At 45.2% G+C, this 63,816-nt stretch overlaps 7 protein-coding genes across 22 annotated transcripts; 2 read left to right on the forward strand and 5 right to left on the reverse strand.

Annotated features, from left to right (window-relative positions):
- Positions 1–5,602: 5,602 nt before the first annotated feature.
- On the reverse strand, positions 5,603–7,288 carry LOC100822380. 3 transcript variants are annotated; one of them, XR_001405102.2, is made up of 3 exons: positions 6,757–7,284; positions 6,466–6,604; positions 5,603–6,360 (listed from the first exon to the last, which is right to left on the reverse strand). XR_001405102.2 is itself a non-coding variant. In XM_010233714.3 (3 exons), the coding sequence occupies exons 1-3, from the start codon at positions 7,182–7,184 to the stop codon at positions 5,751–5,753; spliced, it is 1,254 nt and encodes a 417-aa protein (XP_010232016.1). In that variant the 5' UTR covers positions 7,185–7,288; the 3' UTR covers positions 5,603–5,750. The 3 variants fall into 3 exon arrangements, 2 of the variants coding, with proteins under 2 accessions (XP_010232016.1, XP_010232012.1); XM_010233714.3 differs by having other exon boundaries at positions 6,466–6,681; positions 6,757–7,288; XM_010233710.3 differs by having other exon boundaries at positions 6,466–7,288.
- Positions 7,289–7,773: 485 nt separating this feature from the next.
- Positions 7,774–15,363, reverse strand: LOC100822687 (elongation factor-like GTPase 1). Of its 14 annotated transcripts, none has more exons than XM_010233730.3 (6): positions 12,117–15,363; positions 10,659–10,712; positions 10,523–10,569; positions 10,328–10,436; positions 10,054–10,233; positions 7,777–9,954 (listed from the first exon to the last, which is right to left on the reverse strand). In XM_010233730.3, exon 1 carries the CDS (start codon positions 15,279–15,281, stop codon positions 12,135–12,137), a length of 3,147 nt encoding a protein of 1,048 aa, XP_010232032.1. In that variant the 5' UTR covers positions 15,282–15,363; the 3' UTR covers positions 7,777–9,954; positions 10,054–10,233; positions 10,328–10,436; positions 10,523–10,569; positions 10,659–10,712; positions 12,117–12,134. The 14 variants fall into 14 exon arrangements, with proteins under 14 accessions (XP_010232027.1, XP_024312360.1, XP_024312356.1 ...); XM_024456591.1 differs by having other exon boundaries at positions 7,777–8,874; positions 9,377–9,445; positions 9,897–9,954; positions 10,054–10,569; XM_024456590.1 differs by having other exon boundaries at positions 7,777–8,874; positions 9,377–9,498; positions 9,897–9,954; positions 10,054–10,569.
- Positions 15,364–20,286: 4,923 nt separating this feature from the next.
- On the reverse strand, positions 20,287–28,044 carry LOC100821373 (protein DYAD). Its single transcript, XM_003561705.4, has 11 exons — positions 27,669–28,044; positions 26,877–26,960; positions 25,574–25,730; positions 25,387–25,463; positions 24,223–25,268; positions 23,310–23,394; positions 22,478–22,540; positions 21,901–21,963; positions 21,613–21,696; positions 20,947–21,519; positions 20,287–20,854 (listed from the first exon to the last, which is right to left on the reverse strand). The coding sequence occupies exons 2-11, from the start codon at positions 26,934–26,936 to the stop codon at positions 20,741–20,743; spliced, it is 2,322 nt and encodes a 773-aa protein (XP_003561753.1). The 5' UTR covers positions 26,937–26,960; positions 27,669–28,044; the 3' UTR covers positions 20,287–20,740.
- Positions 28,045–32,072: 4,028 nt separating this feature from the next.
- On the forward strand, positions 32,073–32,776 carry LOC112270059. Its single transcript, XM_024457716.1, has 2 exons — positions 32,073–32,300; positions 32,415–32,776. The coding sequence occupies exons 1-2, from the start codon at positions 32,150–32,152 to the stop codon at positions 32,603–32,605; spliced, it is 342 nt and encodes a 113-aa protein (XP_024313484.1). The 5' UTR covers positions 32,073–32,149; the 3' UTR covers positions 32,606–32,776.
- Positions 32,777–33,088: 312 nt separating this feature from the next.
- Positions 33,089–35,326, reverse strand: LOC106865803. Its single transcript, XM_014896619.2, has 3 exons — positions 34,697–35,326; positions 34,078–34,153; positions 33,089–33,350 (listed from the first exon to the last, which is right to left on the reverse strand). Exons 1-2 carry the CDS (start codon positions 35,259–35,261, stop codon positions 34,089–34,091), a joined length of 630 nt encoding a protein of 209 aa, XP_014752105.1. The 5' UTR covers positions 35,262–35,326; the 3' UTR covers positions 33,089–33,350; positions 34,078–34,088.
- Positions 35,327–37,245: 1,919 nt separating this feature from the next.
- Positions 37,246–38,473, forward strand: LOC100823316. The gene has a single exon (XM_014896491.2). The coding sequence runs from the start codon at positions 37,492–37,494 to the stop codon at positions 38,128–38,130; it is 639 nt and encodes a 212-aa protein (XP_014751977.1). The 5' UTR covers positions 37,246–37,491; the 3' UTR covers positions 38,131–38,473.
- Positions 38,474–43,642: 5,169 nt separating this feature from the next.
- LOC100827245 (protein YABBY 2) lies at positions 43,643–49,787 on the reverse strand. Its single transcript, XM_003561721.4, has 6 exons — positions 49,593–49,787; positions 46,358–46,480; positions 45,486–45,612; positions 44,839–44,887; positions 44,655–44,730; positions 43,643–44,049 (listed from the first exon to the last, which is right to left on the reverse strand). The coding sequence occupies exons 1-6, from the start codon at positions 49,662–49,664 to the stop codon at positions 43,939–43,941; spliced, it is 558 nt and encodes a 185-aa protein (XP_003561769.1). The 5' UTR covers positions 49,665–49,787; the 3' UTR covers positions 43,643–43,938.
- Between the last annotated feature and the right edge of the window lie 14,029 nt (positions 49,788–63,816).

The following is a 63,816-nucleotide window of genomic DNA, read 5'->3' on the forward strand; positions in this document are numbered from 1 at the left end:
ATTCTGTAATCCCTGCCCCTATTCTTCCAATCTCTAGTTCCCTTTTGTTCTTGCTGAACTTCTGTAATCTGCTGTTGAATTCGTATCATTAAGCTTGTCTGTAACTAAATTTAGACATGAGAAATCATTAATATTGCTGAAGTTGTGCTGTGATCTGTTTTCCTTTTAAGTTTCTGTTCTAGTTCTTTTAAATTTCTGTCAGTTTGTTGTGCAGTAGAGACAAGATCTGCATGTGATGTTTTACTCTTTGATCTGAAATTCTCTCCCCGTCTATTAGTTTTGCTGCTCTCCTTCTCTAGATCTTCTCTATTTCATCTCCCTTCTCTAAAACCCTTGCTGTCTAAACTCTAAATTTGTCACAGAAAGATCTCCTCTGCTAGTGTTGTTTTTCTTCAATTAAATCTTCTTGTCTATGTCTATTTCTTCAGTTAGTCAGTACCTTGTTGCCAGATTTGCTACAGTTGTCGGAGCGGAGCACGGGACTTCGGCACCGGGGATGTTGCACACCCCCATTTTGGTTCGGTGGAGGGCGAGGAGATCGCTCCGGCGATCGCCGGCGTGGCTAAAGACACGAAGCGTCGACAGCTAGGTTTACCCAGGTTCGGGCCACCCAGAGGTGTAACACCCTACGTCCTGCTTTTTAGTTGTATTCACGAGTTAGTGTGCTTTACAGATCGCCCGCGGGGTTCCCGGGTTGGCTACTTGTCCCTCTAAGGAACTCTACTATTGACTAAAGTTGGAACCCTTTGACCGGTGGTATTGGTCCTCCTTTTATAGACAAGGGGATACCACAGGTGCCAAGGCATGTAGCATGACACGTTAACGGCATGCGTGTCATCGCCACATGAATTTTCCTACTGTAGATCCACGATGGGCTCCATGCAACGCCCAGGCCACTATGTATGGTAAATAAAATGTATCCTAGGGTGGTCGCTCTAGACTTGTTGAGCAAGACTAGCCCTGCTGATGTGACTCCTGTCGACGCATTAATTGCACTGCGCCCGCTGTCTCGTCTTGTCTCCACTGTTCCGCCGGCCCCACCTGCAAGCCCAAAGCTCTGGCACCCAGGAGGCATCTCGGAACCGTTGCCTGGCTAGTTGCGGGGGCAGCGAGCTGATAACTTGCCGGGATGATACTTCCCAAGAAACCATTGAGATGGTCGTCCTTCCTGTCCCAGTCTCAGCCCCGACGCTGCCAATGATGTTAGCACCCCTGTGCGACGGTCTTGCTGGTAAACGTCTTTCCATATCCCCCCCTTGGCTATTTCCTCGGAGGTGAGCTTCCCGGGTTTGCTCTTCCCGTGGAGCCAGCCTAGCAGGGTCTCTTCAGTTGCGACCCACGCGTCCCGTATCAGTGGGACCCCGCGAACCACTGGTACGACAGTAGCCCCCGGGCGTGGGCTGCCAACTTTGAGTTCCCGCGTAGAGTCATCCAAGGTCGGTTGCCGCGCTAAGCCCTCCCAACGCGTGGGTCCCCAGGCTAAGCTGCGAACGTAGGCCGTCGTTACGGCTCCTCCCGTCGGAACGAATGGGACGGGTGCACGATCCTTGGCCTCACTCCACACCTGCGAAAACATGGAGTTATGTCCACGTCGCTGTCGGAGCACGGGTCTCCGGCACCAGGGATGCCAAGCACCCCCCTTTTTTGGTTCGGTGGAGGGCGAGGCAATTGCTTCGGCGATCGCCGGCGCGACGAAAGACACGAAGTGTCGACGCGTGAGTTTACCCAGGTTCGGGCCACCCGGAGGTGTAACACCCTACGTCCTGCTCTGTGTTGTATTCATGAGAATGTGTGTGTTTCCAGGTTGCCCGGGGGGTTCCCGGGGGAGCTACTTGTTCTCCTAAGAGAGTTTTCTGTGTACCGAAGCAACACTCCTTGCTACTACTGATTATGACTCCAACTAGAACTGAACTGAACCCTTTGACCGGTGGCATTGGTCCTCCTTTTATAGACAAGGGAATACCACAGGTGCCGATGCATGCAACGCAACACGTTTCCTACACGCGAGTCATCGCCCTAGGAATTACATTACTGTTGATCCTCGCTAGGCGCCATGCAGCGCCCAGGCCACTGTACACGATAGAAAAAATGTATTATAGGGTAGACGCCCTAGCCTTGGTGAGCAAGGCTAGCCCTACCGATGTGACTCATGTCAGTGCATTAAATGCACTGCGTCTGCTGTCTCGTCCTGTCTTCACTGTTCTGCGGGCCCCGCCTACATGCCCGAGCGCGGGTTGCTGGGGAGCCCCTTCCTGGCTTGCGCACCCGGCCAGTTGCCGGTGCAGCGTTCCTTCCACTCCCCGGGACCAGAGTTCCCGGGTACCCACCGAAGTAGGTGCTTCTCCTGTTCCCTTTTCCCTCGAGCGTTGATCACGGCAGCTTGAGCACTCTCAGTGGAATGAGGGAAGGCTTCTGCAAGAGAAAGAAAAGTCAAGATAAACCCCGGCATATAGTTATTGTCGGCTAAACATTCGAAGAGGAAGCGCAACTTACTGGCTAGCCATGCGTCTATTTTGCGAGATCTCGCAGGCAAATAGGCAATAAGCTCGCGCTGTCGTCCAATTTCTTCTGTGCCGAGGAGGCTCGGGTCTCGTCATCGGCGAGAAGATCCTTATACTTATGTATCTCGCCTTCCAGGCGGATCTTCTCGTCAGCTTGCGCGGAAAGCGCCGAGGTGAGTTGGACTACCTCGGCTTTATGTGCTTCGCTTTGTGCTTCAACCTGCACTCTCAGCCGAGATACCTCGCCCCGGTGCTGCTCCATAGAACTGTCTGCAGGCGAAGAAATGTATTACCCTTACCTGCAGTGCAGAAAGGGAGCAACTTCATGTTGCTTGCCTAGATTTGAGGAACAAACTTCTAGAGACAACCAACTTGTGTGTATTAAGGGCTAAGTACACTACACTGCATTCAGTATTCACCTTATTATCATGCTAGAGCATGGTATGCATTCTTCTCACCAGATGATGCCTTGCACCCACTGGCGCAATCCATTGATGCGGATTCAAAAACCTCGAAGCATAATTTAACCCAAAAGTCCGGCTGACAAAAATAAAACAACTGGTTAGTTGAAGAACAGTTTGAACCAAAAGTCTGGCTGAGAAAAAGAAGAAAAAAATCCTAGAAGAAGTGAAGAACATTTTTCAACCAATATTCCTACTGATAAAAAGAGAATATTTTGGTTACCCCTCGAAATAGGATAGCAGGCCTGGTCCTATTTTTTATCTTCAAACATTGGTAACGCAATTTCAAAATTATGACTGGCAATTGGCTTAATCTCAATCAGTAAAGCGTCGTGAAATAAACTATTTTCACAAATTACATGCTTACCATGAGCAATAGTACAATAGAAGAACAGTATTTTCATGGAGATCTTCATGTATTCCAGCATGCTATCACACACACTTTTGGCCGAGAATGTGGTCAACATTGATTCGCCACCGCTTGAGGATTTTGATGCCGGCATGGGGGCGGAGGGTGAAGAAGAAAACGATTTGGAAGAAATTGAAGAGGGCGTGTTCGATGGAACCCAACCAAAACAACCAAGAAGGGCAACCAATTACAGTGACCTAGAAGACATCAGTTGTTTCGGGCATGTGAGAGCGTCTCACTCGATGCGGTGATCGGCAATGATCAAACCAGAAAAAATATTGGCAGCGAACTGAGGACAAATTTTACTGGGTGATGCTGCCAAACTTTTTCTCGCGCACTTTAAGGTCACTGCAAGGTCGATTCGAGACTATCAAATCTTGTTGTAGCCGTTGGAGTGGATGTCTGGAGCAACCGAGGAATGCGCCACCGAGTGGATGCACAATTGATGATTATGTGAGTTCAATTTTGCCCGAATTGGAAGTATTGTAGATTCAATTGTGGATTCAATTGTTCATTGTTGCTATAATCTTTGCTTTGTAGGAAAAAATTGCAATGGAAAGGTACAAAAGCATGCCGGGTTCCAAGGGAAGGTCATTTACACTTCAACATTGTTGGAAGGTGTTGTAGTATAGTGAGAAATGGCGTCTGAGGGACCAAGAAGCAGCATCGAAGAAAGGGCTTTCGTCCAATTGGATGATGATGATGATGATGAGCACCAAAGAGTGGTCGTAACAGCAAGAGGCCGGATGGAAGGAAGAAGGAGAAAGAGAGATTAAGAAGCAAGCCGAGTCCTCCAGTTTGAAGGACAAGTTCGATGAATTGATCAAGTCCAAAGAGATCGCTTCGGCCGCCAAATTGGAGCTCAAAAAGATCAATGCCGAGAAGAAGCACGAACCAAAATTGCAAAAATGGAAACTGTTTGTGAGGTGGAGCTCCAAAAGATCAATGTCGACACGCCGCAAGGCCAAAATTGAGGAGGAAAAGGCAGCGACCCTAGTGCTTGCGGAGAAGAACAAGATAATGCTCATGGATCCGAGTGGCCATGATCCACTTGCAAAGGGAGTGGTGGGAGCTCCAAAGAAAGGACATTTTCATGCGACGTCGCCAAGCTACGGCCGAGAAGGAGAAGGCGGCAGCGGCAGATGCAGCCCCAGTGGCAGCCGGGCATGACGACGACGGCGGAAATGGAGATGCTGTGGCGAATAGTGATGGCCAAGGAGACGAATTTCATGTTTGATTGATTTATCCTTTCTACTCCCTCCTTTTCACAAAGAATGGCGCGCACACATTTCAAGATTTTATTTTGACCAACATTTAGACTAATGATATGAGGATTATGTGCTACAAAAATTACATCATTAGATTCATATTTAAAAAACCTTTCCAACGATAGAAAATATATTAACATATAATGTACATATCAATGGTCTAATTGTTGGTCAAAGTTTGAACTCAAAATGCGCGTGCGCCATATATTCTTTGTGAAATGGAGGGAGTATTTTCTTGCGCAATTTGGAGGACTGTATGTGTCGAACTGCCGTTTCATGTTTCTGTCGAACTGTCGATTTACGTTTCGGTACCTATTTTTCGGTTTTGCGCGGACTCGGGCAGAACAGATACTGCATACCTCGTTTTTGGGTCAATTTTCGGATTCTGTTCCGGCCGCTTAAAAACGGATCCGAAAAACACTGATTCGGTAGACTGAATGCGCATTCTTTTCGGGCCAGATTGTTCGGTAACTGCTAGAGTTTTGTAAAAACGGATCCGAAAAACACTGATTCGGAAGACGGGATACGCGTTTTTTCAGGTCAGATTTTTTGGTAACTGCTAGATCGAGTTGCTCTAAGCATAGTACGTATGAGATGAAACCGTAAATGCCTTCCCAAGCACGCTGCTGAAATTTCGTTGGTTTCATAGAGGAGGATGGCTGTGATTGGGCCATGGTGGTGATATTGTTTAGTTTTCTTGTAATATATATGGCAACAAAAATGTAGTATCTCAGATTAACCCCCAGCAAGAAATTGTGCTATTACTGGCGGAGATTGCTCACTAGATGATTTCTAAACTTCCGCCAAGGATCATTCTGTACTTCGTCTTAATAGTAGCTATCTAAGTTGAAAATACTTGATATCTATACACCGTGACACCAGCTTGTCTCCGTATATCTCAAAATAAAATGAAATAATGCTCAATCAGATAATTGGACAAATATATTAAATTCTCTTGGGACCAAACCAGGGAATCATCCAAACTTCATTACAAGAAAATGAGATACAAAGAATGGAAAATATATTCGTCTAGCAGCTATTCATTTTCACGTATATATAAATTATAAAAACAGGGTTCAGGCATCCTAAATTTTCTAGGCGGCCGTCTAAGCTAATTTTTTTCAGGGAACCCTCTCATCCAACAGGGCGTGTATGGAAAAGACTCTCGTATGTTGTGTTCATGTGGCAATAAAATATCTTGATAACGCGTTGGGTATATGCTGCCCAAGGTTTGAATCCTTGAGCTCTTCAAATGATAGGCATATCCCGTCTCCACGGATTTACTCAAGAAGATAATTTCCTTACGAGGATGAAACCCGAGTATTCCAATTCCTGCCGGGTCGTATTTTTTCACCCTATTTTCATTGTTAAGAGCATCATCATCGTCAGAGCTCCATTCGAAATTCTCTTCGACTTGTGCTTTCTTCTCATCATTTGGAAAATAAGATTCATAGTTAATATCCTGCGATACCCAGGGTCCATGATCTTGGCTGTAACAGTTAAGACTCCGTGTGTCAAGGTTATTGAGCTTCAATACCCACTCCATCTGATTGGACGATTCGGTAAGGATCCAAATACTGAGGAAACTATTATCGCCTAGTGATGCATAGTACACTCCCTTCTCTGATTTTCCTAGATATTTTTCTTGATAGACTGCCCATCCTGATCCAAGTCCAACCGGTGGTTTAATTACTTGGTATTTACTGTTTGACAAGGATATCCTGCGCGCGATACCAAATCATGCACGCAAAATACATCAGTTAAAAGAAGCGGGGAGGCATTTCAACAATATAGAATAGAGTAAAAAATTAATAAGAAGTGTATACCTAAGAAAATGATTCAGGCAGTCCACATAAAGTGCCCCTTGCCAGCATACGGCGTAGCATTTCCTCCCATGCAAGCGCGAATCAGAGACGGTCCCTGCTGCGTCTCCTTCTCGAACAAAAGACCGCTCCTCCCAGTGACCTGACCTCGACGAGTAGACATGCATGGTGTACAAAGATGGAGGCCATTCTGATTCCTCTAATACATGGTCTACATGTCTATGGTAATAATAAAAACCAGGAACCCTGAACACCTCAAAGTGGGTTGATACCGTGGGATCATAAACAAGGTACCTGTGGTAGAAATCTGCCTCCGTCGTAGTGCACCGGGCCGGGCAGGGGGGCAAGAGCACCGCCCACCGTGTCGCGGGGTTAACGACCCAGCCGTTGTGGAGTAAGAGGAGCCCGTTGCAGTGATCCCGGACAGGAGATTTCTCGGCGGTGGACGGCAAGCAGTCGTGGATCCTGGCGCTGATCGCGGGCCGGCCCGTGGAGGAGGGGCGATCGAAGAAGTCTGAGAGATCGAGCATGTCGAAAGAGATGATGATGCTTGCCAGGGAGAGCGGCAGCAGGTCGGCGCGCAGGAGGCGCCTCGCGTCGATGATGGCGCGCCAGTCCTTGCAGACGCAGCGGGACGCGGCTAGCCAGCGCGGCTCAAGGCGCCCGAGGACGTCCGCGAGCAGGTCGTCGGGCAGCAGGTCAGCTCCCGCGAATTGTTCCATCCGTTCTTGGAGTTGGCTTTGAGGTCTGGCTCCGCGAGTGGCGCCTGTGCGCGTGCAAAAGAAGCGAATTTCCCTGTTTGCCTTCCTGTTTTGACAGGAGCCCTGTTCGCGTTTCTATTTAAGGACGAATCAGAAGACTACTTGGAGCCGGACTTCTTTTTTTGTTTGGAAACTCTGTTGTAGTCGGAATTCGTTTTTTGTTGGAAACTCTCTTCTAGTCGGACTTGGCCACTGGACTCGGCCACTTACCGAATGCGGCCGAGACGGTGTTGACCAGCAAGGATCACTACCCCTTTGCTTTCGTGGTGCCAGGTATACCGTATCGTATATATTCTCCTGTTAACATTAATTGTTCTCTTCCCCGCAAAAAAAAACGTTAAATTGTTCTCTGTATCGTCTCATTTAAATTACCGGGCAAGCTTGCTGTCAAATTTTTTTTACTGGGCAGGCTAATATGTTCTCATTGCTCGTTTGGAAGGTTAAGAAAAGGTTTCGTCATTGCGTAAATTTTGCTCAGAACAAATCCTCCATTCTCACACTACCCTGTGTTGAGCTTGATCAACTCCAACTGACAAAAACTAAACAGTTCTCATCCAAAAAAAAAACTCAACAGTCATAATCCTCCAATTTACACAGTGCAGCGCTGTGGTTCGAAGAGCGGCAGAATGTACAAACCAATAACGGTGGGGCGACCACAACCGACAAACAAAAATGCCCTAAGCTAACCTAACAAAAGAAGAAGGAAAGGGGTGTGGATTAAACCCCAGCGAGAAATTGTACTATTATTGGCACACGGATTGCTCACTAGAACTTCCGCCAAGGATCGTCCTGTAGTTTGTCTTGATAGAGATCATGTAGTCCACTATCTGTTCCACCGGACCAAGCCAAATGATTATGCTACTCCCTCCGTTCCTAAATATTTGTCGTTGTTTTAGTATAAACAGCGCTAAAACAACGAGAAGTATTTAGGAACGAAAGGAGTAGAAGAAATAAGGCAAGATGATACTCCTCCAGTTCCTGAATATAAGATGACCTAGTTTTGTCCTGAGTAAAAACATGATGAGTATATGCATGACCGAACTGTTCACATGACAGTATCTTTACTTGCCTGATGGTGCACTGTTGGAAGATTGCTTGAAATGGACTGAAGTGTACCGATATGATAAATAAAGCTTGAAGAAACCAGTCCTAGACTCCTTTCGTAATGCTTCTTGCTTTTACTTTCTAAAATGAAATTTCACGTGCCACATGCCATATTGCGTTGCCCTACTGATTTGGTTACAAGATGGCATAGTCAGGAATTACCTTGTCCCAGATATAAGCCAAACGAACCGACAGTATATCATTGTTCTTTCAACATCAGTAGTAAGATGGCATAGGGCAAAGAAGTTGAGTTCAACTTTACGCAAACATATCACTGCCTTTAGCACACAATAAAGCAAGGTTTCACATATATCATCCAACTACATCAATCCAACACTTCTGTCTTTTTTCCTACTCAAATCAAATAATATTGATGCATTTAGGATTTTGGATGCTGCCAGTGTTCATTGCATCATACTGACAACTGGTTTTACACTTTTACATCTTCCCTGAAGTCTCATTTGATTGCTGTGTTGTGCCCTTGGTGAGGTACCGTGACTATCCTCAGATGCAGTAAAATGAGTTGTTTGTTTATCTTTTTCCAGACCTTTAAGATAAAAAAAATACAGTTTTTTAAACAAACTCAAGGTAATAAACTCGGAACAAAATTAAGATTTCACAGCCCACTCAATTGGACCACCTAAAGCTTTTGGAGTACACTTAAAATGCGACTGTAGCTTTATAGCTCCAAACTAAACAAAGAACTAAACATTTTTTTCTATGAACGAAAAAAAGGATACGAAAGGAATTATAAATGCCAGGATTTAATCATCAAAGATGTTTAATTAGTGCACTGGAGGACGGCCAAATAATAATAGGAGCATAATTCATGGAAGAAATTATAAGTATGGCAGTCCATCATATTTCTTCCTGGAGCTTTTCTTCTCAGAGGGCAATCATAATTCATAAGTCTTAATGAAACCCAAGTAAAACAGTTATCTCGTAGCAGCATAGCTTAATTACACACTATAGCAATTTTCGTTTGTTGAACCAATGTTTCATTTGGAACGTTTATCTCCTAAAAGCATAGCATAACCACATAGACTTACTCTGTCGGCTTGTACAGCTGAAGTACTAATGAGTAACGACCATCGTTTGCACAAATCTTTGTAGTTCATCTATTACCAACATCACCAAATAAATGAAGAACATGGTTCCTCTAAATCAAATGCTGCACAACAAACCGCATCAAGCAAGCATATTCATAGCTTTGTAAAGTTCAATGTAGTAGCTGAAGGAGCTCCTATGTAAAAAAAGAACAAAAAGGAAAACTGAGTCGCATCTCTGCGAACAGTTCAGAAGAAGAAATAGGAGAGCCAATGATTTCCAACAGAAGAATAATTGAAGTACAGTATAGCTAATCTGCAATTTTTATTATTATCTATTTGCATAATAAGGAGGCATGGCAAATCCTTCTCTCAAATAATTATATCCCTGGTACCAATGGACTAGCAGGGCGGGCATGGGCATTAATCTTACTGCCATCCTTAGTGAGAAGCACACCGAAACACATGCATATCGAAGCTCAGGAAGCAAGAATCAGCACCACAACAGGAAGGTGAAACTTACATTTAGAGCCGAGGCGCGGTATGTCCTTAAGCTCCGCAACAGCAACGTAAAGAGATTCCTGCAAGAAAGAAAAGGCAAACCAGGCAGTAGGTCAAATCACAATGAAGATGCACAAACCATGACGCTGAAGCACATAAAATTGCCAAACGGTACCCACCTGCTGTTGTGGACAAACAAAAGGAAGATGTTGTCTTGTAGCACAAATTCCAAAATCCACATACTTGTTCCTCAGTCGCCATGATTGCCAATCCTAATTCCTAAATGTGGAACACACACATATGCTATCTATGAAGGGATTTCACATGCTACACGCCACACCTTCGGAGCACGTGTTTTTCTGCAGAGTAAAAACGGGATTCCGAAAGGTCAACTCTGATGCACATGAACAGGCAAAATGAAAAGCAGAAGTGCAGCTTTGCAAGATTTAGCACCGATTGACAGTCATGGTACTCATAAGTGGGAGGTGCAAATATGGAGAATGGAGAGAGCGTATGGACTCTCTGCTCCATCCGACATCACTTAGAATTTCTTCAAGAGAGGCTATATGCCATGAACGAGGTACCATTAATTGGTCAAGCTGCATCACACAAATGAACATTAAGCTTCAACAAAATACAAAACCATACCTGCCAGCATTTTGTACAGCAATGTTGGCTCCTCGAGCAACAAGAAGCTGCAAAGAACAGTGTCTGGCTAATGAATGTTGAGAAAATCAGCCAAACATTTAAATAGCAAAAGTGCTGTCAGATCAGCGTCACATACCTGACAGCAGACAGCATTTCCACCAGAAGTTGTGAAGTGGGGTGTTACCTGATACTGTCAGATGGAAGCAAAGGAACTTATAAGTTATAAGTATAATAAAGCTAATAGGTACTACCTCTGTTCCAAAATTATAAGATGCTTTGGTAAGCCAAAATAGCCTACCAAAATGTCTTATATTTTGGAACAGAGGTGGTGCACTAGAAGAGGGACAAATTGGTAAATGGTAATATATTCCAAGTGGCTAAAACAACTTATTTTTCTGCAGCACAAAATATATGTATTCTGGAAGCTATAAATCAATGTTCTTTTTATGGAGGTAGTGATACACACTCCCTCCTGACAACAAATCTAAGACATGCACATGATAACAAATATGAACCATCAATCTCATTGTAATATACCTGTCATAATATTTAAGTTAGGCACTGTTAGGCACCGACAAACTGCAGAACATTGCTGAGCATGTTCCATTGGGTTATGACCAGGACAACATTAAAAGCAATAGACACAACATTGTGGAGTGAGCTATTGCTTTTTGTACAGAATATCAAATTATCAGCTCAAGTTAGTGAGTGCAACATATCAGTTGTTCAATGTCTTCATTCACAAAGTATAGCTCAATATCAATTGGTGATGAGCATATGTCAAGATTCAAGAGTAAATGGCAGATCAAAATTGATTATGCACAAAGGTCACTTTTCAGATGTCAGATTGAACAATCTGGCGCTATGTGGTCTAGAGCTTATGGCTTCCCAAAGTCAAGAAGCTTGGAATACAAGGCATATTTGGGCTAATAGCTCCTGGCCTAATTAAATTTACGATGTATAATACAATACAGTATTTAATGTTGCAGGCTATAACTGTTGGCACTTTTAAACTAGATGAGCTCCTCCTTAGGCCATCCTCCATGCTCTCCTTAGAATAGCAATGGAACTAACAAAACTAAACAGAGGGGAGTGGGGTTTTTTTTTTTTCAGGACAGACCAAATACTAAAATGTCGAGAAATAAGATAATGGGATTTGTGTCCTTTTCAATGGAACTCCAAGTATTCTACAAAGAACTTCAACAGAAATAAAACCTGTTTTTTCTGTGTTTGTTGCTATCTATGAAAATCATGTATCTATCATCCTAGATAAGATATTTTTGGAACATATTAGTTTTTTTCATCAAGGCAAGGACTAAAACAGCAGCGGGTCTTTCTAATTTGACACCACAAAAGTTACCAAAGACATAAGTTTTTGTTTGCAGCAATGCATAGCTGAAACAAGAAATAGCAGCAACCCATAACTTATCACTAATCCTTCTCTAAGATACCAATGGTTTACATGCCGCAAAGAATCCAATAATAATAATAAAAACAATGAAAACAGTATGGCCACGTAAAATTCCATATTTGCTTCTATTTCAGTTTACCAGGACAAAATCTGGAACAAAGATACAGTTTCATGTTTCCCTACCTCCCAACAAAAATACAGCTACACTTTCTTAGCTAGAGTTCGTTGTTTCGTGCCATGTTCCACAACTTTCTCTTCAACATGCAGTCCTTTCCTACGCCTCACAGTATTCATAAGTTTCTTGGCCAAGTTTGGCCCAATGCTTGCCCCATCTCCAAATTCTTCCATTTCCTCCTGTGACTTTGGGGTAAAAAATGGGTCCTCAGGAATAACATCCCAGTGGCTAAGAACAAGCAGAGCACTAGCTGCACCTGATGTTACGCTCCTGAGCTGATTAGAAAATCCAATGCTCTCAGCAACAGGCAAGTAAGCATGCACTGTGAATACTGAAGTTCCCTCTTGCATCTCTTCTTTCAAAACCTTCGCTCGCTTCTTACCAAGAACTGCATAAGTTGAGCCTAGTTGCTCAGTCGGCGTGGTCAATTCACAGAAGTACATACCTTCAACAAGCCTTGGGTTGTTCTGAAGAACAGCTGCTCGGCAAGCTTCTTTAACTGCAGTTATTACTTGCCCACTAAAGATGTTGTACTGATCTGATTGATGGGCAGCGTCAGAGTTGTCAGCAAATATGTAAGGCTCAATGACAAATGCCAGACCCCACATAGGTTCATCACATAAAGGTCCTGCATTTGTGGCAAACTGAAATCCTGAAACAATGCTGTTACGTAGTGCCACAGATTCTTCATGTAATGCTTCAGGAGCATCTGTTGATAATTTACTGTTGTCAAGTGCTTCAGCATCAGATCCACTCACAAACCCTAATCTCTCAGAAAAATGTGCTCTACCACACACAAGGACACCTTGTCTTCCATCTTCCATAGTTATCACACTATCACCTGATTTAACATCAGGCAAGAGAAGGAAGTTTGGGCCAACCTGCCAAGGACCCAAGGACCAGATCCTTTGGAGGTATCCAAGCCATGCATGCCTATACTTCTCAAGCTTTTCTTTATCCACTTGCTCGGAAATGGCTTCCAATTCACTGTCTATGGCACTGATCATACGCTGCCTAAGCATTGCAACAGAATCACCATCATCTTGAGAAATTTGTGGGTTCAACACCACATTCCTCTTTGCTGTTTTCCCCTCAATTATTTGACCAAGCAATTGATCACTTTCTTGGAGGACCTTAGTCAAAGCATTGGGAAGTCTTAGGGCATGGACTCTCACAGTGCATCTCCCATTTGGAGTAGTCCTCTCAACAAATGTGTGCGGAGCCTTCAAGCTATCCAATAAGCCAACACCTTCTCCTTCAATCGTCTCTTTAAAGGAGACCAAGGGGTCTGAAACGACTAACTTGACCTTTGCGAACCTCTCCTCCAAATCCTTCTTGCACCGCTCCAAATGAATCTCCCCAGCTGCAGCAAGAATATGTTCACCCCTATGTGAAACAGTGTACTCAACAAATGGATCCGCCCGGTTCAGAAGCTTAATCCCTTTAACAAGGGCACCCAGATCTGCCGGGTTGGAGGGCTCGATTGCGACCTTAAGCATCGGGGACACCTGAAACATCATACTTGAGAACGGCCAGCAATTCTTGGTGGATGACAATGTGGCGCTCTTCAATATGTGTTGCCCAAGGCCCTGTATCGCGACCACATTCCCCGCACTCACACAGTCAACTGGCCTCAAGCCCTGTCCCAACATCTCATACAAGTAGTGGAGCTCAACCTCCTGCACATGCTTCTGCATTGCCATTGCATCCCCTTTCACTGGATCATACAATGCCGACAACACAAACACCTTCTGCCCTGCACGAAGAACTCCACTGAAAACCCTTGCAAATGCCATAAAACACTCCTCTGACTCAGTTGCACCTTGGTGGCTTAACAACTCCCCATGCACCCCCTTCAATGGTAACATCTTATATGGCACCGCAAACATCTTCGACACATAAACCACCACCGGTGCATCTGCGCTCACATCACAGGTCTCCACACATTTCCTCACCCTATCTGTTTCCAAGACAACCTCAGGGCAACCAGCAGCATCCTCTGGCGCAAGCTCCCTCTTTGGCATAAGCCTTGCAATCCTGACCCCTTGAGCAACAACAGGATCAGGAGTGCACTCAACCATCATGGCCATCACTGCATCTGCCAGCGGCAGCCACCGGCTCATGACAGCCTGCAAAACCACCTTCGGGTCCTTGTTCTGCAGCTCCCTTTGCGGAATGTTCAATTTGAAGTTGCTAATGACCTTCTTAACTATCTCACCGTCCTGCCCTAGAACCCCCTCGTACAATTTCCACAGGGGCTTCAGAACGAACTCCACAAACATGGGGTCCCTGTCAACACCCTCTATCGCCTTCTTCCCCACAATCATAAACGTCTTCTTACCATTCTCATCCACCTTCTTTTCCAAGTATCTTGGGCCCCAAAATCCTCTCAGCAGAGCAGCGGAGTTGGCGCCAAGCTTGGTGGCGTACAAGTCAGCGAATTGGTGTATACGGAAGCCCCAGCCATCCAGAGCACAAGCGAAGACGACATTGCCCTTTTGGGGCTGGAAGGCATCCTCCTCGTCGTCGTCAACATCCTCTGGGAGATCGTCATGTGAAGATGAGGAGCTGGAGGAGGAGGGCTGGTCTTCGAGGGACGCGAGGACAGAGAAGTAGGAGTGCGATCGCAATGCAGAGTGGATGGAGTTAACGTCGGAGAGAATGCGGTGTAGGCGCGCATAGGCCTCGGCGGGGGTGAGGTGGAGCTCGGTGATGAGGCGGTCGAGCTTGTTGAGGACGAGGCAGGGGCGAAGGCGCTCAAGGAAGGCCTGGCGAAGCGCGGCATGGGTCTGGATATGGACGCCCTCAACGGCATCAACAAGGATGAGCGCGGAGTCCGAGAGGCGCGCGGCGGAGGAGACCTCGGAGCAGAAGTCGATGTGGCCCGGGGAGTCGATCAGGTTGACTCGGTGGGCCGTGGGGCCGCTGCCGTGGCGGAGAAGCACGGCGGCGGACTTCATGGTGATGGCCCGGCGCTGCTCCTCGTCGAGGTAATCCATAAAGCGGAGGCGGCCGGCGAGTCTGGGGTGGAGGAGGCCGTCGCCGAAGGAGGCGACGAGGTGGTCTGCTAGCGTGGTCTTTCCATGGTCAACGTGGGCCAGGATGCAGGTGTTGCGGATAAATCGGGGGTTCGCCGGTGGTGCCACGTCATCAGCTTTCTCCGCCGCCGCCATTGCAGCAAGCGGTGGTGGTGGTTAGGGTTGGGCTTTGGGGACGAAGAGTGGGGATGTCGGAGAACGGGTATACAATGAGCGATAGTTACGCTAGCATCGCCGCCCCCACGAGGGTAAACACACTCACGGGCTTTCGGCCCACCAGGCCTTCTCCGCTTGCTTTTACTCCTTCATAGGATTCATTATTTCCTAAAAAAAGACTCATTATTTACAAGCTCGCTGACTCTCTATTTTTTCTAAACTATGGCTGCTCAAGTCTTTTATTCCGTTGACGATAACATGTGTGGTTGAACTGCCTCAATCAGAAGTTCGCTGATTCTCTCGATTAGCATTCATGTCGTTTTGAAAGAAAAAAGCAAAAAGCCTGTCTCCAATCAAAAACTCGCTCGTATGTACGGCTGTCTTAGTGAACAAAAACGTTTTGAGTTTCACCGAAATATGGCGGTTCTCTCACATCATGTCACCATCTTGGAATTGTTAGGCGTGGAAAACCTTGGATCTTTTTTGAAGTGTTTATTAATATGAATAGTGAGGTAATCATCGGAAACACTATGGCAAGGGTGAGATGCCATACAGAATATATAAGAGTACTCTGATTCTTCTTCTTTTGCGGTTGTGCCTTATCGGGCGGTGTCATGATGACACAGAGTTTTACTCACTGCAGATTCGATGTGTCCTCATAGATATGTTCATAAAGATCGGATGAGTTCACGCCAGTGTGTCAAGCTGCTTTTGTTGGTATGGTGTTCTGCGATTTTGGAGTCCTTCTCTAGTGTTCTGAACTTCTGGTACAAATCTCATGGTTTGACGACCTATATTTTTATGACATCATCACCAGCCCAAGTACGTTTAATGTTTATGATTTCTCATCTATTTGGATGGACGACTCAACTGGTTTCTTGAAACCTTTGAAGGTACGTAGTCAACTTTGTGCAAGGGTACGAGTGGAGGTGTTGCCGCTCAAGTCTAATTATAGTCTCTTTGCTGAAACCTTGACGGTATTTTGTGTTGCAAAAATTAACATCATGAAAATGATGTGTTTAAGAGATTTCATTGTAATTTTTTGTTCTACGAGTTGCTTTGTAATTTTTTGGATCTATGATATGAAACATTGTACATGTAACGATTATGGAGTTTGAATAAAGTAAAAGTCAGTTCTAAAAAAACATTTTTGTTGTTCTTATTAATAATATCATCATTACTATTTTTTCTTTATTATTCCATTCTTTTTTTCATTTTCGTTGAAGACTGTCTGGGAGCTGTTTGATCTCTAGATTGGCTTACGTAACTACCAACGTATCTCGTATGCAAATTTTTAATCCAAGATCCAATAGTTCACGGCTTTTGTACAAATGCTTAGCTTAGGATTTACTTAAATCATTGTATTCCTTAAGATCTTCAAAAACCAATACTTGACTTTTGTGGGAGTTTTTTTTTTGCGGAATAAAACCAAACTTCAGCTGTACAAAAATAAAAATTAAAGTAAACCAAAACAAATAAGTCAACAATAGTAGGAGGAAACTAAATATTTTGATAGTGCAAACAAATATGATCCTAGTTCATAAAATGTTATTACTCATGTCTCGTCTCTTTGTAGAACAGAAAAATGGGTACCAACAAGGCTAAAACATCAAAAGACTTCTTACATCAGAACAATTACAGAGAAACCAAAAAGGATCGTCCAAAATGAAAATTTATATTTTATTTTGCCAAAACACGAGGAATATAAAAATATCTATTAAATAGTGTGTTGTCATTAATGTGGGTGGGTAAAGTGCCTCACGAGGTGGGTCTCCTGCAAGGAGAGGCGCGAGAGGCAGCGCCCAACGCCACAAATAGAGAAAAAGAGCATATCATACATAATTAGCGACGGAGATTAGCCATGAGCTGCTTACTCCGTTCTACCCGCCGCGTCAACTCCTCACTAGACCTCGCAACCCGGTGCAGCCACATGACCGCATCCCCTAGCGTTCTAAGCGTCCCGACCTTCCCAGCCTTCGGTAACCACCTGCGCACCCCCTTGCAGTTGATTCCAGCCACCGGGTTCCGTAGCAACGCACGAGCACACATGCTAGTATTGGTTAATACGGGGCTTCACGTGTCAGTTGACCCGCATCACGGAACAATACGTTGGAGAATCGCATCCAAATAACCAGATATAAAGGAGAAGAGAAAGGTGCCGATAAATTAACAGCGTCGGCTTCGGTGCTTCGGGGATATGGGGTATCCTGGATCCTAAGAGCACGGGTCGGGCCCCACCTTGTCAGTGTGAGGCACCCTGGGGATGGGGTACCCGGGGACTGCCTTCCCGGAATTGTCTTCTTGGGAGCCCTGTGTCTATTCTCTCCTTTCTCGGACCTGGAGCCGAAAGGCTCTGCGGGGGCGCCTGGTCTGGTGCCCGGGGAGAGAATACGCCAGTGCTTACCTCAGCCGGTCATGGGCGTCCACTTTGGCACCCACGATCCTGGGCTAGTACGAATCTGCCCGTTCAGAGGCATCCTTGGGACTGCGCGACTCCGGTGTGACGATCGTTCGCGAGGACGGCAGGCTCCCTTTTACCTTTTGACTGACCAGCTTCCATGTCGCATCACCGTTTCGGCCCAGACAAGGCCGAAAGCTTCTCTGCGCCCTGGATCGGGTACAGATCACTTTGGACAGAAGGCACGGAGTAGGCGGATAGCTTCATATTCGTCTTGTAGCGGAGATGTTCCCCTGTAGCAGCACACATGCCGTGTGTCCTAGTTCGTCATTGTGGTGTCCCCTTGAACTATAAAAGGAGGTCCAAGGCTTCCACCCGAAAAAGGTTGGCATCAGGGTTAGACCAGACATAAGGAGCTCGAGGTAGGAGAAGGGTTGGTGTTCCGACAGCTGGAGAAGAGCAGCGTCTGCTTCTTCCTCCTCCCCGGGCCATCATAGTTTAGGCTTGAGCTTGCCGCTCCAGCCGCTCATTGCACTCTTTCCTTGTGCGACACCACCATCAATACACACAAAGCAGGACGTAGGTTATTACACTTCCGGGTTGCCCGAACCTGAGTAAAACGATCAGAGTCGAAGTCCACACCGGTGAATTTCGGAGCGCTATCCCTATCCCACCCTACCTAAACAAAAAATGGGGCTTGCACTCCCGGTGTCCGCGTTCGCAGACGCGACAAACAATGTGGTGCGGTGGGAAGGGAGGAGGGACGGCTCGACTGTGTAACCTGTAGGAGGAAAAACGTAATGAAGTTTGTCTCTCCACCAAGTTAAACTTAGGGGCTCTTTAGTTTGAACCCAACATTGTCTTACCAAAAAATTTGCTGCCAAAATATTAGTCAAAGTTTTGGTCATCCATGATATGGCCACAAAAGTGAATAAAGTTTGCAAAGCAGCGTTGGCATGCCAAAAAATTATCAATCATCCAAATAAACACCAAGTTCAGGGTGGGCATTCGGGTTAACCCGAAATTTCGGGTCGGGGTATTCGGGTTTTTTAAAGTTCGGGTTGACAAAAATGGTACCCGAAAATAGACCTAAAAAATCGGTTTCGGGTTTCGGGTAATCCGAATTTACCCAAAAATGAGGATGGACTGGAAGATTGGGGATGTACCGGGCAATCGAGCTGTAGCAACGCAGCAGTCGGCATGGAGAGAGGCGCGGGGATCGGCAGGCAAGAGGAAGGGCGACACGGGGGGCGACTGGATCTGGGGAAGACGACATGGGGAGCGGCGGCCGCCGGCAGAGCTGGACAGATCGGGGAGCGGGGAGGTTGGGGAGGGCAGCCAGGAGAGCGGGCAAATCACCGGAGCTGGAGGATGGCGGCGCGGGGTCGACGTGGCAGCGGCCGGAGGAGGGCAGTACGGGGGGAGGTGGGGCAGCGCGCCATGGCAGAGGCGAGGTCGCCATGGGGATCGTCCCCTCGGGAGGCCTTTGGTGTTGTGCGTTGAGACTTGTGAGGGAGACGAGGAGGAGATACAGAGCGGGCTAGATTCAGTAGTGAAGATGGGCTTGGTTGGGCCAAAATTCTAAACTGGGGTGTTCTACACGCTTAGTTAAATCGGGCTATTCGGGCTATTCGGGTACCGGGTACTGGAACCCGAATTGACCGAAATAAATTCGGGTTTCCAGACTGGACGCCCGAAAATTCTCTTTGGTTTTCGGGTTTCGGGTTTTCCGGATTCGAGGTCGGGTTTTTCGGGTTCGGGATTCGGGTATCGGGTTTTGTGCCCAGTCTGACACCAAGTTTTGGTCATGAATAAAAATTTGTTTTAGTGCACTTTGACAACAATATAAACACATCCTTAGGTCGTAGAAGACACATTGCTACTGTTTTGTGTGGCATAAACCCTCCAATTTCATACAGAAAGTAGTCCAGCACCTGTTTTTTTCTTCATACGATCTTATCGATCGGGTTCCATTATCGAAATAACGGAACAAGGTTCACGCCGCGGAGCAAATAAGTTCCCTGGCTGCACAAGCAGTCCAGCACACACACACAAAATAGCCCACGTAGGGGAAGTTCAAAATAAGAGATCATCACAGTCTAGCAATGTGTCTTGTATGCCTAGATGTTCAAGCCATGTTCATTTGAACCTAATCTAGAGATAAAAGAAAATGGCAGGTATCGTAGTTCATTTTTCCTTTAATCCCAAACAATCACAGAGAATTGGATTGAAACGATTTGCGCACGGGGCATGGTGACCTGAGACAAACCACCTCGCGAGATTAGCGCCTTCGACCACTATCAACCTCAAAGCCGGGTTTTTTAGAGCCTTCAACCACTTTCTCTCATCCCTATGTTTGCTTCTATGCTGGTAATTACTCCGTAACAGATAGTATGAGTAAATCTTTTGCCATTGCTAGAGGATGCAGGAATAAACAGTGCAACAGGAAGAGCTTTTTCTTCGAAAGGGCTCTGCATACCACGGATCTCGTACGACTTGCGTCCGACACTGCATTGAGACTGCACAACACCATGCATCAAGTGAAATCAATGGTGCCCAAAGAGTGTCGTACAGAAATCGTATAAATTTTCGTTGTACGCATAGCAGTGCTCCCTTTTCTTTCTTTCTTGAATAGTTGAATGCCTCTATAGTGTATATATGGAGCCCACAAAATTGACACGTTCCACTTCAAATGTGTCCAAAAGGGCAGACTACGCAACTGACATGCTGGAGTTAACAGGTATTGGCAAGCCACCAACCAGTTAAGTCAGGCTTGCAGAAAGAAATCCTTGATTTCCCTAAAAAATAAGAAATAAATCCTTGACACGAACTAGAAACTGACCAAGTAAACCTGCGAACTGCAACCCGAAGGGCACACCAATGTCTATGTAACCAAGAACCAAGATGATCGTCTTCCTTCCCAATTTCGTTAATCTATTTTCTTTATCTTATCCTCTCTATTTTTGTGCAATCTTTATGTTACCCTATCAACCAATATCGACCGTAATATAGAATGCCATAGGCAGGCAGGGGAGGTAGCTCAGCAGTAGGAGGGAGTGGCCAGGGCCAGGTCAGTGCCCACGGTAGTGATCCCTCCGGCCTCCGCGTTGAACATGGCCATCATCTCACGAGCACCGCAGGGCGCCGACGAGTCCTGCACGCGCACACGGCCAGACACGCATGGATAAGCATGCCTTGATCTTGCGAGAAGATCGCGAGGAAGGGGCAAGCAAATTAACAACTCACAGCATGGCGCAATGTGAGGCCGGAGAAGGAGTGCAAGGCCGGGACGGTGAACCCAGGCGTTGTAGCGGCGGCGAAGAGTGGCTGTGGCTGGAGTGGCGACCTCGGGCTGGGCAGGGGCAGCAGCTTGGCGATGGCTTTGTTGGTGGACGACGCCGATGGCGGCGTGGAGAAGTCCCCGAGCAGCGCGTGCTCGTCCATGGGCGACGCGATCACCACCTCCACAGGGGCTCGCGACGACGGCCCGACGCTGGGGCAGCTGCTGCCGCTGCGGGGGAGCTGCTGATCCGGCCCGATGCCGAAGCTGATGCCGCTGCTTCCTCCCCTGCTGCTGATGGCCGTGCCGGACCCCATGCTTGGCCACAGGAACGTGCCCTGTGGCTTGCAGATGCGGAAGCTGCTCTTCCTCACCGTCCTCTTCTCGCCGGCTTGGACGACGGTGCCATCTGCTCGCTGGCTGGTCTCGTCACCACCATCAATACATACTATTGCTTGCTTGCCATCCTTGTGAGCCACAGCCACCTCATCTCTTCCCATCTTCAGCTTATCTCCATTTCTTGGCGACAGAAATTGTTCCTGTGGAGTTCAGTGCAGACAGCTATCTCAAAAACACAGACAAGACAGAGTATAGCAGTTCCATGCAATGCAAGAGGGCTCCGGTCCCCCTACCTTCAAAGACAAGAAGGAGCTGGAAAGAGAAGCCATCTGCTCCTCTAGCTTGTCATTTTTGTCAACTACTAGCTCATATTTATCCTGAAAAATTAAACAAACCCAGTCGATCTCAATACTAGTTTCATATTGAAATGTATTGCAGATATCTACAGAGGAATAAGCAGAGACAATGTCGACTAAACCAACAGCCTTCAAGAACCTTAACGGCTTAGTTAGAAATCAAAAATTCAGCAGTGGTGTACAAATACTGAAAAGTTCAGGTAGCAACATGAGTCATGAGTGTACCTTCAGTGACCGCACCTCCTTCTTTAGCTTACCATTTTTATGAACCATATTCTCGTAGGTGTCCTGTAATTCAACAATACACGATTCACTTGCAGCTAACAAAGGATGACCGATGGTTGACCATGATGCAGTACAGGTATATACTACAAATGTGTCAGAAATCTTAATTAACTAACACAATTCTCCTAAATAAACTAAGACTAAATTCAATTGGACTTCCTTTCTAAGGAAATAGTATGATGCATACTATTTTCGCAGTTTTTCTGAAAAGGAAGACAAACACCTCCTGGCCTCTTTTTGACGAAAACAGCAGCGCTATATTTCATTGATTAAGAGGAAAAGAATACAAAGGCCTCATATAGAGGGGTGATAACAAGGAGGGGGGGCAAACCAAAAGCCACAGGTCAAAACAAAAATACAGGAGGAAAAAAAAGCAAGCAGAAAAAGAAGAAGCAAAACAAGCAAAGGAGTGGTGTTCCATTTGCTAAAACCATTTGCTCAGTCTGGTATCGACGCTGTTAGATTTTCTAAACCTAAGAGAGTGGTGTTCCATACTTCCATGCATGTCCATAGTTACCTTCAGAGACAACACCTGCTTCTCTAGCTTTTCATTGGCCTTAACCACCTTGTGGTACTTCTCCTGAGAAACAAGTAAAAACGAAATTAGTGCACCAAAACAAGCAAAGGAGTACCCTATGTCCTTATCTACAATGAAAAGCAGAAGAAAACAATGGTATCAATTCATATTTGACTACTACTCCGTACTCAACAGGGAGATCAAAGTTCAACAGGGATTATTTGCTTATCACTCTGTTATATGTTTTATTAGTGGGAAACCAGATTAAAGATGATCATAACTGCAGTGCAGTTCCAAGCACCCTATGTCCTTATCTACAATGAAAAGCAGAAGAAAACAATGGTATCAATTCACATTTGACTACTACTCAACAGGGAGATCAAAGTTCAACAGGAATTATTTGCTTAGCACTTTGTTATATGTTTTATTAGTGGGAAACCAGATTAAAGATGATCATAAGTGCAGTGCAGTTTCAAAAGTGTTATGTTCAAACATGTTTTTCTCTCAGAGTACAATCAATGTCTCAGTGGCTGAAAAGGATAGTGATAGCAACCACCTGCATGTTACAGTATTCTACTCTTAGTGATGTACTCATAAGAAACTTCACAAAACAGAATCCAAATTAGTACTTCAAAAGAGTCTTCATCAATTGAAGAACTGTTAATTATCCATATAAAATAGAAACAGGGAGACTACAAAGTTCAAAACGTCCATGTGTATCCTGTTAGCATGCTTTGTTTGAAATGATATTCTTGAGAAGTAGAAACGAAAACAAACAAAAGGAAAATAGATCAAAAGGAAATCGACAGTATCTTATTATTTGCATGGTTACCTTCCATGAACTGTAAGCTCTATCTGACTCAGATTTTGCTTCCTTGCCCAGCTGCACCATGTTAGAACTCAGCTGCTCCATTTGCCTTCACATCACCATGAAGGGGAACAGAATTGGAATTAGTTAGTTGAGTAAATCCCACATCATACCCCCTAATTGTCAGTGTTAATAATTACTCCATGCAAGAAAAATTCCTCTCTTTTTACCCCATAGTCATACTGTGCTGTATTCCATTTCCATGCTATACCCAATATAACAAAATTTTCCGCAACCTGGTAGGGCAACCCCACATGTCATGTTGGGCCCATAAAGCGTCTAAATCGGATAACAAATCTATGTTAAATCACAGAAAAATACAATATAACTATATCAATTATCTTAAATGTTGTAAAATATCATATCTCGCCTTTTCAAATCCAAAGCGGGTGGTATTTGATCCTTAAAATTTGTAAATGTAAAGTTATAATCTAAAGCTTCCAAAATATTTTTTTCTGCCTTTCAGATTGAGAAATGAAATTGAAATGAAGATTCTAAATTCATACATATAATAGTAGAATTTAAAATAAAAATCTTTAAAAATATCGGAACAAGTATCATTCAGGTAGACATAAATTTAGTGAGATATAAACTTTTTTTAAGATTTTAGAGTTTTTTAGTAACGTGGCGTCCAAGTCAAACACAACGCAACATGATTTTGCAAGTGAGGTAAAGATATCGAGTTGGAATCAATTCTTAAATAAGGATAAACCGTGGAATAAAACACAAGTACAGTAAAAAAGAGGAACATAATATTAATCAGATAATAATTGTGAATCTACAATAGCTAGAGGGGTAATGAGTGAAATTTACTCTAATCTATTTGCACCATTTATGTTAGAGGAAAAAATTGTAATGGAGTGAAAAAAAGGGATACCTTTTGACACCATTGAGCTCCTCAGCGAGCTCCTCCACCTGCCTCTTAACCAGGAGATCACCGACAGCCGGTGACACATCGTCACCGGGCTTCCACCCGGGTGGGGGTACCCAGTATGGATCAGACACGCCAGCCTCCCGCCGCACCTCCGCCAGATCGGCTGGCTCCAGCCAGTACTCCATGGCGCCGTCCGCATTGTGCCGGCGACGGAACCGTTCCGTGCTGCCATCCGGCACCCTTCCGGCCATGTGCTTAAGAAGGTGGTCGAGGAGACCGGTGTCGCCAATGTGCTTACGAGCTTGCTCCCGCAGCGCCTGGCGCATCACCGGTGCGCCGAAGCGGGCGCCACTGGAGCGCATGATTTCGAGCAGGCTCCTCTCAGCCGCCGCGTACCGCTCGGCCGACCACCGGTCCTTGCCGCGCCGAGGGTCACCGTCTTTCGCCTCCACGCGGCGCTTCTTCTCCTTTTTGGGACTCTTATATGACTTCTTTCTCTTCTTCCTCTCGTTGCTGGGCTTATCCTTGATTCTCTCCGCCACGTCTCGCTTCCTCTTGCCGTTCATTGAGCTCCTCTTATCTTCCTGCGCCGGACGCTGCTGCTCCTTGACGCTGGCCTCTGTTTCGTAGCCGTCCATGGTGGGCTCCTTGGAAGCATCGCGATGCCGGCCAATGTACCTGACGCGGCGCCGCACGCCCCACCCGGCGCCATCGCACTTCAAGGTGGTGAGGAGACAGGAGCTGGCAGCCGGAGCCGGTGGAGCTTCGGGCGACGACAGCGCGTCATGTAGCAGCGCTGGGTGGGACGACGCGCTGAAGTCATAGAGGCAGGGCCTGACAAGCCAGAAGCTGTCCTGGTGCATCTCGCTCTGGATCTCCTGCTCAGCCACCCGGCGGCGCAGGATCCGCGCGGCGTGGTTGCTGCTCATGACGAAGCGCTCGTCGAGCTCCGGCCCAGTGCTGGGCGCCGGGAAGGAGGAGAAGAAGCTTCGCAGCGCCATGAGGGACGGGAAGCTCACTGTGACATCAAGGCTCGTGTGCTCACTCACCTGCAGAGCCAAAGATATCACATCAGAGAAAAACCAAATCGAACTATCAAACACTTCACACCCCAATGAACCGAGAGTTCTCCAGCTAGAGGCACGGGCTAGAAAACCAAGGTCTCACCTGCACAACGCGTACGGACTTGAGATGGATTGGGGATTTGGGGGGCAGCCTCTCGTGGTCGATCTCGTAGAACCCTCCTGATCAGACCAAACCAATTAACCACGACATTTCAACAGCTTAGCATGAAAGCAATGCAGGATTGTACAACACATATCATATCTCTGATTGAGACCAAAATTCTGCTCACCGGCATGGAAGCTGGGGACGGCAGAAGTGGACAGGCTTTGCCTGCTCAAAGGCGAGCTGGGGCATTGGATCTTTGGGTCCTGGCTGTTATTATCCTTGCCATTTCTGCTGTGGCCTGTAAGCCTCTTCTTGTAGTAGTACTTGCTCACCTGTGGCCTCTGGGAAAGGTAACACACAATTAGAACAGGTGAGAAAGATATACGATTCGTTCAAAGTACATCAGGGGAGCACGTCAAACTGAAACTGAAATTGAGAGGTGCTTTGTGGAGTGAACGTTCAGGGTTCGGTGGGATGGGAAAGAGGGACACGTATCAACATCACATAGACCACTGTACCTTCAGAACATACTGTTTCCTGTTCTTATAAGGCATCCTGGCATATTAATCTGATGCTAGCTTTTGTATGTCTTGCAAGGTATAGTTGGTATGTATTTCTGCATTTCTTCTCAGCACAGGTGAAATTTCACAGTTTTAACTTTTCTGTATTAACTTCAAGATCATGTTTTACGATGGCCATGCATGTTAATTGTTCAGACTCTGGATGATGCTGAGTGAATTGAACTACAAAATGTTCAGGAAAAATTGAGAGTAAAAATTGCTAGTAGCATCAATTACCAATGGAGGCCACACATCAAAAATCTCGCTGAAGGTGGGACCATCTAAGCTAGTAGTGAGGAAAACCAAAGTGATCTAGCTGTCAGTCTCTTATTTTACTTTCCTAGTACACAGTAGTAGATTTAGGCTTGGACTGCAAATTTTTGTTTCATGAAAGTTATTGGACAGCAAATTTCAAGTCATCTTTGTAAAATTCATAGGTGTAAGATGTTGAAGAAGCAATTCAAGCTATATATTACTCCACAAAGGACCCAAAATTAAAGGATGCATGCATCATATATAGACCACCATAATGACCCGAGATTGAACCGAAGTGGTAAATTGAACAGGAGCATATTTAGCAACTTTGGCAAGTAATCCAATTCTTTTAGGTAAGATGGCATCAATGGAACTAGCTAGCCAATTAATCCATCTACTACTTCACTGAAGTAAACAAACTGATGTTTAACCATCTCCGGTTCAATTCGCATCCCCAAAACAAAAGTAACGTACTAGTCCTGGCAACTGCAGGTTAAATCACGTACGTGGTCGGGACATCTCTCTTCCTATCAACTGTGACTACCAGGTACAGTATTGGAAAAGTAGACCGAAAACAGCAGATTTAACCCCAGATCAACAAAAAGGCATGGAACCAAATAGTAACTGGCAGAAAAGCTGATGCTATCTTCTGGTACGATTGCACGCACGTACCATGGGCGAGTCCTGCAGGTCAGCTGCGGATGCTGCAGGAACCACCGTCTCTGCGTCCATCTGCCTAGGCGTCAGAGCCCTTGTCTGCCGCAAAGCAAAACCCGAAAGAATTAACAAAGGAGTAGTACTAGTACTAGATTTGGCACTGGAAAACAAACTGCAAAAGCTCAACCATCGAAGCAAAGGAACCCGGCCGAATGGGATGAGATCCAAAACGTCCACAAAACTAAGACCCTAACCAAATCGGGCCCTCCATCCATCACCGATCGAAAGCGTTCCGAAATAAAATCACAGGGGAAATTCCCCAAAACATGGACATTGTCACGGCATCAAAATACTAGGCGATTAAAATGATTAGCGAACAAAACTGAAAGCAAATGCTCGAAGGAGAAAAGGAGGATGCATCAGCAGCAGTAGCCTAGATGGAGCGAAAATGAAGGGAAGGCCTCGGCCTCCAAAAGCAACGAAAAAAGCCACCCAGATGGAAGGGATCGGGAACGACAAAAACTCCACGCTTTTGCGATCGGATCAAAGTAGCTTTAGGACCTGCCATGGATGCCGCAGAGCGATACGAACTGATCCCTCGAGCAGAAACAACACGCAACAATAAAGAGAGTACGGAAAGGAAAATCTCGCAGCTTTTGAATTCAAAAACAGTGCTGCGCATGCAGCCTTTGGAACCGCACAAGGAACGAAGAACACACACAACAGAGATCGCCTCCCACAAAAAAGCAAAACGAACTTGCTACCCCCACAAGATGGACGAGAAATCCTTCTTAAACCCAGACTCACCGTGCTGCTGTTTCTGAGGGATTTGGTGCGGACTGGATCGATCGATCGATGGGACTACGGTAAATAGGTAGGGATGGGGATGGGATTTTGTGGGGAATACAAATTAAATCAAGTGGTGGGCGACGAACTAGTAGTACTTGCGTTGGATCGATCGCTTTTGCGTCCTCGTCGCTTATTTGGATCGATCCAAAAGTGGGGAGTTTTGATTGCTAAGCTAGGCTGCTAAAAAGTTCATGGTGGAATTGGGGTCTCCGGCCTCTCCCACCTCGATCCGGCTGCCGTGGCCGCGATTAAATAGAGAGTGCGTGCGAGGGCTTGGTACCGTACGTGGGGAGACAGGAAGACAGAGGGGAGGGAGGCGGTGGGGTGACGGCGGGGTACGTGTGCCAGGGGCAGCGCTTGCTGTGCTGTAGAGAGAAAGGAAGAGAGAGAGGGAGGGAGAGAGAGATTGGTTACGGCGTCTGCCGGTGCCGGTACCGTAACGGGACGTCCACTCAGCGCCGTCGAGCACTGCAGCTACGCACACGGCACTGTCCTCGCGATGCTCGCTGTCATGTGGCCCCGTGATCGAAGGGCGCGCCCTGCGGAAAACGTTTAGGCCAACGGCGCGCGCCGAGTGCGAGCAGCAAAGCAAAATACTCCCTCTGCGGCGGAGGCGATGATGAGGTGGGTCACAACAGGCGGTGGTCGGCGTGGGCGGCGCTCAGCTACGAAACACCAAATTTGATTGGCTCTGCCCACCATAACCAAACACGAATTTTGGTTAATCCTACTCGTAAAATCTGATTGGGGTCAACCCGCCGGAGATGCGATAATCACCGGCGGTAGATGGGAACGGTCGCACCACCGGCGAGCAATGCAGCATGCCTGCCGTGACATATCGATCTCGGACCGCTCGTAGTGGAATGGACGGACTGGATCATGCATCCGGAATGTTCTTTCGCGCGTGCAAATATGCCAGTCGTGAGCCAATCTCCCTCCCTTGGCGCGCTGTTCGACGGAGCACCGGACATTTAATCGCTCGTGCCTATAAACTAGTTCCCCGTGCCAGTATAAAACGGCCGGGGAGCATCATCATTGGAGGGTGGGCCCAGTCCGCCAGAACCACAAGACTGTTCGTCCGGAACTCCGGATGAATTCTAGCGACTTGTACGCACAGCAGCACTGCGCCACAGGCTTTTATTTACCTCTGCGATTCTTTTATGTTTATGATTTGTCAACGGCACCTCACGGTCACGGCGGTGGACTTTCCCTACTCCATCATGTTTCTTCCATCTTCTTACCCACGGAACTCCAACTCCAAGGTGAAAAATAAAGGAGGAGCACGTACGTAGTAGTATTACAACGAATTGGATTAATTTGGCAGGACCGATGGAACTGAGCTGCCACCTGCCTGCCACTGCCAGATCGTATCATTCTGTTTGCACTGTGCTCCTGCGATCCAACCGTGGTCCACACGCATGGGGGAGAGAGATTCGCGGGCTCATCACGCCTGCTGCGCGGCTGCAACGTCTTTCTTTCCATCTCTCTCCCCTGGCCTCTTGTTTTCTTTGTACGATCCTGTATGTAATGGCCAGGTAGTAATTAGGATCCATGTTTGGAACTGAACTAGAACTTGTGGGTCAAGATTTATTTTACATAGGTACAACCGTTTTTTTGCTAAAAATTAAGTCTGCGTAAGAAAATCTCAGTTCACTTGTTCTCAAAAAAAAAATCCCAGTTCACTTCGGTCTAGACAGTCACAGTCCAACTAAGGATCTTAAATTAAAAAAATGTTAACCGTATAAAGGGTAAATATACTAGTGACTAGTTTCAAGAATCTTGTTTGAAAAACTAACTAAAAGATACATTGTTTCTTTCATGCATATTACTCTAGATTCAAAACATGTAATTGTGCCCGACCGCCCTAGGTGGTTAATACCTCTCCATGTCCCTCCCTCGTGCGAGTGCGACCGCCTCCTCCTCGTCCAGATCTCCTCAGGGAGTTCCAGTCGGTCGCCGCATCTTCCCACGGCTTCGCCTCTCTAGCCAGCTCTCCTCCCTGACGCGACGTTGTTATGGGTTCTGGAAGGCCGTGACTCCTCGCATGCGCCGTCACGTCTCCTCCGGCAGCTGGGTTCCTCTCTTGTGCCGCCTACAGCGACAACTTTTCGTCACCAGAGGCCTGGATCCCGACCGCGATGGTTCCTCCCCACGCACCGCCGTTGTGGCGGCTCCCGCCAACCATGCTTCTCTGCCACTGGTCGGGTACATCAACTTCCTTTTTTAAAATTTCTTCCAAAATTTGAGGAAATCAAATGCTGAGAGTATTTGAAGGGGTGAGAAAATTAAAAGTTTGAAAGAAATTTTTAAAAGTGAAAGTTCCAAAACAATGAAAACCAAAATGTGAGAAAACCAAAAGTGGCGAAGCCTAAAAGTGTTGAGGTTGAAGAAGAAGTAGGAAAAAAAGAAAAGGCAAAAACCTCTCTCGACAATCTCAATATCGCTGTCCAAATCGTCCGTCAAAATCTTTCATGTCGAATCTCCGCTAATTAGTTCCGCCCCTCTATACATGCTAGATCCACTGCGTGTTGTAACGGGCGAACGTCCGCTCGCTGGCACCGTTGCGCGCCGGAACGCTGGACGTTCGATGCACGACAGAACGCTGGTCTTCATGCACGTGCAGCTTTAAGGCCACATGCGTTAGTCCTAGGATTAATTGGTAGATACGAAAATTGTGCATGACCTTACCCACGAGAGTACTGCTATGCATGCGATTATTTTCATACTCGGACGATCACGCTCCATCCCAGCTTTTGATCGATTGGCATGTGTGGGGCCAGAGCAAAGTAGATGACACCATTCACTGCCGTAACAAACGTACAACACAAAATTCATACGCACAGTGACTTCATATATTGTTGGATGTAATTTTTAAGTTATAAAAAATAGGATGGCAATTTCATATATTACTGGATGGTAATTGTTAAGCCATAAATAGTTATCGACGTGGTAACTTGATACAAAATAGGATGGCAACTTCATATATTATTGGATAGTAATTTTAAGCCATCAAAAAATTGTTGGCGTGGTAATTTCATACAAAATAGCGTGGCAACTTGATATATTATTGAATGGTCATTTTTAATCTATGAAAAGATTGTGGACATGGTAACTTGACACAAAATAGGATGTCAACTTCATATATTATTAGATGGTAATTTTAAGCCATCAAAAAAATGTTGGCGTGGTAACTTCATGCAAAATAGTATGGTAACTTGATATATTATTGGATGGTAATTTGTGGGCATGGTAATTGATACAAAATAAGATGTCAACTTCATATATATTATTGGATGGTAATTGTAATCTATAAAAAATGTTAAGAATATATTAATATACGATCTAGATTCGAAGATTTCGTCGAAATAGAGTCATATGTGAAGACCAGTCATAAAATGTGTAAGCACTAAAGCATTTTCAATATATGAAGTTGCCATCAATTTTAGTTTCGAAAATTTCATCGAGACAAAACTAACCCTAAAAACTTATCATAAAATAATTAAATAGTTTAAAAGTTAAAATGTTTTAAGCGCGAGGTGCATGCATACATATTGTTGCCGTGTGATGTTGACTAATCATTTGTAATCTAATCAGGTGAAGTGTAGGTGCATGTATACAACTGATTTTCCCCTGATTGATCCGTCGCGCGCGGAGGCTAACGCGCGGGCTAAGCCTGTCTCCTATTTGCATTGTGGTTGCACCGCCGCGGATGTTTCCTCCGTATGGAGCCGAAGCACAAGGCGGCCGAATACAACCCACGATCTACACATGTGGACTGATGTTCCTTCCGATAGTTGATTCCCTTCGCAACGGTTCCATATGTAGTAGTATGCTAGAGACATGAAGCTTGGTGTTAATTTCATTTTTCTTCGAATATAAGAGAACTTCGATCTCTCTCCGTTTTTAATCAATATTTTGATATATACCAGTACCTCCTTTCCTAAATAGAAGTAGCCATGCCTTTGTTGCCATCATGTGGCAAACGTGGTAAGCCATCTTTCAAAATTCCATTATAAAAAACGAGGCTTTCGTTGCCAGATCACTGAACTGTTTTTGAAAAACATAGGGAGGAGTTGCCAGATCACTGAACTGTCCTTCGAAACAGAGGAAGGAGTTGCCAGATCATTCAACACATTGACCTCAAGAGAGCTACAGATAGATTGACACGTGATTACACCTTTTTTTTCCCTTCCTTTCCGGAGGGAGGCGTGCTTGCACGCCAGGTAACGCACGTATCGGCGGGATCGGGTTGCTGTCCAAACACGGGGCGCCGCGCTAATAAGTCGTCACGTGAGGCTCGTTTCCCTTGCCTTCCAAATAGCCAGCGAGCTGCAGACGGGCCAACCATAGAGAGAAGTAACAAACTCCCAGGCCGGCCGGGTCACGCTATACATCCTGGACCGAGGCAGGGCGCAGCAGCTAGATATCGCCTGGGAATCATGGAGGCCGGCGCCGGAGGAGGGAACTGCGCGGGCGTCGTGGCCGTCGCGGCGGTGTCGGCCGCGGTCACGCTCGCCACCGTGCGGCTCTACCACGGCCTCGAGTCGGACTTCAGGCGGAAGATCCAGCTCCAGCTCCAGCATAGACATAGTACGTGCAGCTCCATCGTAAATTAACCAACAACATGCATGCTAGCTCGAGATGATTGACATTTGTCTGTTTGATCTGACACGTACGGTGGATTTGATGGATTGATTGATTCAGGTGGCCAGCCGAGGTGCGTGAGACCGGCGACGGCGGCCAAGAAGAAGGTGCGGTTCGCGGAGTACGACGTGGTGCTGGAGCCGTGCTCCAACAACGAGGAGCACCGGAGTCTCCGGAGGCAGAGGCCCACGGCGGGCGCTGCTGGGGGTGGCCAGAGTCACCTGCATGCACACGCTCAGTTTTCGTTTTGATTTGTCTTTTTATTTTTCTACCAAACCCCTATACCTTTGCTGTTTTGCTTAGGATCCAGACGCACCCCAAGAAGCGAAGCGCTGTAAATAATTTATCTTAGGCAATCCACCATCTGGTAGTGAAAAGCTGACAACAAATTACTACGGAGTATTTGCAGTTTTGAATCATAATTTTCCTTGACAAAGTATAGTACTACTAGTAGAACCAAGAGCTCTGTTCCAATGCAGTCGTTAATAATTCATGGATAAGCATCACGCATGGAAGCCAATTTGATTGTGAAGCCTTCTTGCTTAACTAAAATTACGAGAGCAGTATACCACATCAATCAGCACAAAAGCATATATATATATATATATATATCACCCAAGCGCCAAGGCTGCGTGGATACGCAGAGATCCATAAATAAGATTTCTCATGAGTAAACACGTCGAAGCAGCAATCTTTAACGTACTGCCTAGCTAGTAAATGCAGCATCCATGATGTCTTGAGATTACATGCTTGTTCAATTTAGCAAATCTACAGAGATGTTCTGCTGTGAACCCATAGTCTGAAATATTCTCCAAAAAAAAAGAGAAGATAGTCTGAAATATCTCCCAGATTTCCCCTCAAAACGAGATAAAGTACGTAAATCGCAAAACTGATCAAAAGGACTTCTCCAGGTTTTCCCCGAAATGAGACTTCAGTAAGCTACCACGACCACCTTCCTAATTGATTAGAGACCAGCATCTGTTAGTTCTGAGAAATCTGTAAACAAAAACATCAAACGTTAGGCACATATAGGAATATGCACGTCAGGACAATGAGTCAGTGACATGGAAAAACAGCAAAACAAAATTCAGCAAACAAACACGCTACTGTTTGTTTATAAAACTAAAAAAAAAATCTTAAGAAAGATCAACCTTCAGTCTCAGTTAGTCATGACATTTCAGGAAAAGGAAGAAAATGCTCATCACGATGACAAGGCTAGATATCTTTCATGTTCTAAACAGCAGTCACCAGATGAATAAGGCTAGGCATCCTTTGTGCCAGACAGTGTGACGCACCAACCGATAATCTTTGGCTGCCTGTCAAGTTGCTTCCAGAAGAATATAATGGAAGAACATGTTCAGGTAGCACTCAATAACCATTCTGTGGAGTGGAATTATGTTACTAGTCTTCAGTCCCAGTAAAAGATACTAGTTGCATCAAAACACCAGCAAGAACACAACCAACAAGCTTGTATTAAGGACAGCAATATGTTGGAAAATACACAGGAAAACCAGCTGTTGAAAATAATTGTCGTAATTAGAAAAATATGCACACCATTAGTTTTTTTTTTGAGAGATCACATCATTAGTTTTTTCAATCCATAAACTGCATGGACTAAGTAAGACTTGGAATAATGTGAATGGATGGAATACAGTAATGGATCAATAAAGAAGAATCAGCTAAAACAGACTGAAGAGAGATTCATTAGCTGGTAAATTGGTACCTTCGTCTCTTCTACGGGATATCTGAGCGAACTAGAACATCTGCCAAACCCTTGTTTTTCTCAGCGTCCTTTTTGCCTGAAAAGGGTTAATCCGATCAATCTACAGTAATTTGAACAGCAGAAACAACACTACAACATAATTTTCAACAGTATGATTTCGCTGCATCACACATAAGTTAAAGTAGCAAAATAATGATAAGTAGAGAGGGTTCTCAAGAATTCAACAGTGTATCCACAGAGGATAGCACAACAATAAATAGAGGAAGATAGCAACTAAGTACTGTAGAGGAATTATTAAAAGGATATGACACATTTAAACCCTTAAGCTACCTTCTAAAACTAGATTACAGAGATGAGGACATATAATGTAGAACATACAATGTACCATCAGAGTAACCAACCTTACAAAATTTCTGTTCGAAAGCTAAATCACCTACATCACCATGAACATGTTTCAAGCAAGATTCTTTATCACCTTAACAACAGGTAGAAATGACAAGGGGTAGGAAGTTTCAAATCAAGGAAAGGTTTGAGATTGGCAACCCATGCATTACGCATCAAAAACTGAAACAAAAATTGAGAAGTATGCAATCTAGCAATTGGACGAGCAAGTCAGTACCTACAGAGGGGATCCGGCTCGATCCAAGCCACGGTGGAAGAACACATGGTATACACTTAAACATGGGGTTGCCTGTATGCGGATAAGGCCCAGTCACCTCCTTCATGTTCATGTCCAGGACGAGAACGAGTTGGTCAACCGTGAGGTACACGACATTTGCGTTGTGTGGGTCAATAAGGCCTATTTGTGGCGACTCCTTTAAGGGTAGCCATGGGAAGCCTCCATCCGCCCAGAGTTTGCTGAGCGCCACCCGGTGCTCCAGCGTCCAGCCAATGCCTTCGTTGTCGAGCACGAAGGAACTGAGTACGAATGGTTCCTTTCGAGAGACCTCGACATACCGCAGCCGCCCTTGGCTGACACCCACCTGCCGGAAGTTGTCGGGTCTCTGGCTCGACGGCACGCCCTCAAATTGCTGTACGCCATCAGGCAGCACGCTGCCCCTTGGCAGCTCGGTGAAGGAGAGCTCCGGCCGATCGCTGAACGGGTCGGCGGAGACCACGCCCCAGGTGACGTCGACGAACCACATGCGACCGCCGAATGCCAGCGTCTCCTGGTTTATCACCATCTCCCGCGCGGACGGGAGCTGGCACGGCGAGACCGCCACGTGCTCCCACTCATCTCGTTCGGAGAGGAACCGGAGCATGACGTTCAGGTTCCCTTCCTCCGGCACGGCGATGGCGAACCTGTCAGGCGGCCCGTGCCCGCGATCGGCCTGGGTGAGCAGGCCCATGTAGCGGCCGTACACCAGCTTCCTGTCGTATGCGATGTCCGGGAGGCGGGACAGCTGGTGCGTGAGAGGGTTGAGGACGAAGCGCGTGATGTCGAGGTAGCGGGTGAGGTCGAACTTTCCGATACGACGGCGGGGGTGGGTGAAGGAGAGCCGACCGGCGGCGCCCTCCTTGACGACGCGCAGGTTCGAGTAGAGGAGGAAGAGGAGGCCGTCGCCGCTGGAGGCGCAGACCTCGCCGATGACCGCCTGATCGAGGTCGCTGTAGGGGCCCGGGATGGGGGCGGTCTTGACGAGGTGCAGCGGGACGCGCAGATCGGAGGCGTGCGGCGGCCGGGCGAGGCGCACGTGCGCGCTCTGTGTTCCGGGGTCCGCCTCGACGATGCGGGTCATCATACCCCACGGGGGATGCGAGGCGACGGTGGCGAGGGAGCGGCGGAGGCCACCGGAGACGGCTGCGGAGAGGCGCAGGAGCGGCATCTCGCTGTCCTGACGCGGGTCGCTGGTTGTGCAGACTGCAGCCTGTGCCTCGGGGGATTTCCTTGTCTTGTTGCTCCGGTCGACTGGTGGTGGGGAAAGCAGGGCAGAGTTCTGGTCAGAGCATACCACAGCACCAGGAGGTGTATGGACGGAAAGAAAGCAGCGTGCAGTTGTTCCACAGCACATAGTGGGTACTTTACCGGGAGAGCTCACTCAGGCCCGCAAGTCAGTTAGACAGGTTGTGTGGTGGTGTATGGACCGAGTTCTGCGATATGGGGTGGTAGGATTTACGGCAAAAGCTGAGGAGACCGTCGTGAACGTTTGAACAGCTGTTTCCCATTGACCATGCCACTGACGTCACCATCTTTCCCGCCAAAATTCTCCTGGCTGGTGCTGGGCCTCCAAGAGAGCACTAAGAAAAATAGAAAAAGATCAAAGTCTAAAGTTTATGCAACAGATAAAAATGGATAGAAATCTTCTTACAAATGAAAGTACTTGGAATGTTTTCCAGTGCATAAATATGACAGGTAGCATTGTAGCAACAACCACCTGAGGTAATCCAAGGTATGCAATCTGTTCCGAATTCTCCATGTTTTGCAAAATTCCATCAGACAAACAACAGTAAAATTGATTTGTCTATTCAACATCATGAGAAAATTGGGAAAAGGACACGAGTACATCATAAGGCACCTAATTCAAACAACAATCACTGCTCAAATATGAAATAGAGATAGGCCCAACAGTAAAAATAAGAAAAGAATAGAGAAAAGAGAGAGCAGGTCCTTTGGGCCGAGTGGAAAAGAGAGAAAGAGAAGCGAGTTGGGCTGAGTTTTGGCCCAAGCAGCCTAGGAGAAAAGAAAAGTCTTTTCTTTTCACACATTTCATGCGTAAACACTCCTCCAAAATTGGTTAACTATCCAATATTGCATCATTTAATATTATAAGAGGATCCAAAGAAAATACCAACAAATCAAAATACAAATAAGAACTCAAGTTTAAATTATTGTTCGGTGTTCAGTTACTTGAATTAGTAAAAGGATGTTTTGAAAGGTCCCAGAATCTGGGTTTTGAAATTCAATTGCTTGGATTGCTGGAAGGATCTTTAGAAAGGCGCAGATATTTCAATTACTCGATGGGCACCACGGAAGTACCTGGCTCAAATTTGTGGAATTGAGCCGGTTGAGTACAAGCAATGGTTCCTTGTATGTTTCAGTTGTTCTCTCCAATCTCTTGTACTTGTAGTGGAAGGTTTTGGTGATCTACTGTACAAATTTCATGCGTAAACACTCCTCCAAAATGATATCCGTGTAAATGCAGAGAATCCGGCACAAATTTTGGCACCAACACGGCCGTCCGGCTCCCACAAAACGTGCGGGCGCGCATGCCTTTCCGTTTCTGCCTTCCTGCCAATCCCAATAATGGAGAGAGAGGCCGGCCGCGATGGCCGCCCCGGCTGGTCCGGAAGGAAACCCAACCCATTTAAGCGCGGCCTTCGTCGTCCCTTCCCCCCCGGCGGGTGATACTACTACTCCATGCGGCCTCGCCTCCAACTCTAAGGCCACCCCCCCGCGCGCGACCACTCGGCGCCATGGCCACCCGCACCAGCAAGGCCCGCCACCGCGCCGAGGCCTCTGCTCCGGCCACGTCGGTGGCCGTGGCGGCGGCCAGGGCCCAGGACTCTCCTCCGGCCCCCGCCGCGGCCGCCGCCGCCGCGCTGCGCCGTTCCGCGGCCTTCCCCCCGCGCCGCGGCCACCAGCAGCATCACAGCCAGCACTACCCCAACGCCTCGCCGCAGCACCCGCACCTGCACCTGCGCTGCGACAGCGAGCGGATCGGCAGCAGGCAGCCCCGGTGCGGCGAGGTGGCTGGCGGCACGGCGGCGGGGTGCGCCGCCGTGTGCTGCTGCTTCCCGTGCGTCATGGTGGAGGTGGTCGTGCTCGCCACGGTGCGCGCGCCCGCCGCGCTCTGCCGCCGCGCGGTCAAGGCGCGGCGCCGGGCGGGCGGAAGGCGGACGGCGTCCGCGGGGCAGGCGGCGGACATGTACGAGCTGCTGGTGGACGGCGGCGGCCTGGGCCTGGGGGCCGAGGCCGGCGGCGACGCGGCGGTGGTCTGGCCGGCGGTGAAGCCGGTGGACGAGGCGGGGGACATGGAGAAGGAGGTGTGGGCCAGGTTCTACGAAGCGGGCTTCTGGAGGAGCCCGTCGCAGCTGGGCGACGAGATCAGATGATCATGACAGGCGCGCTCCTGCGGGTTTCTTCTTGATTCTTTCTTGCTCGATCGGGGTTCCTTCGTTTTGTTTTGTTTTGTTTTTCTTTACCTGAAGGAACCCTGCATAGTAGAGGAGGAAAAAGGGAAGCTTGTGTGTCGTGTTTGATCGATACCGCATTCTTGTTCCACCTTTTCTCCGCTCTTTTCTTTTCTTCATTTTTTCCTTTTCGTGTGGGATTTACTACGGAGTATTCCTTTTAGAAGGGAAAAACAACAATTCTCTTCTACGTTGCCAATGTATGGAATGAATTGTATATATTGAGTGATGTGATATCGCGGTAAAGAAAAGAAAATACTCGATCCATACTTGCTTCAAAAAGAGCATGCCTGCCTTGTCCTTGGACGACCGAGAAGACGAGAAGCGCGGCGCCGTGCGGCTGCGCCCACAATCTGGACGATCTCACTCAATCTCCGGGTGGATCAGCACGTTGTCCAACAGCTCGTGCCGGCCCTGCTACCTAGCTGCTGCCCACGGCGCAGAGCAAACTCAGCCACTCAGGTAGTGCTGCCGCAGCTTGCTGTCCGGTTTCGCTGCCTGTCAATTTTCTTCTTCTTCTGGTGTCGTCCGTCTCCAGCGGATGCATGGGCCTGCAGTTTCCATCTGCAACGCGCACGTCTAATCCGCCGGAGACATAGCCTGGCCCGTTTGTACCGGCTCGAGGAATAAATAGTAAAGCCCACTTCAGCACGCGAGCACGACACATTTACAACATTTGAGGCCCGTATATGTGCCTGTTGTTTGCAGGCCGGTCGATCTGGCCATTTGCTTTCGGATTAACAGGGTACACACAATGACACAAATGCATGATCGCCCTTGTGTGTAGCGAAAAAAGTGTGATGAAACAAACTATGAATTCGACAGCATTAGTAGGAAACAAATGTTCCTACAGTTAACCAAATTTGTTTCGGGTGTGGAAATTAAATGTAGATCATACAAAATGTTCAATAACTAGGAAAAATGTAGTAGTTTCGACAATTTTCTCCGCAAGATTAATGTTTCAGATAATTGTACACGCAGATTATACAATTAGTATAATTGTATAGTATGGTCCAGAAAGAAAATATCACATGGAACGCTAACGTTGAATATTATCACGAGGAAAAGAGAAAAGGACAGGAGGAAGAAAAAACACAACATATACTCATCGTGTTGGTCCGCTGTGGCCTGTGGGCTGTAGCTGCTTCACCGGCTTCACCTCGTGCAACTTAGAGGCTTGGAAGGACGCATACATATGGGCGGGCCCGTGAGTGACACGAGATTAAACTGGACGTCGACGTATATAAAAGCAGGCGGTACATTGCGGGCCAGTATACATGGGCCGAAGATGGGCAATGGTACGATGCACAATTGGAAGTTTCTTCGTATTTTGAGGCAAAACAGTGAAACACGATTTGTTACTGAGTGCTAAGTGCAAAATGCCCGTGCGATGTCACGGTCCAAACACAAGATGGTCGTCACTTGTATACACTATCTAAGAATTCTAATCTTTCCGGTCCAAAACATATAAATCTAAAGCACTAAAAATCTGAAGGATGTGAGTACATGTATATAAATACACAAGGTGGCCTCATACAACAGATGCAAAAAATACTTATTGATTGGAAAATCGAATCAGGTTGGGCTGACTCAGATTGGCCAAATCTCTTCCTGCTATTCCTCCTCTTATGGTTTTATTATATTCTAATTGTAATCTTCCTTTCCTCTTTGTCTTCCCTGACCATGAACTAATGGTAAGAACTAAATGAAACAAGATCAGAAACATGAACATTTGGAAGAAAGATCTGAACCATGAACGGAAAGTAACAAGATTTGTCATAGAAAAATGCAAGAACAAATATCTGGAAAGAACAAACAACCAAAACAGAATCTCAGAAAAAAGGAAAAAAAAACTCCATCGCCCTATGTCCTAATAGAAGCTGAGTTTTTTGATTTGTTGAATCAAGGAATGAATCTGAATGAGGAGCTCACGAGAGGTGAAGCACAAGGCAGTGGATCATTCTGTCCTCACTGACCCCACATCTCCTTGTCTCTGGGTGGATCTCGTCGGACCGCGCCTCGTTAGCTACGGTGCTTCACCTCTAGAGACAGGGCAACTGGGGCACGCCGTGGTTGGGGAAGAGGGAATGGGGCATGGTCATGGAAGAGGGGCGATGCTTCAATTCTGCCGATCTCGCCACGGTGCACGCAGGCAATGCAAAGAAGGCCAAGGCCATGTGCGGCTGCAGCAAACTCGCGAGGGTCCTCGCCGCTTCATGCGGCGCCTCTTCTGCTGTTGCTGCCTCGGCGGCCATCTCTCATCTCCACGGCTCGTCCACCTCATCTTCCTCGATGGACTGGCTCATCGACTCTCTCTCAGACCGTTTATTATCCATGGCGGCGACGGATCCAGTCTCCATGACGGCGTGCGCAGGGGAGGAGCGCGGCGGCGACGGGCCGTCCATAGATCTTTGCCGGCGGAGACAGCGCTTGCGGAGGAGGAGGGCGACTGCGGCGTGCAGAACGAGACGCGACGATTGCGGCGGAGGGAGGAGAAGCAACGGTTGGAGGCGGCGGCGAGCGCTGGTCAGGAAGACAAGAGAGAGGTTTTTTTTTACACAAAGGGAGGGGGGTTTGCATCGGGACGTACAGGAGGGGGCGCGGTGGCATACTCATGTAAATTTTAATGAAGTCGACGTACGACTCCCGCGGCAATCACCACCAACTCCAATTTTTTTTTAGGAAACAGAGTAAAGACGCAAGTACTCACACACGCGCACGCACGCTCACCCTACCCCTATGAGCACCTCCGAGAGACTGGGCCGCCAGCAGCTAGCAGATCATCTTGAGATTGACGAAGTCACCACAGACGTCTCGTAGTTGACGGGTACGTTACTCCCACTGAAAGCACAACGCCGGTTAATTAGATTGACGAAGTCACCACAGACGCCTCGTGGTTGACGGGTACGTCACTCCCACTGAAAGCATAACGCCGGTTAATTTCTAAAATAAATCTAGAGAAATGCGATCACCCATGCCAAGTCTGGTATTTGAACCTGGGTGGGCTGGTTCCACCACAAGGAACCAACCACCTGAACTAGGCTTGGTTCGCACCACTAATTCTAATTTAATATACTGTAATAGATTACTTCCCAAAAAGAAAAGGACGAGGCTTTTCCTTAAATCTCTATGCTATCAGGAGACAAGTCACCGGCCGTGTGCATCCATCGATCTATGAATAGACGATGAACATCATATGTGTTTCCTGCTACTCATTCCGTCCCAAACCCATATGAATCTATGTCTAAAAAACTCTAGATAGATAAAATCATTTAATATTAGATCGAGGGAGTACTAAAGTGCCGGTGCATGCGAGGACAGCACAGCACGCGTACTTGAACTGGTTGTTCCATCCATATCAAGATCCATTCATCTCTCAGCTGAGGTTGAGGTGAGGCGGCTACGTCGGCGCAGGTGTCACTTTATTCGATCGGTGCCTTCTGGTTCTGGACCGATGCTGCTGTGCCACATCGACCGATCCAGCTATATTGTCACGCTCAAAATAAAAAGTGCACATGCTAATGCTAACTGTACATATACACATACGTAGCTTACAACATGGCACAGCTGTACATGTACGAACCCACGTATATACGTTGTCGCGATACATGGAAGAATATACATGGTACATACTACTACTACTCAAATTCGCAGGAGCTACTGTTCTATGCGTGCATATGTAGCCGGCAGACACGAGATGAGGTCCTAGCTAAGTACTCCGTACACGGTACGGCTAAGGTAGGCGTGTATGCACATCATCCGCGCATGCATGGGAATCTCGGAGCAAATGATAGATCAGACAAATTTGAAAGGTGGATGTATGCATATCATCCGCTGCATGCTCTCGCTTCTTTGGCGTTTCCGTCCCCTTGATCTTCCTTCAAGAACGGCCAGCCGGTAAGTACGTACGGACCACTCTGGTTCACACAGGGCAGGCATCAATTTATATTCAGTATACAGTTAATGCAGATTATCAACCACTGCGCGCCATTCTATTTCACTGGTACCGGTACAAAATGGAGCAGTACTTGAAAGAGATCACAGACCATTAATTAAAGGCCGGCAGACAGTACTGCTAGTACGACTGAGAGCTGAGCACTGCGCTAACTCTAACTAGAGATTCCATCGATTAATTTCTCTGACCGATCCATAGTTATTGTCAAAATATTACATATGCATGTATCAGATAGGAATAGATACCATGGGCGGATCCAGACATGATAAACCAATACAAATTTTAGATTTTCTGTCCCTCTAATTTAAATTACAACCTCTCAAGTGCCCCCCCTCTCAACTATTCTCATGGCTCCGTCCCTGATAGATACATTTATTTTTTGTCAAAATAAAACAAGAATTATAAAACAGGGACTACTGCTCATCCAGTATTTAACCCGTGCATCGTGCACGGGCGCCCGCGTAGGGGCCACGCATGGCTGCCAGCTGTTTGGCAGAACGGTCGCATGCATGCGATCATACACGCGCGCACGTGGCCGCAGTCCACACGGTGACCCAGCGTATGCATGCATGTCTACAGGAGTATTTTGCCTTGATCCTGCGAGCTGTCGCCCCAGACCAAATCCAAGTTACTGCGTACACACCGGAAATTTGGAGTATTTTCACCATCCAGTGTATTTTTTTGAACTAATGTTTTTGGTAGCGTCATCTCGAGCTCTAGTGTACCACTTCCCGGACCTCGAGTTCACCATCACATAACCCTGCTTGTTTACTAAAGACGATATACGGAGTATGTCGTTACACGAAGCAGGGATAAAATTGTAACTTGTGGGCTAGCTAGTCGATCGGGCTACAAACTGTGTACAGACCTGAATGTGTATCTGCCCCGAGACGATTGAACGAATCTGCGCCCAGGATACAAAGTAGTAAAAGAACACATATGCTATATATACATATTGCAATTTTTAAGTTAACTAAAGAATGTGAATTTTATATAACTAATAGAGAGTGAATGCGAACAATGCCATTATGTTTTGAATATACAGGGAAATATCGCCAGATTGCCCCAGTATCCCACAAAAACCAAGACAAACAAATTTCTCGGAAGTTAATTTACATGTTTCCTAGATAAATCGAGTACAATCTTATAGTTTAGAATCGAGCGAATGAATCCCCAGCCAGTGGGCAATCGGATTTCTTTTGAAGTTGACTTGATTCAGTTTTTGTATATATATCAGTTCCAGCACAAATCGTCATCAGCTCAATTTTGAAGGGAACCTATAATATTATATCAGTCTGCAGCTTTCTCTCAACCTAATGTATGTAGGGCATGCATCCTTAAAAACATGACTTTGTCCTGGAAAATCATTATGGACAACCTACTCAGTACTCACCTTGTAGCTATTAAAACGAGCTTTCCCTCAACCCTGTTGTACTGTAGGCATCCTTGAAAACCTTTTAATCAAGACTTCGTCCGGGAAAATCATTATGGACAAATTGATATGCACCAGCGAAATCCGAATTGAAATACAAACATTTCAAACAATTAAATAACAACAAGGTGAGGGGTTTAATTATTCAGGTATGACTTTAGTGCATGCATGCACGCACGCTAGCTAGGTAACTGCATGCACTTCCCATATAGTTCGTGCTTATCACTCGCTCATCTATGTACGCACTCACTCACACAAACTGATTTAGAAATAATTAAGTTTGGTTTTTCCTTAATAAATTACTTACAATATGAGATATATCTTGTAGGAATAATATGTCTCTTCAGTAGAGACCTTGAACTTGCTGGGGGATAGGCGCCACGATGGCCTCGTCTAGCTTCTTGCTGCTCTCATTGGAGCCTAGCCCGAAATGAATGTTTGGAAAATGCGCCCACTGAAATGAAAATTCGATAGAGTAGTTTTGTAAATTAAATAGAAATTCCATATATGTTGTTTCTGTGGAGGTTCCAACATAGCTTGTAACAGAAAGAAATAAAGAAGAGAAGACTAAGGCCACATTCATGGCAAGTTTATTCACAATTTGATTGTATCGACTTTCTTGCCTGTGGTGATCAGATATGCCTAGAACGAATTTATGCTCTGAAGCCTATGATCTGTCGAAAAACAGCTGACTAACACAATACAATATGCTTAAGCAAATGGTAGGGCATATGCAATCTATGTAATCTAGCTATTTGACTGACTTTTTTGTGCAACGTACTTGGGCAACTCATATTAATTTATATCAAAGCTACATTATTGACGTTAATATAAGTAGTAAATGGGTGATAAGGTGGTGGCTTTACTCAAATCTATCTCTTAAATATATAAATGTGCTATGTGGCCAGTATATGCATGATGTGTTATGGTCGACCATAAAGTAGTCACTATCATTGCAAAAAGAAAAGAAAAGGTGAAGTGTTCACAGTTTATACATGAACTGTATAAATTGTGGTATTGCAACATCAGCTTCTATGTGTTATGAAAAGATATACTAACATTCTTTGCTGCAGTACTGAAGGCTTCTCTGTGACTTATGTCAGGGTTGTTTGTTTTTATCCTCCGTATCTCTTCCCTGGAACATTGATGTGTAAAAATCATATTGTTAGTAGAAGACAACACAATTTAGTAAAATACAGTGGCTAGCAGAAGAAGAAAATTGCATATAATTGATTGAACTCACTTAATAAATCTGTTATACGCTGAAGGAACCCGCTGCCTCTTCTCAGGAGCTGTTGTATGCAAAACTAATTAATTAGGAGCTAACATAAAATGAAGAAACAAACTCAAAGTCTAGCAGACATCACCGATAATGATGATTCTTCAAACTTATGTCATTATGAAGAATAATTTATATTGTGGTGTAAGTTAATTGTTGGATGTATTAAGGCAAGCCATTTATTTAGATGTAAGTGATATCAAGTTCCATTTCTGTATTCAATCCTTCTCTAAATATTTACGTTCTAGTATTGTTCCTAAATTAGCTAGATACGAAATGAGATGCATATCTCGGTTTGTTGTAAGACCTCGTTGCATTGTGGGTAGAAAAGGAAAAGTGTCAATATTATGCCCCCAAATATTGACGTTTGGACTATAGAAGCTCCTAAAACTTATAAACGGTCTGGCATGCATACCCTTCAATTTCCAAAATCACTACTGGATTTTTGAGTTAGATATCCGAGACCCGGCCTAATTAAGTTCAAGGAGCGATATGGACTTTTTCTTTAGAAAAAGCAACGTGCAATATTTCATCAATATATATCTATTGGTCAAGAGAGAAGAAACACAGTTATTACAAATAAAAAAACATAATGTGTGCATTGATCTTACGTCGCACGTGTAGGGTATGTTCTTGGTCACTTTTTGTTGAGAACATCATTGGCATCCGGTATTTCGAAGATGAACCATAATCAGAGTAGTTTTCACGAAAGCTGATATTGTGGGCCCTGAAACTCTCCTGACACAAAGTCAAGTGATTATGTTAATTGATTATCTTGAAGCATCATCTTTTTGTAGAAAAATATATATAACAAATCATTTCAGTATAGTACAGCTTAATACAAATCAATGCTATTCATATTACAGGATTTGGAATGTGCAAAGAGCACAACTGTTCAAGACAGCTCTATTCAAATTCAATAAAAACTGAACACAGAACCATCTGGTGGACGACACTATACATCTTGGTTTTGCATGTGAGCTTTAAAACTCTTCCCTGTGAGTAAGCAGTGTACATGCTGTAGTTTGTCTTTACTGTATAAAGTATCAAAGCATGACAAGACCCATGCATGCAGTTGGCTTTTCTCCCCTACAAGAGCTAGCTGCTACATATAGGTAGAATAAGCTAGCTAGGGGGTTTGATTTGCATGCCTCTCCCTTCCAGTTCTGAAACTTGCATCTTTCTAGCCCCTATGGTGTAGTAGGAAGAAATAATGCAGTTGAGATATTATTATTTTGTAAGCAGGATTAAATCTCAGATTTCATTAATCGAACGAGGCATTACAACCGTCTTAGAAATGAAACCACGTAGAAATATCAAATAGCCATTTTTACCTACAGCTTAGCATGGCACGCAGAGAAAACACCATAAAATATTTGATAGGGCAGACAGATATTTCACATATCATTCTCCCTTTAGGTGAGAGAGAGATAAATTCACGCAAAGAAGAGAGCTTTCATGAATTGTTAGTGTTCCTGTCAACCTGGGAGTGATCTTGCACAGGGAGTGACTGGATCAATCCTCTCAAGTTAACCGACAACAGGCTAGTGCAGTGCCCACAACGGACAGTCACGATGTTCAGCATGCTATTACTTGGAACGCTGACCTGGATATATTGATCACATATAAGGAGAACAATGTCAGGTTTCGTGTTAATTGGTACTGCAAAGAGTGTTGATAGTTGAATTAATGAAATTACTAGTTCAAGCACACATGACAGATCGGTGATCAAACGCTAAATTCCATGGAAGGATTTTCAGAAGAACAGCAACAAAATAACAGAAAGTAAAGACAGAAACAGAAGAACAAAAATAACAAGCTCTCTCTAAATGATGCAACAAATGCTAAATTCCAAAGAAACATTTTCAAAAGGCTGGTGCAGATCTATCCAGACATATATACACATAGCCATAGCTTTCTCTTTCTCGCCCTCTTTAATAATTAAATCCGGCCTGCTGTAAAACTGTTGTTCTCCATGACTTTTATCAGGGCTCTGCATGCAGCTGGCCAAATCAGAACTGGGGCAACCTTTTCTAATCCCTGGCCATTGGTTGCACCCTTGCCCTTTCCATTTTCTTTTCAGATTTCCGTGTTGGGTGCACCTGCAACCCCAACCTGAAGAAGGAACAGGTCCTAGCAAGTTCGTTTGATTCCTCATCCTCCTTTTTTTGGGCACTCACTCCCATAAGAAAGAGTATCAAACAAGTGAGCCATCTGCATCTGCAAATGATTGTACTTTGCTCTCCCACCATGAAGGGAGTTGGCACACCATTTCTTGCACAAAAAATGACAAAACTACATATATATGTATCTTTGAGGGTTTTTTCTAAGAATAATATATTCATTTGCAAGGCATGCCATTCTATAGTAGCATATATGTTGAGTTTTTTAAGAAATTAAATGCATGCATTTGCATAGGCAAGGCATGGTATGTTCTCTACCATTACTTGTGCTCCATGCATGCTCTACATGCTGATCTTTTGTGCACAAAAATGATTAAAGATTTCACCTAGAAACACTGTAGGAAAGAGAGAAAGATGACAGTGACAGTTCATGCAGAAGGCACTTCACGCGCGCTAGCTACAGCCTAGCCTAGCCTAGCCCACGCTCAACCATGCAGACTGTGCTCTAGTACATGGGTGATGCAGGTGTCAACAAGATCCATCTTCTCCTTTCAATCCTTTTCGATCTTTGATGGGCAGGGAGAGAGAGATGATCAAATTAAAGACGGCACTGGAAAGCTAGCTAGCTGCACAAAAATTCAAAGGGCAAGATTTCAGGATGCACAGATCAAGAGTACACATCATCTGCATATGCGCCGTCGACCATTAACGATTAGATTTAGATAGATCTCCTTCTTATCTTTTTCTTTTAGCAGAGACCAATACGGCAAAACGTACTCCAATGGTTGAAGTTGGAGTGTTCACATCGATCGGGAAAGCTAGTTCTTGACATTTTCGTTTTTAATTTCAATAATTGGAGTGATTAGCTAGTAGGAGTATGAGGTTACTTGTGTACCATATGCATATGTACTGCGAACCACGCACTAAAGAGATATTGATGGTACTCGCCGTCCATGCATGCTGGGGCTGAGGGACACAAGTAAGTACGATCTGTATTAACTCGAAAGCACGGACTAGCTTGTTTCTTTGGTTTTGCCTTATGTTTTGCTCGTAGTCAGGGTTTTCTCACGGCTTTCCTAGCTAGAATAATGAAGTCATGTATTTTATTGGTTTTCGTATCCGGTTTTCCTTATAAACAAGGTCAATTCTTTTCTTTTAATCGAGCGACGGATATCGACCATCTTGATTAAAAAAACTACTCTACGTAAATTAATGAAGCTCCGCCGTCAGTTATTCGCTTCTATATTTAAACTTGAACCGAAACAAAATGTTGTTCGTAAACATCAGACTATCAGAGAAGAACAACCAAGGAAAATAAAGACAAATTAAGCACATGAGCATGGAGAAGAGGAAACATAAGAAAACAGGAAGCATCCAACATTTGGAACTTCTCGGTGACAACTCAATAACTACTACAGTACATGCTACTGTTCCTCTATGTGCTCAAAGAAAATAAGAAGGGGTGCGGTGTTTCTGAAGGCGTTCGAGAGAGTACCACATAGCTAGGAGTATAATACTTGACTTGTAAACTTCAAGTTAGTTTAATAAGGCCATCGTTTGCCCGGGAAAATAAACTTGACTTGATTCAGATTTTTTTTAAATAGCATTACACAAAACGTTCCTAGCTAGCTCATAGAAATATATATTAAAAAAAATAAACTGCAGGCCATCGCAGGCCAGCGCATTTTGCTTGTTAAGGAGGGAGGAGAAAGATGGTTTGATTCACACATTTAACTAAAGGACAGATAGATAAGCTAATACACACGAGTTATGGTTGTTATTGCATGCTCTGTGTTGCAGATTCATTAAAAAATATATTACATGTAAAGCCCACAAATTGGATGCTTCAAAGACCAGCTAGTTAGACTCAAACCAGCATAACTGAAATATGAAGAAGGGGGGGGGGGGGGGGGGGGGGCTTCATATCTTGGAAAAGAAAATAGCAACTGTTTATATGCACAGCTATCAGCACAACTAGTTGAATCAAGATCTAGTGAAAGAAGAAAAAACAAAGGGAGGAAGGGAGGAGGGCTAAGCATTCAACAAAGAATAAGGATGCCATAATTAGCAGAAGTTCAGAATTGGTGAAACCACATCAGAGCAAACACTTGACTAGCTAGCCCAACAGACGACTAATCATGCATGCTGGAGTATGTATAGTATGTACATATCCATATAGATGCGATCATCAGGTGTAAGAAAGAGAAGCCGATCGATTTTCAATATATGCTGACCTTGACCTTTTCTTTTCTTCTCTTCCTTCCACCCCCATTTAATAAGTCCTACCGAATTAACCGCTAGAAAGGGAAATTGAAAATTCTTTGAGCTGCGGCCAAAACAAAAGGAGCGCACACGGAGTACTATGTATACTAGCTGAAGAAAAGATGATCACAAATCAGAAATCTCTCGGACACCTTCCCCAAGAAATCGAAAGGGGGGAAGGACAAAATCCGGCAAGAAACTCGCCAAATCAAGCAGAATTAATTAGTTACATGCATATCTCTTTGTAGATCTGCACTTCAGAGAGAGAGAGAGAGAGACATAGCGAGAAAGAGACTGAGGGAGAGAGAGAGAGGCGGCGGGAGCACATATTACCGCGAGAATTGTGTTGCAGAAGTTGCAGTGCACGTAGCACACATGCTCCGCCGGCGCGATCTGTGCCGACATTTCTACCGCTCCCGACGTCGCAAAATGTCACGAAGAAAAAAGGGGAGGAAAAGAGGAGCGGATGAGGAAGACGAAAGAAGGAAAGAGGAAGAAGAAGTGAAGGACCACCAGTGGTCAGAGAGCCGTCTGATATTTATATTAGTACAACGTGTAAATACATAAATCTGTATATGCATCTGAGAGAGATGGCGTACGTGTGGGGGGCCTTTTTGTTGGGTCAATCATCCGAAGCGCTAGCTGATGACGGTGGAGATGCTAATATATATGATTATTGCGACAATTAATGAATGGTGTAGCTACGTACATCAAGTTCGCACTCATCGACCATGTACTAACACAAGTAATAATCTTGATTCATCTTTTGATAATAGAGCCCGGCCAACCTAGCTTGGTCGTATGAAAAAAAACAAGAGCCTTGATCACTGGTTGAATATGGCATCACGACGTTATCTGTGATGTTTTTTTCTTTGTTTTGAACACATTCTTAACGAAAATGTATCGCAGAAACCGTGCAAAATCTGAAACATATTATGACATAACACGTAAAGTTTTTACATATGGTACCATCCAAATGTCTCTGCAAAAAAGCACGACACAGTGAAGCGACCGATCGAGAGAGAAGAGATAAAGTTTCATATCTTTCAAACCATTTCCTAACATTTGAAAAAAACTTCCAGTTCTCCGACTTTCGTTTTTTCCAAAAAAAATTACTTTAGCTATACGTACAAAAGTTTCATATCTTTCAAACCATTTCCTAACATTTTCGGAAGAAATTTGAGACCAAAAAGTTCAACAAAATCCAAATTATACAACCTTAAATCAGGAAAAAGTTTCAAAAATTCGTTTTTTTTCCAGGTAAAAACTTTCAAAAATTCACATATATGAAAGCATCCCTACAAGCGCTCGGCGAGTGTCGCCATTGCAGGCTGCAAGATGCAGGGTTCGCTGGACTCGATCCACTGGGAGGAGTCGTTGCTCGCTCTCTCTAGAAGGATGGAGAAATGAAAGATCCGGAAGAGGATAAGGGAGAGAATGAGAATAGGAGGTGAGGAGAAGGCATGGGTGGATCACCTACCTAGCGCGATGAGGCGCCAGAGAGTTATTTCGGAGTCTTATAGGCATAGGTCAATTAGAGAATACAAACTACCATCTTCTGCGGTATTGGCCTCGTCTGCAATATACTTAGCTACCACCAGTCACAATTTTAATAGTAACCATTTTCTCCAAATTTGTAGCATATCAGACAATCGACCATGTCAATTAACTTGTTTATAGTTTCTCTTCTCATGTGAGAACATCGTTGTCTCACAAAATGGGCAAATTATACAGATTGATTAACACGAGTGCATAAACTGTAAGAAAAAAGAGAGTTGCCCATGGTAGAGTTTTCTCAATTATAGGTATCCCATTGAACCTTGTTCTCGACCGAATGTTTCTATATCTTAATAAATGAAGTCAAGAAAAAGTTGTGCATAAATAACCAGCCTGTTAGGTGCGTTATCAAAACGCCCTGAGCTCGCGATGAGTGCTATCAGTTATGGGCTGTCACAAACTCGTGGTTTTTTGAAAAATCCTCATGGTGGTTTTCTTTTAAAAAAATTACCCTTCAATGCTTGTTGATTTTCTGTAGTTTACTCTAAACTATTTTGTCGCAATGAATCACCATCCATCAATATTGTTTAACGATATTTCATATTGTTTGTGACGGCTTAGTTAAGAACACGGTAATATTGTGAGAGAAGCTCGCGGTTCCTAGTTGATTGAGGGCTCGAGACTTGTAGAAATCTTGTCGATTACGTTTACAAATTTATTTACATTATTTACACACAGAATTTATCGGACAAAGCAAGAGGCAACATGGACATTTTTTCTGCTCCGTCGAATTCCGACGACCGATTATGAAATCTTTACAAGACATACAACCTATGCATGTATCTATGTAATACACGGTGCCTTACAAACCCAAGAGGCTGAACCAAAATTTTGCTGCGAATTTCCATGTGGTCCAGAGACATAAACCGCGCTATAGGATCAATATTTTCTAGTCATTTGTGCACCTACACAAATCTTGAAGCTCGATGGCCTTGTCATTAGCGGTGATTTAGAAAAAACACTTTTCAATGTATTGGGAAATAGTAAGGCCGTATTTTTTTTTCATTACGCAATTATTTAAACTGTACCTTCCCGGGCAATCAACATCGTCAATCTAATCTACTGTTGCGCACGGCGACGAGAGGACGTAGTAAAGTACGTACACACAGTCTGTCGTCCCGGCCTGGTAAAGGATCTCGTCTGGTTTCCCTCTAGAAAAAGTTGGCTAGCTCTATTTTTTCGATCGATTTTTTTTTAATTCGTATCTGGCAGGCAATAGAACGATACGTACACTACTCCTACAGTACCTCCGGAGATCTTGATGCGGACAAGTCGATCAATTAATCCGGCCCGATGGAAGAAGGATGGATTAATGAGAAAGTCGAGCTGATCGCCCTCTACACGGCAAATTAGTGATGGAGCGTGACACCACGTTCGTAAACCGTACCCTGGAACTAGTGAAACGTCTCGCTCTGCCGTGGCGTCAGTTTGGCCCTTTTCGTTTCAACCTCCGCCGTTCCGGTCAATTTCTCTCTCTCTCACCGGTCGCTCGTCTCGCCATTTATTCACGTGTACGGCCAGCTCCTTTCACTTTTCTGCCCCGGCCGGTTCAGCCCCCGCGGCCAAAGCTTACCGCTGTGAAAGAACGGGCCGGGAAGAAGAGAAAAGAGTGAAGTAAGTTAGCCTTGAGCGCAGGGTGGGGTAGACAGTGCAGGCATTGGGCGCAGAGAGTGCAGGCGCGAGAGCAGACCCATGTTGTGTCATGTCGACGGGACGCTTTTGATCCTCTCCGGCCGGGCCTTCCTCTGCCATTTCTGCACACTGCGCCATGATTAACCATTTAACCGCTATTGCTACGAGTACTCCGGCGCACGTATTGTATTAATATTTTATAGTGTAAATTCAACTTTCCACACCCCAAGTTCTATATTTTTTACGGCTTTTACCCAATTTAGCAAGATTTTCGTTTTTTTACCCCATTTAACAAAAGTTGTTCCAGAAATTACCCTATTTAAGATTTTTCAAGTAATCACCTCCGTTGTTGGCCGACGTGGCGTGCCAGGTTGAAGATGGACTGGGGCTCCAGGTACGCCCGACGTCACCTCTCTCCTTCAGGTCCATCTCCTCCTTCTCCTCCTCGTCAGATTTCTCCTCCATGCGGAGCAGCACAGCAGGGAGCAGTTGGTGGCTCCACTTCTTGGGGATGGAGCCAAAGCAATTGTCATGGCGCACGACGTCGTCAGAGTCGCCGATGGATCAGCCACCACCGCGACGCTCATTGTCTCGTCACCTGAGACGGAGAAGAAGCCATGCCGCAACATGTACGCCTTGGCATGAGCAGTGCTCGCACCCTCGCCATGTCTCTCGTCGCCTCCTATGCCACCCTCCTGGCCTTCCGCTTCCGGGATAACTTAATGGGGGTGATTTCTGGACAATTTTTGTTAATTGAATGACGGATATCGACCGTCCTTTTCCTAAAAAAACAATTTTGTTAAATGGGCAAAAAAACAAAAAAGCTTGCTAAATGGGTTAAAAGCTGTCAAAAATATAGAACTTGGAGCGTAAAAGGTGGAATTTACTCTTTTATATTATCTTCGTTTCCGAGCTTGAGCGGCAGGCAGCAGACGGTACGTACGTTGGTCAGAGTAGTGTCCCACGCGGGTCCCGTACGTCTTCCCGTGGCAGCGACGGCATTATGCAAGTGTGGTCGATGCATACAAGCAGCAACACTCCATTCATGCATTCCTCCCCATCTAAACTTCTGAAAGTAAAGTTGGAGTCTCCGTGTGATATTCCAGCTAGCAGATAGCATATGCGTGTCTACAAGCTACCTCAGGAATCCAGCGAACGCTCATGCGGGTAAAGGATGACTGAGGATGGACGACTACGTAGGACTGATCAATGTCGTCATGGAACCGTCTATCGGGGGATCTTGCTGGACGATTACTGCTAGCTTCTTCGTGTGGGGCTGACGAGTTAGGTACAATAAGAGATACGTACAATTTATATAGGATGCCATTAAGTTCCAGCAATATGCATGATGATATCTTTAAAAACTTTAGTATATACGTACGTGGCCTGAACCAGATCTCACGTTCTGCAACTGCACCTGTCATCGACCGGTCCTGCTAAGTGATCCATTCATCATTCATTGATGCATGGACTCATGGCAACACAGGAGTATCCTATACTACATAAACGTGTTCGTATATATTTGTCCGCTTCAGCTTTAATTTGTACTCCCTCCGTCCCATATTAAGTGACTTAAAGTTGCTCAAATATAGATGTATCTTTGTCTGAAAAACGTCTAGATACATGTAATATAAAATCACTCAATATCGAACCCAGGGAGTAATTATACGCCACGTTCGACACGCAGGTGAAGAGAGTATCTAGCTAGCATGCAACGCGGGCGCTGACGTTTGCTCCGTGCATGGCTGACAAGTCTAAACATACTTCCCATTTTTTTCCCATGGCGGGGCCTTTGTGTTTCATGGCCGTGACTTACATAGTTACATCCCTCGTCGGTAGCTCGTCGTGGCATCTGCGTACGTACTTTTTTTTGGTATATAAACTGTGTACATTCTGACTTCTGTACCACTTCTTCCCATTAATCTCGCTTCCAACAGGCAACAGCCTAAGGACAAGAGTTTGGCTTTACGGTTTTGTTTTCACTGACAAAGAGCACGTCCAATGGACTAGCTAAGTTCGAGTAGCCATACTTTTATATATTAGCCATGCATCTAAAAACTGACTAGCTAAATTTAACTAGCGTCTCCTACTAACAACGCATCCATATTGCACTAGCCAAATTTCAACTATGTGCTCTCAGGTATGGATGATGATGAGGGTAATATGGAGGCCCTCCAAATTAATACAGACGTCGTTATGGCTATGCTGGCAGGAGAAGCTTTTTAGGAACAGGATAGAGCCATTTAATTTCCAGGATAGAGAGTGAGATAACCAGTTGTTTGTGAGCACGAAGGGGCAGCGGAAGACTTCAAAACAGGAAGCTGTTCCTCACAAGCATTTCAACAAACACCTTGTGTACATAGAACAAATCTGAACCGGTATATCAAATCTGCAAACACCGAGTTCTCAAACCTGCACACAAAATTAACAGCTGCAAGGATAGCTTACTAGAACATCAATACCCCAATAGAATCATCCATATATCAAAGAGCACTAGTATGCCTTGGCTCAAATGTCAACTCAACCAAATAGCACCAAACTTGAACAATAGATGCCAATAGCAAGTAGGGATGATGACCACCAACAAATATAGCAAGGAAAACACCAAATCAAGAGGAGACATAGAGATTTACGTGGAAACCCCTTGCGGCGGGGAAAAACCACAGGCGGCGGCGAGCACGGACTCTATGGAGATGAAGAGTAGGAGGTGAAAGCCAACAAGGATGGGGAGGCTCCAAATCCCCAACAATCTCTCACAAATTTAGGTGAATTTGGTGGATCAAAATCCTCCTCTCTCACCCTGACCCTAGCTCTCAAGAAGAACAAGAAGAACTCAACTCTCGGTCTATTTTCGAGCAAGGGAAAGAGGCTATAAAGAAAGCTTTGCATTCAGCCCTTTTAGCTTCCTAACATGTGCAAACAACTCCTACTTCAGCCTACCACATGTATAAGCATTGTTTTACATGATTAACATTTTTGGCTCTCAAATGGTGAAATTAGGAGCTGCACATCACATTGTTGTCGTTGGCAAGCTCTAAGCATTTGTACATCCCTTATTCATGTGACCTTTGGAGCGCTTTTTTTAATTTTAGGTACCCCTACATCTCTCTGGATAAACGGCTCCTTGTTCGTGTGGCCCTTCGCATCACCATTTATCTCTCTGCCAACAGCTTCGTGGTCTCGTGGACCTTTTTGGAGAGTGTTGAAATTAAGCACATGGTCTCGTGGTGAATTTCTGGCACACAACTAAAAAATAATATGAAAATACTTTTTGTTTCTTAGATATATACTTGTTTGTGCTTCTGGATGCGCAAAATTTCATTGCAAAAATAATTTTGGGCCCTAAGCAAAAAAGAGAAGGAGAACTGAATTCCACTTTTTAGCCCCCGTTTGTAAATTTGTAATGGTGTTTGCCCCCATTTGAAATTTTGTACCCAAATTTACCCTTAATTTGTTACACCGTGTCAAGTTTACCGAGTCTTAACAATTTTATCTGGTTCTAATTGGTTGGTCCCACCCATGAGGGCCAACGTGACTGGTGCCTGGGATGCTACCTCGGAAGCGTAAACACACAGAGTTTTTCCGGATTCCTACCCGTTACACCTAGCTCACTTCCCCAAATACTGAAACAATGTGATGAGTTCCGAACAAAATTGTAATTGCAATAAATACCGTCACAAATTTACAAACATGAGTGAAAAGTGGAATTCACTTAAAAAATGTGTGCTCCGAAAGCACGACGTCCAACTAGTTAAACATGGAACTACTTTTTTTTTTGTAAATACACAAAGCAACATCTTGTGATAGTATGTAAGAACACACAACACACGAGTGACAATTGACATGTGTATTTGTTCCTATGTTACTATTTGATATTTGGAGCATTGTTATTAACTTTGGGATGTACTAGCTGCACGTGTCACAATCCCGTCATGCCCGGAGATTTTTTTTTTGTAAAAGCTAAAAATATGATAATTGTGTACAGACCATTTCGGAGAAAAAGAAAAAGAGAAGTAGCCTCTAGCTAGATAATGCACGCCTACGTGCTGCCAGCCCATTGGCTAGACGGAGATGGTCGACGCAGAAGCAAAAGCAGAATCTCCCGTAGGTGCAATGCTTCCAAACCCGTTTGCACAAAAGCTGCTTCTTGTAGTGCAGCTACTGTAGAGCTAACTCGCGGCTCCACCCAAAAATAAAAAGGAAAAGGAAATAATTAAAGCACGGGTGACGGGTAGGGCGCGCACATGGGATCCCTCTCAAGCCTTGCTTCGTGTGCGTGTACCATATCCAGAACTTATGCTCGATCGACATATCAACAGTGAATGTATATTTGAGCTAGCTGCCTGTCCTTATTATTTTGTTTTGCTGCTAGTACGTAATCACCCCGTCCACAAATAATTACACATCTAGTTTTGTCTTAAATTAATTTTTTTAACTTTGTCTAACTTTATTGAAAAAATAACAACATATATATGACATCAAATCGGTATATTATGAAACTGCATTTCAAAACGGATTTAATGATGCTAATTTGGTGTCATAACTGTTGCTACATTTTAAGTTGGTTAAATTTTGATATCTTTGACTTAAGACAGACCTAAAAATACATTTATTATTTGTGGACGGAGGGAGTATATGATTAATTACAGTATATGATATATGATTCTCATCGAATTTTACTACGTACCAGGACTTTGCTTGGAAAAAGGTATAGTAGGCGACAAGTTTTGATGCCCTGCTGCGACAACGGCATATGCTTTAATTCCCACAGGATCTATCTAGCAAGAGATCGAAATCGCCAAAATATATACGTACGCATGCAGTCCTAGCTAGCTTTGCACTGTGCAATGCATCTATATATCTCGGATAAGCGCTTTCGGGTGACGTGATGGGACAATTGGCCGGAAGAGCATGCCAAGTGGTGTACAGCTTGCAGCGAGGCCCGATTACGCCTTTCCCCTTCGCGTCGATTTAGCTAGAACGGAATCCAGACCCCCGGCCGAAAAGACGTGACGGAAAGAGTACGTGCCCCGGTGCACGGGTGCGGAAAAGACGGCGGCGGTGGTACGTGTTTCCCGATCCGACGCGTACCAAAAAGTTGGGTAACTTTTTTACAAGTTCGCAGACTCGATCTTTAAACTCCTCAAATTTCCCGGTGCGTCATCCTCAGATCTGGTCTAGCTAGGCATGGCAACTGGCAAGTCAGTGAAGTCACGGAGGAGGCGTCCACGGAGAAAGCGATCGATTTCCAGCTAACTACACACGATCAAGAGTGCCTCCTCCGTCTGTCGTGACTAAATGAAATCTGCCCATCAACTGGAAAATGGAGTGCACGGGAGTATTAATACACGATCGTGCGTGCGGGGTGGTAGAGTGCGCAAGGGATCCCTCTAGCTCTAGCTAGCTAGCCAAAGCTATGGCAGAGATGGACGGAAGATGCAGCTATCTTCCATTGACGTGTGTCATGTCACATCACTGCGCATTGACGTCTCCACTGTACTCCTGTCGCCCAAATTTCTGGGATAACGATACCCGGGACCCACTCCAGTCCGGATCCTCTCACTCCTTCTCTTTCCCTTGCGCGGCACACCATGTGCCCAAGTGCACGTTTCATTTGCCAATTGCCATGCCCCATGCATTGTTGTTGATTGTGTAGGACAATAGTAGCGCCAAATACTGTATCTCTTCTTGTTGGAAACGGATCCTGTATCTACCTCCCTATTGGTACTGGACGGTACTCCTTCACAGCTTGATTTACTACAGCCCAATAACATTATAATGTTCTGGAAATACTTTTCGAGGCAAAAATCATGCGTGTCTATATATATATACACACGTGATTTTTAAGTCTTCGATCCAGCACATTTGGCTAACATGTTTTTTTGAAAAAGTTTGACTAACATATGTCCACCAAAAGTTTGTTTTACGACCGAAGGTAATAATGGGGCCTGAGGGGCACTTAATTTCACAACTTTTGAAAAACAATATTTGTATTTTTGGGACGCGGGTTTGCAGTTTTTTTTTTCATCATGGGTGAAGGCTCGTGTTGCCTCGGGGCAACCAAACCGGTTCATAGTGAACACAGAAGTCAGCTGGGAGTACAAAACTTTTCGTTTAGAAACATCTGAACAACGAGGGGTGGAAGATGTAAGATCACATTCAGCACAGCAATGGTACTGGGGCAGCTCGTCAATGTTCACCACGTGGCTTCATGCTTCCTCACACGATCACACGGTCACCACATCATTCACACCACACAACACAAGCAATGTGCAAGCAAAGAACCAGAATGGTCATAAGAAATCAAAGCCCAGAAAGGATCGAAAGAAAGCCCATGTGTTATATTCGACAGAAAAGAAAATTAAGAGCCCGTATGCAAGATAGTATCGTGGCCTTTAAAGGCCCGACTGCATAACCAATTGTTGGGCTGGATCAGATGCTAACATGATTTGGCCCAACAGACACTGAAATACCGAACATTTTCAAGTGAACCTACGCAAGATGTTTGGTTGGGCACACAACATTCATCGCTAAATAAAAACTTAGATGCTACCTTCGTCCAATAAAGGATGTCTCAATTTTGACCAAATTTGAATGCATCAATACACTAAGTCATATCTATATACATTCAAATTTTGAAAAACTTGAGACATCTTTTATTGGACGGAGAAGTACACAACATCGATAACAACTTTATTCCACACCTCACTTCATAAAAGGAACATGTAAAAACGAACCACTTGCTTTAGTTTTTCCCAGAAAGGATGTGGACACTTAATTAACTTATTCGCACATATGTTTCTTACACTCATTGTCATGACTTGATGTTCAGCCGGCTTTCGCGATAGATAGACTAGTTGTGTGGCATATGTCTCTGCGTGGCTAATTGGACAGCGTTAGATTTTCCTTCAAATCACAGGTTAATTAGCAGGTGAGTTATTAATTTCTGGCAAGTTTCCAAGTGATTCTCCGTATGTAATCTGACCTGTGGCTGTGGAGAAAATAGAATATGTGTCTCTGCTCTAGCTATGTTTTGCTACACGTTAAACAAGTACATGTATGTGTATCCAGGAATCAGTTCGTGGCAAAGGTCATCTGACTAGCTTGTCCGGTCGTCGAAAATGTTGTCACGTCCAAATCCAGCAAAAAGAAAAGCGTCTAATAGTAACTAGTGTGCATTATATTATCCAGATCGCCAGTGGAGGTCAAAGTCGCTACCTAGGTCACGATACAAAGGTGTTTGCAACGGTGCATGACACCAATTCCTCCTAATTTAACCACTTTTCATTGCACTGCCCTCCACACAGAACCACGAAAAATTCTAGCCCGTCCTTATGTTTTAATACGTACATATTCTAGGCTCTCCATACATTACATTATACAATGATGACATGTCATGAGTAGTTATGTGGACGTAATGGGGTGTCTTTCGCCACCTTTTGAGTTTGTGGCCTCGATCTGCCTCTAGTGCTTGTCTTAATCTCACAAAACGAACGCTTTGTGTAAAGAAGAAGACCCAAGAAGGTTGACTCTAGACTCTGTTTCCCACACGAGTTGTGTAGTGGCCTGCTAATGCATGCAATTGCATTTTTCTACAATAATTTTTCCTTTTTCTTCCACTAGTACTATTTTCTTCTTCTTCTGAAAGTAACAGTTCGAGTACTCGCAAATTAATGAATGATCAAGTAGCTAGCAAAAGAGAGTCCAAATTTATCAGAAACTCGTGCTGCGCATGTGTATAAAAGCTGAATCGAGATCGCGTTTCGTGTCCTGTCCTGTAATTATGTCTCATGATCAGAAACTCGCAAGAGTATAAATAAACCGCAGGCTCGTCTCAGCCGATGGAACGGGCGGCGTTATCTTAAAGCAGAATTCTTGGTCATGCCATGGCCGGGCCGGCCAAACGTAACCACTCAACTCTATTGCTTCTTTAGCCAACCACTGCATGGCCTTCTCTAATGAAAAAAGCCTCCTTTGGCCCATGCCATGCACCCACTTGTACCGTTGCTAGCTCGTCATTCCGATCACAGCCACAAGGTGCACATTAATTACTCATCATCAGACCGGGATGGCCTAAATTATGACGACCGGGCTTGGTTTGGATCGTGATTCACTGAATTGACAAATGGGAGATCCTCTTCCTCTTGGCATCACTCCTTGGCATTTTACTAGTACTCTGCTTATATACTCTATACTGAACAATGCTTGAAGCTTTTGGGACCAGCTTGGGAATGAATGGATGGATGGCACGGCGCCTTTGGTGTTTGCAGCTGCTGTCACCGAGACGTACACGTACAAGCTGGAATTTGTTCTTTGGGAAATAATTTGTTCTTTGGCGTCAGCCGGATGCAGCCCGTGCTCTGCATCAATGACACCATATGCATGGTCTTTTCCCCCGACACCGGGTCATTTGCTGCCCCGATCGATCTCCTCCACCAGTAATCTCCTCGCCAATTCGAAATTCCTCCTGTCCACCAGATGCTGACATTCCCGTCCCCCCGTGTTGTTACTCTTGGTTAATTTGGACTGTGATACTGGAGTACTACTGTGAACACCAAAGATGACAAGATTCTCGATCATGGCAACTTTACGACCTCGTTTGAAAAATCTTGTGGCCAGTTCGTGGTGAGGCAGACGCACGAGTGCTTGTCTCTTTCAGGCGACTACGGTTTAATCAGGACTTCACATATGGAGGGGTCGCTGTTCATAGGGGGCACTTTAACCAGCTGCATGCTCGCCTTTGCGGCAACCGGCCGCTTGCCTGCCCATCGATCGATCCAACGAAAGCGGAAGCGGGAGTGGAAGTGGATTTGATTGGCCGCGAGTCCCCGTCGCCGGCCGTGCGTGCGTGGCCTCCCGTTATCTCGATCTCCACTTGTAAATCGGAGGAGTAATTTTTCTTGGCGCCGATGCCGCCACGCATCTCTCAGCTGTCCATCTCAGTCTGGGCCACTGACTGGCCAAATTGTCCTTTCTGGCCTGGCCTGGCCTACCCAGGTTTTTGTTCACATTGGCATATTTCAACAGTCTAGTACAGTGAGTAGTGCAGCATCTACACTACTACACACTTGTGACAGACCTGTGGAGGAGATGTTTTTATGGCCAGGTTCGCGATTTCTTGCCTTCTTGGACATCAATAAGTAGATGCCGGCCATGGTTGGTGACACATGGTAAGACACAAGAGACCATCAAAGCTATATGGTGTTGGTCCGGAAGGACTTCGATAGGACCTGATTAACAAGCAACAAATGCGACGTGTCTGTGGATAATTGGCAAAAAAATTGTCTTGTTTATGACTCACTCACTCACAGATGTCTTTAGATAGAGTGATCTAAGGCCGGTGCGTGCTTATTGCGTAGGCCGCCGCACCAAGGACAAGGAGCACGAGCTCAAAGTGGGCACTTTACAGAGATGTTATCACGACCTCCCGTTTGGTCACAAGTATCATAATAGTTTGGTTGACACATGATCTGCCGATTTCTCAAGTTCTTTCTTTTTATGAGCGGGGATTTCTCAAGTTCAATGGATCGATGATTCTATCTCTGCAATCTGTTTATTTTTTCTGTTTTATTTAATGGAGTGTCTATTTCTCAGTCGCTTAAGAAATAGTCGAAAATTGTAGCCATCCAATGAAGATTTTCCTATCAATCGAACATACATTAATCTTACACGAATCTCAATAATTGAATCAAAAAGTTGTTATTATGGACTAAGAAATAGTTAATTTTCCCCGTTTATTTAATACTTTTTCTGATTTTGCTGCCCGCTAGAAGGCCGTGTTTTCCAAAACAGAAGAACCGGAGATTAGGATACCGTGTTCACATGTTGTTATGTTTTGGCTGTATACATCTCAAGATGCAAAGACCGGGAGAATTTATTTTTCTTAATTTCTGAAAAAAAAACATGTTATATCTACAGTATCAGGAGTAGCACGCTGATATCAGTGATACCCTTTTTCTTCTTCTGCATATACAGTACATGTTTTCTTTTCGAACTCTTCCTTTTAATTAGAGGGTTCGGTAGTGCGGATTAGTTGACTCTAGAGACTGCAATAAACATGCATACAGACCCTGTTGACATAACATATCCACCACAGACCACAAGTTCACACTATCTATATATTTGTTCAGGTTTCAACACTTGGTATGGTGGGTATCTTTGTTGTTACATGCATGATCTACGCGTGGAACACATCTTGCGAGGTTGAGACATCTATTCCCGGCCCCAACATGACATAGTGCTCAAGAATCTCTGAGTACATTTTCTTCAAGATTCTTGAGCTAGCACACGGCGCCCCGAATGGAATTCTTCCCACTTTACGCTACAGTAGAGATCTATCGGTACTAGCTAGGAACGGTAGCTACTAGCTTGCGTTCTTGGACATCAATAAACCATCATGATATATGGTGTTGATCTAGAAGGACTTCGATAGGACCTAACATGGAACCAATCTCCATGGTGCCTACGCCTCCATACTGTATCTTACTTTTCTCTACTTTTGAGTGATCTGAGGCCGGTGCTTACTGGGTAGGGCATCACCAGGTGCTCTTAGTGGGAATGGGCATGGACATTGAACGATGATGTCACTAGTTAGTTCGGCTAGGATTGTCCTAACAGTTTGGCCAACTGAGTTTTTATGTCCACGAATTTTGAGTAAATTTTAGAAAATCACACTTTTGATGTCTAGGTTTTCACAAAACCACAATTATCCCTAATTATGTGAACCATGACTCTTCGGACAAACGTGCTCACATAACCCAAATTTGATAGGTTAATTAAGCCATTTGACAGAGTTTCTGATAGTTGAGACCCACATGTCGAGTGACACGCGGACATGCCCGGTTGGCCCATTTCCTTTGCCATTTGGGCCCGAGATGTCACATGTGTCAAAGGAAACGAGTCGGCCAGGACACATGTCACCTCACATGCGGGCCACGAGTCAGAACCCTGTCAAATGGCTAACTCTACTAGATTTGTGTTTCCCACCCGAAGAGTGGTGATTCTTTGAGACAATTAATGATAATTGTGGTACTGTGAAAACCTAGGCAGAAAAAAAAGTGGTTTTCTGAAATTTACTCACGATTTTTGTATGTATTTCACCATGTGTCAACCCAGGCTTTTTTTTTTTTTTTTGCAAACAGTGATGCCACTAGCGCGTTGAATATACCTTGCACTTAATTGAAATTTGGGGCAGGTCAAATTTGAACCCAAGCTTGTGAGTTTGGTTGCACACACCGTGGAGTGGAATAGATGGCCACGATGTTCTGTACAGTGGCAGGAGTAGAGTAGCTGACGTGGTGGTAGCTAGTAGCGCGATCGGTTGACTCTGAAGAATATATTCAACACGGGTTTGGTGGATGTCTCTGTT

The sequence above is a fragment of the Brachypodium distachyon genome, chromosome 1 (genome assembly GCF_000005505.3).
Source record: "Brachypodium distachyon strain Bd21 chromosome 1, Brachypodium_distachyon_v3.0, whole genome shotgun sequence".
Lineage (NCBI taxonomy): Eukaryota > Viridiplantae > Streptophyta > Magnoliopsida > Poales > Poaceae > Brachypodium > Brachypodium distachyon.

Excerpts from the sequence above, each read along its gene's own strand:
- LOC106865803 (XM_014896619.2), bottom strand. The coding sequence starts at position 35,261 with ATGGTGATAAACCAGGAGACGCTGGCATTCGGCGGTCGCATGTGGTTC. Across the intron at positions 34,154-34,696 it reads GAGCCGGATCCCCTCTGTAG|GCAAAAAGGACGCTGAGAAA; the intron begins GTACTGACTTGC and ends AACCCTTTTCAG.
- LOC100822687 (XM_010233725.3), bottom strand. The coding sequence starts at position 15,281 with ATGGCGGCGGCGGAGAAAGCTGATGACGTGGCACCACCGGCGAACCCC.
- LOC100823316 (XM_014896491.2), top strand. The coding sequence starts at position 37,492 with ATGGCCACCCGCACCAGCAAGGCCCGCCACCGCGCCGAGGCCTCTGCT.
- LOC100822380 (XM_010233710.3), bottom strand. The coding sequence starts at position 7,184 with ATGGAACAATTCGCGGGAGCTGACCTGCTGCCCGACGACCTGCTCGCG. Across the intron at positions 6,361-6,465 it reads TGCCTGAATCATTTTCTTAG|GATATCCTTGTCAAACAGTA; the intron begins GTATACACTTCT and ends TATCGCGCGCAG.
- LOC100821373 (XM_003561705.4), bottom strand. The coding sequence starts at position 26,936 with ATGGACGCAGAGACGGTGGTTCCTGCAGCATCCGCAGCTGACCTGCAG. Across the intron at positions 25,269-25,386 it reads AGTCCGTACGCGTTGTGCAG|GTGAGTGAGCACACGAGCCT; the intron begins GTGAGACCTTGG and ends TTGGCTCTGCAG. Across the intron at positions 21,520-21,612 it reads GCTCCTTCTTGTCTTTGAAG|GAACAATTTCTGTCGCCAAG; the intron begins GTAGGGGGACCG and ends TGAACTCCACAG.
- LOC112270059 (XM_024457716.1), top strand. The coding sequence starts at position 32,150 with ATGGAGGCCGGCGCCGGAGGAGGGAACTGCGCGGGCGTCGTGGCCGTC. Across the intron at positions 32,301-32,414 it reads CCAGCTCCAGCATAGACATA|GTGGCCAGCCGAGGTGCGTG; the intron begins GTACGTGCAGCT and ends TGATTGATTCAG.
- LOC100827245 (XM_003561721.4), bottom strand. The coding sequence starts at position 49,664 with ATGTCGGCACAGATCGCGCCGGCGGAGCATGTGTGCTACGTGCACTGC. Across the intron at positions 44,731-44,838 it reads GCGTATAACAGATTTATTAA|GGAAGAGATACGGAGGATAA; the intron begins GTGAGTTCAATC and ends TCAATGTTCCAG. Across the intron at positions 44,050-44,654 it reads TCAGTACTGCAGCAAAGAAT|TGGGCGCATTTTCCAAACAT; the intron begins GTTAGTATATCT and ends TTTTCATTTCAG.